This window comes from Ambystoma mexicanum, chromosome 4p, assembly GCF_040938575.1.
Source record: "Ambystoma mexicanum isolate Mex_15411 chromosome 4p, UKY_AmexF1_1, whole genome shotgun sequence".
In the NCBI taxonomy this organism is placed as follows: Eukaryota; Metazoa; Chordata; class Amphibia; order Caudata; family Ambystomatidae; genus Ambystoma; species Ambystoma mexicanum.
This window is the reverse complement of record NC_090927.1, coordinates 1,076,056,779-1,076,128,867: the sequence shown is the minus strand read 5'-3', so window position 1 is coordinate 1,076,128,867 and position 72,089 is coordinate 1,076,056,779.

The window sequence follows — 72,089 nt, the reverse complement described above, 5'->3', positions numbered from 1 at the left end:
TTTTTCCAACTTAGCGAAAAGTTTGTGTTGACGCAATCTTTCAAGGACCATTTTCACGTGTTTCCGATGTTCAGATTCCGATGAAGAATAAACGAGGATGTCGTCAATGTAAACAACAACATACACATCTATGAGCTCTCTGAGGACATCGTTCATAAAATATTGAAAGGCGGCCGGGGCATTACAAAGTCCGAAGGGCATGACCTGATATTCAAATAGCCCATACTTGGTGCGGAAGGCCGTCTTCCATTCATCACCCTCTTTTACTCGTACCAAGTGGTAAGCTCCTCTAAGATCCAGCTTTGTATATATGCATGCTTTTCTGACTTGGTCCAGGAGTTCAGGGATCAAAGGTAACGGATATCTATTCTTAACGGTGATCTGGTTCAGGGAGCGATAATCTATACAAGTTCTAAGGTCTCCTTCCTTTTTTGGAACGAAGAACAAAGCTGAAGAAGCAGGGGACTTGGAAGGACGAATAAACCCATTTGCCAGGTATTGATCCAGGTATTGTCGAAGGTGAAGGTTCTCAGGCTCGGTGAGGGCATAAATTCTACTACATGGAGGAGTAGATCCAGGTATCAGGTCGATCTGGCAGTCATAAGACCTATGAGGAGGTAGAGAGTTAGCCTGATCCTTCCGGAAAACATCTTGGTATTCTAGGTATTCGGGAGGTAACTGGGGAGTCTCTGAAGAAATTGCTGCCAGTGCAACACCAGGTGGAGGGTGACAAGTAGAGACACATTCTGGAAACTGGACCGTTCTTGCTCGCCAATCGATCAGAGGATTGTGTTTCTCTAACCAAGGTATTCCTAGAATAATCTGAAACTGAGGGGCCTTGATCACATCGAACACGATCTTCTCATGGTGTCCATCTTGACTTACTAGCGTCACTTCTTGAGTGGTATGCGTTACTGGCCCGGAGGCTATCTCCGTACCATCCACCGTAGTAATGACGTCCTTTACAGCCTTGGGACAAAGAGTTAGATTCATCCTCAAAACCATTTCATGATCCACATAATTGCCGATGGCACCGCTGTCGACGTAAGCTTCAATTGCATGTAATCGATCCGGATTATCAGGGCTGATGAGGACCATAGGTATCACGAAATGCGAGGTCACGGAACTGGTTTTCACGCTCGGCAAGAGGACCTCTATTCTTGTCGGGCGAGGTCGTTTCCCTGCTCAGAGTTTGTAACTTTGGTAACTGCAGTTCCTACTGCCTTCTTGGCAGGTTTCACCGGACAGTCTCGAAGAAAGTGCCCTGAGTTTCTGCAATAGAGGCATAATTGCAACTGTTTTCTCCTTTCCCGCTCCTTTTGTGTTAGAGGACCTTTCAGACCCCCTATTTGCATGGGTTCCCCGGAGTCTACTCCTTTGGAAGGAGTTGGCGGTTTGGAAAATACTCGAGCATCAAACTTGGAACGATCGGCCTTCCTGTTCTGCAGTCTGTGATCTATTTGAACGACTAAGTCTATATAGTCCGAACAATCTTGTGGGGGATTCACTACTTGGGCTAACACATCTTTGAGCTCTCCGCGTAGACCTCTATAAAACAGCGTAATCCTTTTGTCCTCAGGCCAATGAGTTTCCACTATCAGTCTGTTGAAAGACGCAATATAAGCCAAAAGGTCTTGATTACCTTGTCGCAACGAAAGAAGCTCATTGTCCAAGGCCTGCCCCTGTGAATGTCTTGCGAACAGTTTTTCCATACTGAGCTGAAAAGCTTGAAAATCATGGAGGACCGGATCATCTTGATTTACTAGAGGGATCGACCAGTCTGCCGCATTGCCACTAAGGTACGAAAGCACGAAAGCTACTTTAGCTTGATCAGTTGGAAAGGCTGCTGGCCGGCATAAGAAATGCAACCGGCACTGATTGATAAATACTGCAAACCTCTTTGGGTCACCAGAAAATCGTTCGGGCGGAGCCAGAGGTACATTCCCAGGTAGGTTGATCTGCACTGGATTCATAGAGGATGTAGAAGGAAGATTTCCCCCAGATGCGGGTAACGGGGTCTGTCCGGCTTGTGACTGTAGCAATTGTCTAGCGAGATCATCTGTTCGCTCCTTGGAAATAATCAGTTCCCTTCTTAGACCGTTCGTTTCCTGACGGGCTGCATGCACTTCTGCCCTTAGTTCCCCAAGTAACTGGGCTAGCTGGTCGGTATCCGAGGTTTCCATAGCGCCTGGGCGGGAGTTTTGTGGTAGTCTTTGCGTTCTGTAACGCTCACCTGATTCCCGTAGAGGCGCCGGTCTTGACTGGGCGTATACCGTATCTTGAAAGGTGATGTGTAACACACGGCTGGCTCTTTGGGCTGGACCTCTGTGCACTGTATGTCTGGCTCGAAGGGTAAGATGTCTGCAGATAGAAAATGTGGGATTAATGAACTGGGTTATTGAATGTCTCTCTCTTCTTCCCTTTCTCTTCTCCTGTAGAACCCCAAAGGTTAACGCTCTCACCTTAGGTAAGTGAACGCCGTGCTCTCCATCTGCCTCGAGGCAGGGTGCTGTAACCAGTTTCTTCACTGGATAAGGGGAGCAGGCCTCTTGACTTCGGAGGACTGCTGTCCGTCGTTTACTGCACGAACGGTAAATTTCGAGTAATTCTAATGTCTTTAAAGTCTTTAGTAATGATGTCTCTTGTTTTGCAGGGTTCCGGCGATGGCGGATGGCGGGCTGAAGTGAGTTGAAGATGGAGCCCGTGTGATGAATAGAAGCGCCTGGAAGCACGTAAGTAAGCGCTTGTTGCCTGCTTCACGATGCGCTCTAACTGTCTTTTTATTTTGCAGGTACAAGTTCGGGGCAGCTGCAGGGTGCCGGAATACCCACTGGGTTAGATGTGGAAAGGAGTTATGGCACGTGAGTATTAAAGTTCCCCAATGTCTTTAAACGCACCTTGTTTTGTCTTTCAGATGCGGGATGCAGTGTGAAGACCTCCGGAGCGCACGAAGAGTAGGTAAGCCTTTGCTTTCAGATGCCGGAATGCAGCGCGAGGCGTTGGTGACAGCCGATGGACCAGGTAAGTGAAGAGCTGTCACTGAAGACCGTAATGCTAACCTGTTCTTTCTTGTCTTTATAGGTGTTGCTGAAGACTGGATTCAGAATGGTAAGCCTTTTTCCTTAGGCCCAGGATCAGATGCAGAAGACACGATGAGCGTTCTGCTGCCGAGGATGAAGAATAACGCAAAGCAAGATTCATCCATCGGGTGTGGTTTAAATAGCCTCCTGTAGTGCTTAGGTGTCTCCTTCCACAGCCACGCCTAGGTAAGAAAAGAGTTCCTGCTTTCCAGAAGAGTTCCAGTGTTCTGAATCTAGGGAGTGGCTCCTGCCCCACCCAACAGGAAAAGTAGTTCCAAACAGAAGAGGATCAGAGACTCAACTGGCAGGCAAGTAAGCAGCATGGTCTGCTGCAGGTAAGTCCACCCAAGCATTATGAGCCCGCCGCTTCCAGCGCTGGGACTGTGCATATTTATGAGCCTGGTGCCACTGGCCCCAGGACTGGGTCCAAAAGGTCCCAATTGGGACTGGTTGGCACTCGGAACCTGGGTTATGGATCTGCTTCCAAGGGAGTTGGGAAAACCCTGACCTTTTGGAAGCAGAGATCATGACAATATGTGTCATGTCTGCGTCTTCCTCATCGCATTTCGGGCATGCTTGTCTACCTGCGTTCGCAAACTTGGCTATTTTCTTCGGGGTCATATATGCTCTATGCGTAATGTATAGCTGTATTTGCTGCAATCTAGCATTCCTGGACACTTTCTTATGGTATCCCATGGCCCGTTCCCACATCCCATCAGTCAGCTGTGCCCCCACCTCCGCTTCCCAGTCCAGCCTCAAATCCATCAAGTCCTTCCCCACCCGGGTCATCACCACCTCATATAATCTAGAGATCTCATGTCCGCCCTCTGATATATCATATATCGTTCCGATCAGTGCGTCCGGATCTTCCGCCAGCACTGTCTCCGGCCAAGTCTTACGGATGATCTGTACCAACCTCAGGTACGTAACATATTGGCCCCCGTGCAGCCCTGTTTCTTCTCCCAGGTCTTCAAATTCCCTAATGGCCCCATCCTGCCATATGTCTCCCAATGTGGCCAGCCCAACCGATTCCCAGTATGTCCTGATTATTTTCCTAAAATGGCTGTCCCCCATAGTTAAGGCGACCAGTGGCACCTGTGGGGAACACGGGCACGGGCTCTCTATCAATTAGCATGCTCTGCGCCAAATTCTCCACCCCAGCAGCAACATACTTGGGCGTCCATTCAAGTCTGATCTAGGGACCCAGACGATCTCTTTTAGGTAAAACGGGGCGCAGTCCCGCCCAACCAGCCTAGACTCAGGAGTTTCCTCATCAGAGAGCCATTTAGTCACTTATTGCAATTGGCTGGCCACATAATAGGCCTCAAAGTTCGGCAGCTTGATGCCTCCCCTATCGTGGAAATTTTGCAGTTTCCATAGGGCCACCCTGTTGCGGATACCGTGCCACAGGAAGTCCCTGCATATACTGTCAAGTTTGACAAAGAACTTCCTGGGTATCAGGTATGGTATGTTACTGAAAAAGTGCAATAGCCTAGGCAGGACCACCATTTTGAGCATCGCCCCCTGGCCCATCATTGCCAGCGGCAGTTTCTCCCAAAACTGCATAGACGCGCGGATTTTCTTCACAGCCACCTCGGTATTGTGCAAGTGTTCTTCCTTCACAGTATGATATGCATCAATTACGAGGTAGCGGAAAGACTCAGCTGCCCAGGGCACGGACAACACCGGCAATCGCTCCAGAGGGACTCCTGCGAAGCTCCCCAGTGGAAACATGCTCGATTTACTGGGATTAACCGCTATGCCGGACAGTTCCGCATACTTTTCCATGACCTCTAAAATGTACTGGAGGTTTTCCTCCGGATACTTCAGGTACAATAACAGATCATCAGCATATAGGGATATCAAATGGTTCTCTCCTCCCACCTCGATGCCAACCAAGTCATATTGTTGTCTGAGGTACACCGCTAGGGGCTCTAGGGCCAATATGTACAACATCGGAGACCAGGGGCATCCCTGTCTGGTGCCTCTACTGAGTCGCCACCTCTTGGATATCACTGATCCCGTGCGTACCCTGGCCAGTGGTTCGCTGTACAGCAGTTTCGCCCACCCCACGTAGCCAGGCCCAAACCCGTACCCCTCCAGGGCCGCCAGCAACCACGGCCACCTCACTGAATCAAATGCCTTAACTGCATCTAGGGACACTACCACCATCTCTTCGTCACTTCTGTTCCCCTCTTCAATCACCCGGTGGAGTCGCCTGTGATTATGAGTTATATTTCTATTGGGGACATAGCCTGTCTGATCCGGGTGTATCAGTTTACTGATGACCCTTCGTAGCCTATTGGCCAGGACCGCCGTCAGGATCTTGCTGTCCTGGTTCAGCATTGACAGCGGCCTATACGAGCCAAAGCATTGTCTCGGTTTGTTAGGCTTGGGGAGCGGCACTATTAGCGCTTCTCTGAGCGTTTCCGGTAACCGACCCTTCTCGAAAGATTCGTTGAACATCTCTAGCATCGGAGGGAGTATCTCTGCCCTATACACTTTATAAAACTCACTCGGGAGTCCGTCTGTGCCCGGGGTCTTGCAGGTGGGCAATCGTTTCACTACTTCCTCTAGTTCATCCAGTGTAATAGGTGTGTCCAGCTCCTCCCTCTCTTCATCACTAATCCTGGGTAGTTCTATGTCTTCCAATGTGTTTCTGATCTCTGCCTGATTTCCTCCCCCTTTGTCCTCATACAGTGCTCTATAATAATCAAAGAAGGCTTCATTAACTCCTTCTTGGGTGTCTACCTCCTCCCCGTCCTCTCTAGCTATCATCCTGATCGGGGGCCTGGGGGTTTCTCTCTTATATAGCCATGCCAGTAGGCGGCCAGTTTTGTCTCCACCCGCATGCTGCCTCTCAACATATTTTCTGTAGTTAAGGTTACAGAGCCTCTCCCAAAGCTCCGAACACCGCTGCTGCAGCTCGCGTACTAAATCTGCGTCCCCTCCTGCCCTGCTGCATTCGCGCTCCAGTTGTCTCTCCGCCTTCTCTAGCTCTGTCAGGACCCCACCCTGCAGGCCCCTTGACTTGGAAATGGCGTCACCCCGCAACACAACCTTGAATGCCTCCCAAAGTGTACCAGCCGAATCTACACTGCCCGTGTTCACCTCAAAGTACCGCTTAATCGCTTCCCTGATGTCCTCCCTGAAGACCGAGTCCCTAAGCGCCTCCGCACGGAGGCGCCATGTAGGTATCCGCGCACGAGGGCGGCCATACTGCCAGGTCAACACCAAGGGCGAGTGGTCCGACAGGACCCTCGCTCTATATTCAATTTGAGTGGTCGCCATCACCACCTCTGACGTGGCAAAGAAGTAATCCAATCTCGTGTGTAAGTGCTGTGGGGCAGAGTAGTGAGAATACTGCGAGGCATTAGGGTGTTTCAGTCTCCAAACATCCGCCAGCCCAAAGTCGTCCAGCAATGTCTGTAATACTCTGGCCGCCGGGGTGGGCCGATCAATCTTACCGTCGGACCTGTCCGCCCTTGGGTCGAGAACACAGTTAAAGTCCCCTCCCCAAATAATCGCTCCCCCCACACACGTGCCCAGACGAGTGCATAGGGTTCTGAAGTATGCAGCAGCATTCTGGTTGGGAGCATATGTGTTAATAATGCAAACCTCTCTGTTCTCTACCAGGGCTCTGAGCATGACCAGCCTGCCCTCCGTGTCCACCACCTCCCGTGTAACTCTGAGCGGAACGTGCGGTGCCACCCAGATTAGCACTCCCCTGGCATAGGCCGAGTACGGGGAGCCCACCACCGTGCCACTCCACTTTTTCCCCACCAGTTCCAACTTGTGTCGGGTCAGGTGTGTTTCTTGCAGCAGTGCGATGTCAATCCTCTGTCTTTTGAGGTACAACATGACTTTGTTCCTTTTTAAATAACTATTAAGTCCCCTGACATTCCAGGTGACAATCTTAAGGTCTCCCATGGCAAGTACGTATCTTCCTGCCTCCCATGTAGCGATTCCCAACCGCCCACGTGACACAGACGGCGTCCCAGTCCAGTAGCTCTTCATATAAGCTCAAACTCCCTATAACTATACACACAACAAAACCCCTACTTCCCTCCCCTCTCCCCCCCGTACCTTCCCCAACATCACACACCCCAACTGCTGCCCAGCTCCAGCCTCAGAGCTCAGGCACCCCCACATCTAGCTCCGCGAGCACCGGTCGGTGCACGGAGCCCAGTAGGATGAGGTCACCCTAGTGGCCACCCAACTAAAACTATCGTGGGGTAAAGAGTATCGTCCCGTAAGGCTCCCGGTCAAATAAACATTAATCACAGTGTCCTTGACAAATAGTGCAATCATCTGACCTTCTTTACCGAAGGTGTCGCACCGACTATATTCAAGTCCCACGAACCACGCCATCTTGCGACGCCATTTTACGCCTCCCGTATCTCTTCCGAGTCCTTTCTAGGCCGAACTTCTGATTCCTGGGGGCATCCTTGCGCATCGAGCCATCCCATGGCATCCTCCGGGGTCTCAAAAAACAAAGTTTTATGTGCATGAATGACCTTCAATTTTGCAGGATAAAGTAACATGTATTTGTAGCCCGCTTCTCTCAGCCTCCGCTTTACAGACCCAAAATTCATGCGACTATGCTGTACAGTCAAGGTATAATCTGGGTAAGCCGTGATGTTTGCCGCTCCTCTCGTGATCGTCCCTCCTTTACGGAAGTATTCCAATATCCTCTCCCGGTCGCGGTAGTTGAGAATTTTGGCGATCATAGGCCTAGGCGGGTTCCCCGGAGGCGGCCTCCTCGTTAGGGCTCTATGTGCCCTTTCTACTGCAAATCCTTGAGATAGGGCCCCTCCAGGTATCTCCTGTAAGAACATGGATTCGATGAAATCCGTAGGGTCACGGCCCTCCATCCCCTCCGGCAGGCCCACGATGCGGATGTTGTTGCGACGGGCTCGTCCCTCTGCCTCCTCCGCTCTGCTCTCCAGGTTGCCCACCCTTTGTGTCCGGGCGTGCAGATCGGCCTTATGGGTGGCACAATCTGCAGTATTCGGGCCAACTTCTTTTTCGAGGGACTCTGTGCGCTCCGCCAGGGCCCTGACATCCTGTCGTAGTAAATTAACGTCCTCTTGGACCTCTCCAACCTTGAGGTCCAGCGCCGTTTTTAGTTCAGTGACGGCAAGTTCCAGCTTTGATTCCCAGGCCGCCCTCAGATCCGCAATCGCCGCCAGGATTTCTTGGTTGGTGCACGAAGGCGTCGCGCTACTCGCAGCCAGCACATCCTTGCTTTTGGTGATGTCCTGGCTCGGGGACGTCCTAGTGAAGTCGTCTAAGGTGGGCTGTTTCACCTTCGGTCGCACTGGCCTGCTCGACATGACTCGGGGAATCCACAAGCTGCTCAAGTAGCAAGTGTGCGTACTGCGCACCTTCACAGCTGGGTCACCGGGCAGCTCGCTTCTATTCCTGTCCCGGACCCTGGTCGGCCATTTTGAGTCGCCTTTTGCTCCTGGCGTCTTTTAACTCATCGTCACCGATCTCCGTCGCCGTTAATCCTGTGCCTTCTAGAAGTTCACAGTGCGTGGCCAACACCTTCACACACCAGCATGTGTATCGTCGGTGGTCAGTGGTCCGTCGTACCGCACATATTTGCCCGGATCGTTGTAGGATCTCGGGAGCTCCTCCAGAACGCGTCCTCCTACATGGCTCTCGTAGCCACACCCCACTCTGTGTCACAACATTACTGCTCACATTGACCCCTCTTGAGCTAAGCCTGGCTGCTCAGCCACACTACCAACCTGTGTAGTTCAGACTTATACCAAAGGTTAGGTCCCTATTGCCAGGAGGTCAGGGTTATTGTAGTGAACCCTAAGGGTACTGTATACAATTTTACCTAACACTGGTGGCAGATGGTGAGGATCTATTGTAGAGTTGTTACATAGAGTATTGCTTTACTTTTGTTCAACTAAAAACCTTCACAAGGCTAAGAAGCTCCACTAGAATAACAATTGTAATATGTCTGATATGGATAACTTGAAGCAGGAAGCCCTCATCATTCTAACAGTAGATCAACTGAAATATGTGTAGAATCAGGAATCTCTCTGTTAAAGGAAAGAAACATGAATTGATTACAAGGTTGTTAGATCACCAAAGGTTGAATAGTAGGCCTGTAACTCCTACTAATTCAGAACCTGTGGAAATTGATAATGAGGATGAAAATTCAGAGTCTAACTCTATTGCCTTAGAAGAGTCAGAGGAGAGAGGGGAGTCCCAGGAAAGGAGTCCCTCTTTGCCTCAGAATGCCTTTTTGCTTCCAGCTTTGTCCACTGGTACCCCACAAGGTCCATCACTGAGTCCAGAATGTGTGTCTCTTGAAAAAATGAGATTTGAACTGGAATTTTTAAAAGAATACAGGCTCAAGCTGAAGCCAAACATCAGGACGTCAAACTCAGGGAGCTAGAAATGCAACATGCTCTTGAAATGAAAAAATTGTCTCTTGTACTATCCCTAGTCTTCTAGGTCTTCACTTCCAGGCATTTTACCTGTTGAAAGTGAGAAACTTGCTTTGCTCAACTCCTCCACTGTGATTGGCTGATCTAAAATAGCCTGCTCTGTCATTAAGCTTCGGGAGTGCGATAAGGGAAAGAGCCTCCATCACAGCCCCTTGAGGCACTTGTTCGATGTGACTGTATAACTGAAATGTGGCGAAGATGTCATTAATCTCGGTTTGGGACCTCCATGGTGCACCACATTCATCATAAAGTAAGGTAGTTAGGGGTCCAGGATGTTCTTGTTTGCAAAGCCAAGATAAAAGCCTTCCAGATTTATCCCTTTCCACATGTGCCCTTGTGGTTTGTGTGATGTAATCAAATTAACAAAAAAATGTTCACACATAAAGACAACAGGACCGGGTCTCAGCCATTGTCTCCTTATTCGGCCGCAGGCCTGTGCACCAGGCCTCTTGCGTAGGGTTCTTCTCTTCTATAGCCCCCAACTCCTCCCTCAATTTGCGGCGGATGCCCCCTGCACTAGCTATAATTTCACCTCTGTCACTACCTTCATGGTTTCCCACATGGCGCCCCATTCTTCTATGCTTCCCACATTGTGCTTTATGGGATACCGAGGTTTGCAATTCCCTCTTTGAAGACGTTGTCCGTCAGAGCGTCAATGGGCATGTGCCACGTCTGGATTGGAGGTCTGCTATCCCTAATGTTCCATGTAATTACCGGGGGGTAGGGGGAGTTGACCGATATTATGCGACCCATGTACTCAGTGTCACAAATGTCAGCCACCTGTCGCGACCCAACGAAAAAGTTGTCGATCCTGGTGTGTAAGGCATGGGTAGACGAGTAAAAGGAGTAACCCATAACCTCGGATGGAGTTCCCTCCAGACATCCACTAGCTCTAGGTCAGTTAGGGCAGTATTCAGCACTACTGTTGCTGGTGAGGAACCCCCCCCGGCCCCTGGGGAGGGGAGGATCTGTCAAGCACAGCGTCTCTAACAGAATTTACGTCACCTCCCCAAAAGAAAAAAACACTTGGGCCGAGACGTGATTTGGGGACATAGTGTGCGGGCGTGTGATCGGATATTATTATTTCGGAAGTATGAGTTAACAATACACACCTCTGTATGATCAAGGTAACCTTGTATAATAAAATACTGTCTCTAACAATTTCAATCAGTTGAATTGGCAGCGAACCCTCAATCCATGTGAGCACTCCCCTGACGTATTTAGAGTATGTGGCCCCATAGCCTGTCCCACCCCAGTGGTTAAGGACAGTCTCTTGTTCTTCCGCCAACAGGTGTGTCTCCTGGATTAAAGCTATTGATAGCTTCTTCCACTTCAGATCAGATTTCACCCTGTTTCTGCAGAGGTATGAACCCAACCTGCGCACATTCCATGTCGGTATTCTAATGGAGACCATAGTTGTAACATATACCAGACAGTCCGCACATCAAGCAAGGGGCCCCAGCCCCTACACATTAAGATGAACAGAAATAACACCCACAACTCGCAAGTGCCCAGTTTACCCACACAGTCTACGTGGTCACATTTAATATTTGAACTCGCCGTCCTGTCCAGCTTCTCGACCAAAAGCAGCACTATATGAGCCAAAATGCATGGAGGAAACAAAAAAAAATCAATAACCAAGCTGTGTAACATTGTCCAACACTTGTACGTTGCTTGGGTATTCCCGTACCACTAAGGCCAGACCTGGCCGTTGGGTACCAGGTAGTGGGGGCCAGCAACTGGCTGGCACCCTTTGTTAACTTAGAGCAGGTAAGTAAGATCAGCGGTGGGCGACCAAACGTCGCCCCCACTGCAAGTAAAGTTGTTTAGGCGGGAATCAGTCATTGTAATACAGCTCAATTCAGGGCATAAAGGGATACATTTGAAGAGCATAGCAATAGCAAAAGCAACAGAGCAAATACATTCAGACTCTGGGTCCCCTGTATCCCGAGACCCATATCAAGCAACACCCTTGGACTGCAAAGAGGGTCAGAGGGCCCTGGCCATCCGACAGTGTGCCCAGTCTAGGTCAGGTCAAGAGTTAAGTGCCATTCACGTCCCTATTAGCTAGGTTGTTGTGTTACAACCACATGGACGCCACTGGAGGACTGTCCAAAAAGTGTGTTCTGCCATTGTAAATAATTTTTAGTCTAGCAGGGTACGTGAGCATGTATTTAAGGTTTAGGTATCGGAGCCTGGCTTTAACTAGTACAAACAAGTTCCTGGCTCTTTGGACTGTAAGGTGTGTAATCTGGGTATATAACAATTTTAGAGCTATTGCTCCGTATTTTACAACCTTCCCTGGAGTATTTCATGGCCACCTCTCTGTCGCAGCAATTTAGGATCTTAGCGATGACCGGTCTAGGGTGCAATCCAGGCGGAGGACTCTTTTGCAGATTTGTAGAGACCGGTAGGCTCGTTCGACTGCGAAGCCCTGTGTCAGTATGCCAGGCCCAATCTCCTGAAGCGGCACATTTTCGATATGAGGTCGGGGTCCGAACCCTCCGTCCCCTCAGGGAGACCAAGCACACGTATATTGTTCCTGCGGGACCTGCCCTTGACGTCCTCGTTTAGTTCCAAGGCAGTGTTTCTCTTCTCCAGTTCCTTAAGCCTTGTCACAAGATCCTTAGTGGTGTCCGCAGTTTCCTTCAGCCTCAGTTTGACTGTCGTGACCCTCTCGGCTAGTTGCCTGACATCCTGCCGGAGCGACTGGACGTCAAACTTGACATCATCTATTTTTGTCTCCAGTGAGGCTCGTAAGGCAATGATTGCAGCCAGAACCTGGTCTTCCTGAGAGCTTTTTGCAGGAGTGTTTGACTCGGCTTGTCCAGTGTCCGTGGATTGAAGACTCCCGGTGTTTATTTTGGCCAACAAAGGAGTCCATAGGTTTGCCCTTGTTTTTGGTAGGTGACATCGTGGAGGAAAGCAGGGGAGGCAAACGGGCTTATATGCCCCAGCACGTGGCCGGAGACACTCCAGGCAGTAAAGGTCAGGCACGTGGCCCCTCAAAAAACACCAGAACAGTCAGCACATTCCATACTGTCTCTACGCAAGAGGTGATCACCACAAGTAGAAAAGAAAATGACATGCAAGGCCCCTAAGCAGGACAGCTAGGGGGGTAGGAGGTGTGTCAGGATGTAATAAGTGTCCAATGAGGCTCAGCACCTCTAGGCAGTAGCAGCATGCAGAAGCAATATGGGCTCAGTTCCAGTCTGGGATAGTATGTTGCAGAGTTTTAGGCAGTGTGCAGTGATTTTTGGCACTCACATGGGGAGGAAGATGGTGAACTGCAAGCCCTCCAGCAAGCACACACTGTCAAGGACCAGCAACAGTATGGAGGGTGAAGCACCAAGGATCTAATGTGACTTCCTGGTGAGAGTACCAGGAGGGGGTGGAGGGGAAAAGGAAAAGGCACAGATCATATGTTGTGAGGGGAACAGCATAAAGTGCAGGTCTCCAGCTCTCAATACACATCAGCAAAAGTACCTGAAGCCAAGAAGGCATGGGCATTTGTCGATGTGATTCGTTTGTCATGCGATGTCAGAGCGGATAATCCAACATTCCAGTGTTCCGGCTCACACCTGTGTATTGCAGCGAACTTCGCCCAAGATAAGCTGTCGCTCCCCCAGCGCCACGGCACAGGAGAGGGCAGGGCGCCCATCCAAGCCCGTGCACATTGTATCCCCAGACAAAAAACAGTGGGACTTTGCAGAGCACTTGGAGCAGCCCCCGGTCCCGCTAAATGGATCCCGGTTGAGAGGATAGCAATTCTGGCCAGCCCCCAGCAAGCATTGGGGCGCGATCTCACCCAGTCGCAGAGAGCCGTTGCAGTGGCTGTTTTAGAACGCCCGGGATCAATTTTGCAAAACAGCGTAACTTCGTCATATTGGTTCCGATTTTGTCAGAGCAAAGGCAAGCAGCTGAGCACCAGCATCCCATGTAGAATGATCCCTATGGATGTTGGAATAGACTGGATTAGCTGCCTCAGGACAGGATCGAGAGAGGATCTCAGTGGGAGATCAGTGTAATCGCAGCCTTAAAACATGAGCTCAAGCCACGCCCGAGACACATCGTCTTATATGTGAGAAGTTTGTCCAAAACTGAACAAGCCTATTCCCAGGCGGAAAAAGAAAGTTGTGCAGTTGTGTGGGCCTGCGAACATTTCCACTTGTTCTTAAACGGAAAACCCTTCACAATCATAACGGACCAGCAAGCATTGCTGTTCCTCTACGGCAACCCGCAGGCAAAAATGCCTCCCTGCATCGCACGATGGGGCCTGCGGCTACAAGATTACTCCTTCAACATCATCCACAGACCGGGTAAGGAGCTCAAACTGGCTGACTTCTTGTCACGCCACCCCAGACAAGAACACACCCCGGAACCGTTGGTGGCTGATCGCTCCATCAGATACCTCATCCAACAGACCGTTCTGCAAGGCATAGAACCCCTGGAGCTAGCGAAGTCGGAGGAGGATGACATCACAAAAGGGAAATCGGCCGAAACAAGGAAGGACGTGGACAGTCTACTACTTGTCAGAGACAAGCTAGTTGTGTCGGAAGGGAATCTACTCTTAAAGGGGAACAAGATCGTCATACCGAATCAACTCAGGAGACAAGTGCTAAACCTTGCACACGAGGGGCATCGAGGGATAGTCTCAACAAAAAGAATGCTGCGCCAGAAGGTGTGGTTTCCGAAACTGGATGGGATGGTGGAGGACTTTCTGAGAGACTGCCCCATGTGCAGCCTCATCACCCCTACAAGACACCCTGAACCACTGGATAGATCACTGTTATCTGAAGGAGTGTGGGAGGCGGTTGCCATAGACTTCTCTGGGCCGATTGAAGGGGGGAAATATGTTGTGGCAGTGATGGACGAATATTCAAGGTACCCAGAGGCACAAGTGATCTCATCTATGGCGGCCCATCATGCCATTCCTGTGTTAGACAGGATCTTCACTGCGTATGGCATTCCCATGCAGGTCAAATCAGATAACTGTCCACATTTCACAAGCCAATACCTCTGCGACTTCGCAGAATATATGGGCTTCAAACACAGGAAGGTGATGCCATTGTGGCCCCAGGCAAACGGCATGATTTAAAGATGTATAGCCAACCTGAAGCAAGCATTACAAATATCCCAATTAACAAGGCAACCTTATGACCAAGTGCTTTGCTTCATCATATATTGAGGGGTTACAGGAGCACCCATCACAGCTCGACAGGAAAGTGCCCTGTTTTGGACGGAGTGTTCGCTCCAGACTGCCTCACCACAAAGTGGCTGCTGAACACCAGGAGGAAGACCGAGGGGTGAGAAATAGGGACTCCCAATCAAAGGAGAAGATGAAGGCCTACACTGATCATAAGACGCAAGCAAGACTGTCCACCTTAGAGCTAGGGGACGTGGTGGTTGTGAAACAAACCAGGACCAGCAAAGGGGACATGTTCTTTCATGAAGATCCACTCATCACCAGGAAGAAGGGTTCACTTGTCACTGTAGAGGAGGATCGGCGTCAGGTGACCAGGAACTCGTCACACTTCAAGAGTGTCTCGGACACTTAAAAGAGCCACGACAGGAATCGCAGGAAGATGAAAGAGAATACTCCTCAGGCGAGTTCTATCAGGGAGATGGTGATGTTTTGAGCCAGGAGGAAGGTGGACCGGACGATCCGAGGGAAAGGCCCGAACCAGGGAACCCTTGTCCACAAAGGACTCGAGCCCAACCCTGCAGACTCATTGAAGAAATGGGGTAAAGTTGTGTTGTTTATATTGTTAGTATTTAAATTGGGGGAGGTGTAGTGTCACAAGTTGTCGTCTGGGGAGGTCAGGAGCGAGACAAGGGAAGTGACGTGGATGGGAAGGGGAAGGCTGTTGTAAGCTGGAGGTGTAGGAATAAAGACGTTGAGAACTTGGCTCCGTCACTGCCTGGTTTGTTTCTGCGCAGCGAGGTGCGTGCGGGTATGCACTTATGACCGGAGGTCCCGGTCAAAGGAAGGGGGCCCGACCTGACACATAAGTAACTTAAATTAACGAAATGAACGTGTTAATTTTATTAAGTGCCCAAGGGCATTTTGGCTGGTGTTTCTTTGTCCTTTAACAGCAGTGAAAAGAAAAGCAAATCGTGTCCTTCTGTACACGCGTGTGTGTTGTATGTCGCAATACCAACACCATAGTTAAGGTTCCATGTCACTTTACATAGAAAACTGAACAATCTGTTAGCTCTGTAACTTTTGACATTGTCTATGTAACTTAAAGCTGGTCATTGTTATGCTATGGAAAACAATATTCGCCTGGTGCCTAGGAGCACTCCTAGTGTGTTTTCAGGTTTATTAAAATGTTATCAAAAAGGTAGGCGGGGGGTTCAAGGGAGATTGACCAGCCCTGACACTAGGTGGTTTTTTGAAATGAACAACAGATGTCCACAAATTTGTGGAACTCTCCTGTCACCCGCAAACCCGGTTTGTGTTTAGTAACTACAAAAAAATAATTATTCTACGATTTTATCAGTAAAATAATCATACTTTACTGTTCTTATAAACAAAGATAAGGTTTAAACAACTGTAAATTCTGTTCACATGTTCTATCGTAACATTCATGTAGTCATATCTTAAATGTTCATTTTAAAAGGTAGTTCCCTGGTCAAAATACAATTTTCAGAAAAAAATATTCCAACAGTAACACTTCTGTTATAATTCGCATTCAGTTACAGTGATACATTTCTCGTGTTATGGTGTCCTAGAAAATTAGCTCAACGTGTTTCGGGAATCTGTTCCCTTCATCAGGAGCTCTTTCATTCACTCTTTGTCTTCATACTTGTTTCTAACGAGAAGGAATTTTTTCAAAAATAAAATTAGATAATGGTTATTAAACTATTTCTCAAGTTTAACGGTTTCATAGTGTATAATCACCTGGATGATATTCTTTGATATACCCTTAATCCTTGTGGTATTCTGTTTGCCCAATAGTATTGTGCTAGTGTTGTTACATGAAGTTTTTGAGAGATTTCCCTCCTGATTACCCTCTCCAGTTGTGTTATGAGTTTTTCTGGATTGGTTGCTGATGGTATGCCACTTTCGATTTCCTTTATTAATCCTAGTATCCGAGTAGCTTCCTTTTCATGAAAAGCAAGCGTAGTTGTGTGTTTGTCTGTTATGGTGTTTATTTTTGAAAAAGACATATCCTTTAAATTTCGAGTGTGGGCGCTCCCCAGACTGTTGTCACTCCCTGTGGTCAGGGGATATATACAAAACAAAATTTGCCTGGTGCCTTGGAGCACTCCTAGTATGTTTTCAGGTTTATTTAAATTTTATCAAAAAGGTAGGGGGGTGCAAGAGAGGGGCAGTAGAAATGACCTTGATGAATTTTTGACCTATATATATTCTATTCACGAGCACATCACATTTACTATGGAGGTCGGAACCCCTAAATTACACTTTCTACATGTGGAATTGGAGATTAAGAACACCGGGATAACAACAACTATTTATCACAAAAAGACAGATGTGAAAAATTTGTTGCATTTTCAAAGTCACCATCCTCAACATCTCAAAAATAATTTACCATGCAGCCAATTTATCCGTTTGTAGAGAATCATAACATCAGAAGACACACTAGAAGAGGAAAATGACAGAAATGTATTTGAAAAGGGGATACCTGAGAGATATTGTAGAATTAGCAAAAACTAAAACTTCAAACTAAGAACAGAACTTTTAGCACCAAAAACGAAATAAAAAAAAGATTCCTTTTCTATACGCTCTAAAATACTCAGGACAGAGTCACCAAGTCACAAGACTTATTAAGAAACATCGGAGGTTTATACAATTAGACCCACAGTTAAAACAATTGTTCCCAAAACCCCCTACTATCGCCTATAAAAGGGGACGGAATTTGAAGGACCATCTAATTAAGGTAGAGAGACCCCCGAAAGAAAAACAATTAACTTTGAGTACAGGAAAAACAGGCACTTACCCATGTTTAAATTGTTGCAATTGTAATAATATAATGAAGGGAGGATATATCAGACACCCAAAGAAGGGGATCAAGATTAAGATAAAAGACTTTGCAACTTGCAACACAATCTATTATTTATGGATTGAGTTGACCTTGCAGCATTTATTACGTGGGCCAGACAATGAGAAAGCCAAAAGAAAGATGGAATGAACACAAGAGCAGTATAAGAACACAAAACATAAGATCGCCAATGGCCCGACATTTTAATAAAAATGACACAGTTGCGCAACTAAATGTAATGATCTTGGAAGTGGTGAAGAAAGCACACAGCGGAGGAAACCATGCAAAACGCATGAACCAAAGAGAGTGCTATTGGATCAAAACATTGAACAGCATGACCCCAGATGGGTTGAACAAGGATTTTAGTCTCAATTGTTTCCTATGAATACAAAATACTACTAACGTTGACTAAGAACCATACCAATCAGGTTTCCTCTAATAGAGGATATTGTTGAAACAGATGAGGATGCACATTAAGATATGTAAAACATAGCAGTAGACCAATGGAAGTATCCTGCGCTATATAAATCTGAAACAAAGGCGGTATTTGTCTAATGAATACTAACAACCATACATGGATATCATTTATCTGGCAAGAAACATAACATTTATCATGGGGACAACATCCAGAATTGCTAAGTTAAATTGGATTTTGAAAAATAGATATGATGGAACATTATCAACATATATGAATGTTACACATATTCTGAGATAAACAATGAACCTATATTCTTGTACACTTACTAAGGCTTTCATGGGTTCAGACAGAAAAGTACAACCAAAACATTGACATCCTATCATTGAAATGAGATATTAGAGAACGTGTACAATTGAATGTTGAAAACACTTGGATGTTGTGTTCTTTGCTTTAAAAATGTAACTATTAATGATTAAACTGAAGGAGATACACTTAATAAACATATACCACCTTTATTAGTACATACCTATTAAGGTCATTATAGGTTGAGAGTAAAAAGTAAATAATGGCATCATATTACCAAATTAAATTTTCCAGAATGTGAGCATGTGAATGTTAAATCACTTGGATGATTTATTTTTTATTTTTTACTTTCTATCAGAGATGTCCAACTGTACGTACTAACACCTATCGAATTACAGGGGATAACATCAGGAACCATATTCCTTTCAAGTTAGATACCTAAAGTACCAATAATCTTAATGAATCCCACAGTTATAACCATAAAAGTATACCAGCAGGGTGATAACATTTTATTCATCATTATTCTTAGCTTAACATAACGAGACATCTTTTTCAATGTGAAACCATTTTAATATGAAATCTTTGAAAATCGTAGCGCACGCGGCTGCGCTCATTTAAGTGACGTTTGACAACACAACACAGGACACCCGCACGTGGTTAGGCTCAAAACATAAAGGTACATGAATATACTATTTAATGATATTCCTTAGTTGAATATTATGAGACATATCTCATACAATACAATATGAAGTTTCTAATCTCAAAGCATCCACAGCCTCACTTAGAAGTGACGTTTGTCAACAAATGACATCATCACGTTGTTACGTGATGACGTATATAAATAAAAGGCCGCCATTTTGTATAGTGGTTTTTCGCCACTCGAGGTTGCAGATACACGATAGTCTGCTGAACTGTAAGGTAAGCCAATCCTGCTGGAATGATGAATATACCACTAAGCTAAATACTGTAAGAGACATTATGCTTTAATATCTTGAGAATGAAGCTTTTTATTAGAATATGTCGATCTGTTTGACAGATCATTACAACCATGAGAATACCTTTTGGCATGAGAAGATTTATATGAAACCCAGGGCGGATACCATAGGAACTATTCCGTACTACGGGACGGTCTAGGTAAGAACACGTGTGACACTTATCCCTTAATTTATACTCATAATAGCAATAAAATGAAACGTACTGAAACTTGTAATGATGTGTCCATATCAGGTACACTGAGAGAAGATGAGAGGAACAAACATGTGCATCAAGAAGGGACTCCATTAGATCTCGCCAAGCCCAATTCAAGAGCGGTTTATAAGCCTAATTGAAGCACAGGTACATTTAATTTGCCCTATGATATTAAGATAATACTGTATTTTCAAGAGTTTTTAGACCCATCCTCCAAAGTATATACATACATATATACAATTTCACTTTTATTTTATTTTTTTACCCTTAAGGCCAACATACTCCCATTTTTGGAATTGTTAGTGGACTGTGTACCATACTCTGAAAGTTAAGAAAGTTAAAATTAGGAAATCTACATTATCCGGTACAAGAATTAGACGAGATACAAGAATTTCATCCAGGTGATTATACATTACGAATCATGACAAATTAGTTAAACCTGAGAAATAGTTTTAATAACCATTATCTAAGTATATTTTTGAAAAAATTCCTTCTTGTTAGAAACAAGTATGACGACAAAGAGTGAACGAAAAAACTCCTGCTGAAGGGAACAGATTCCCGAAAAGCATTGAGCTAATTTTCTAGGACACTATAACACGAGAAATGTATCACTGTAACTGAATGCGAATTATAACAGAAGTGTTACTGTTGGAGTACTTTTTTCAGAACAATTGTGTTGTGATCAGGGAACTACCTTCTAAAATCAACATTTGGGATATGAATACATGAATGTTACGATAGAACATGTGAACAGAATTTACAGTTGTTTGAACCCTTACCTTTGTTTATAAGAACAGTAAAGTATGATTATTTTACCAATAAAATTGTAGATTAATTATTTTTTGTAGTTACTAAACACAAACTGGGTGTGCAAGGGACTGAAAGTTCCACAAATTTATGGACATCTGTTGTTCAATGTTATTCTATGGCACATTAGAGTTTACATTCCAAATGCAGAGATTTTTCATAAATGTTTTCATATCTAAAACAATAAAAATGTCAATTTTCGTAAAATGTGGTACATTTTTAGCGCATATATCTTATGTTTTGTCATGTTACTCAGCAAATCACTAGCAGTGTGTTTTAACCCCTTCGAGCCTTGTCCAAAGTGTGGCTATTGTGTGCCCTTGTTACAGATCAGTCTCTGAGCGGGAATAGAAAAGAGCAAAGGGTGGATGGCATTTCAAAATAGTATGCTTCGATTTTCAATCTCGGCATGCAACTAGTCCTCCTGGGATAACTGGTGGTGCACACAAAATAAGTTTCACAAATTGGATCAGGACATTATAAGTTATTCACTTTTGAAAAGTAAACCTTTGGGAAATCGGAAGACTTCCCTGTGCCACTTCACTGAAGGTGCTGTGTGACACAATGTAAAAGATGCCTATGGAGTTTGTCAGGCTCTATAACCAAAAGAAACACAGAGTACAAAATCACATTTAAAATACATGAGTGGGGAAAAAGGGTCTCATTCTCTCCAGGTAAAAAAAGCAAGTCCTCAAAATCCAGCAGAGTTGCTGGGGGTCTCTTAGGTGGAGGGAATTAGCACATTTCTGAGAATTCTCCCTAACAGCAAGTATGTATCTAACTGCATCCTTAAGAATAATCTTGATGTGGCAGACAATGCAGTCCGTATCATTGAAGAAGGCACACTCATCAAGCGCCACGCCTTGCTCAGACAGTCTGGTTTTAAATTAGGGACACAGGCCACTAACCTTAACATGCCAGTGAAACCTAATTTCTAAAATCTGCTTAGAATCACATGCTGTGCATAGGTCCGACATCCAGTGGTCACTGCTGAGTATTGCATTTTGTTTTTCATAGTCGAAAAGGGGACGTCGACAAGGCGTGTCTGTAACACTATCCCTATAGTGACGTGCGTTGTACCCACAATCCCTCACGCGTCGAGGTCCCTCAGATTGTTTTTTTCCACCCAGCTACTGGTCGCCTTTATGCAGAGCTCCTCGAGAGACATTGCCAAATAGTTTCTTCGACCTTTGGTCGTTTGTTATTAATACCAATAACGATAGATCCCTCCCTCGACGCAGAGCCGTTTCTCCGCCGAGCAAGATCTTCGACGGAAGGACGAGCGGAGGAGATCCTTCGGCGCTGCCGAACACGTGGCCTGGCCTCGCCGGCCATACACAGTAGGGAGAGTGGGGCTTTGTGGTCTTTCTTTCTTTTCTTTAAGAATGCCTTTCTCTTTCCCCTCCCTCTCTTTCGAGGTCGTAGTCACACCTATTACCCTCAGCTATGGAGAGAACGCCATTTAGGTTTTGCCCGCTTTGCAAGGGTAAATATACCTGGAAGGATAAGCATAAACGGTGCAACCGTTGCTTACCCCTCGATCACCAGGAGGACGGCTGTGCGGCCTGCAAATTACTAAAGCCCAAAACTCTAAAGGACCGCAGGGTCAAGAGGTGGGCGGCCTACGCTATGTCTAGGCCTGACTCCTCGCCCGCTGCCGCCTAGTGTGACAAGGATAGTGACTACACGGCCCCCGTAACGGAGGCTGTAGACCTCAAAGGAGTGTTCACGCTCCTCGTCGTCCGTCCCCAGCCCCGACAAGCCCGGCTCACGCCCAGTTTATGGGGATGAACATCCCGGCGACAAGGACGCACACAGAAAAACACCAAAGCACATACCCCCAGGCACACATAAGACGAAGACAGCCATAGCGCCAACGGGGACGCCGGGCCCACCGACGTCTTCCACCGACCGTAAGGGTCGTCAGCCCTCCCCGCCACCGCTTCCGCGACAGGCGACTGGGCACTCTAAAAATAAGGGCGCTAACACCAAAATTTCCGGCGACACGCATCGCAAGAGCGCTCACGTTGCCAACAAGGACTCGCCGACCAATGACTCGACGACCAAGGACTCGACGAGCAAAGGCTCGACGCTCCATAGCGCGACGGCGACCGATCCCTCGGAAGAGAGAATGATCGCCGAAAGCCTCGCGCGCATAGCATCTAAGGACGGCCAAAGACGTACGGCGAGTGAAACGCCGAAAACCGCGCACAAGGCTAAAGATACGCCGAAGGCGCCGGAAAACAGATCAGGTCAGTTCCCTACGCCGTCGGAAGGCCCTAGCCAGCAAGAAGGCTACTCAGAAGGCGAAGGCTCTCTTACTTCGACGTTATGGGACAGAACCAGACAATTACAGGAGGAAGAAACCCCCTTTTCTTTCCCAGGCCGTCCTGGCCGACCTCAGTGGACTTTGGAAAGGTTCCAGACCTGTGTGGACAAACTAGATAGGTTCATGTCCATCCCAGAAGACAGGGCGCCCAAGAGACCAAGGGAGGCACCCCTTGAGAGTGCAAGGTCTAAATACCAGAGGTTTTATAACCCCATACAAGAGGACATAAACTCTTACAATCCCACTGAGGAAGACACCTTCTTCCAAGAGGAAGATGAGTTCACCTATGTTGAGGACCAACGAGAAGAGGAATGTTTTCACGAGGAAACTAACCTATGTGAGGAAGGATTCCAGGAAGACACAGGCGAGGGTGACCAAAATCCCTGGCAGTCACCGGCTAGGTCGACTGACGCAGGCAGTAGCAGTATAGTCATCAGGTCTACTGAAACTACACCAGTCAGGAACCCTTCGCATGTCGATGATCAACCCACCTTCAATGCACTGCTGAAGAAGGCAGCAGCACATTTCGAAATCGAAACTGGAGACGTCACCCCAGACACCGATTTTGTGGAGAGGATTATCAAAGAAAAACCCCCCACTAGCCAGGTTATACCTATCCTCGCCTCAGTTAAGAGACGTATTACACCTTCTCTTTCAACTCCTGCATTGGTGAGAGGGGCCAATCCGAGGATTGAGAAACTGTTCTCTCCCTCTCAGTCAGACCCATTATATATTAAGGGTCACTCAATCCCGGACTCCCTGGTCGTGACCAACACCAGAAAAAGGGCAGGAGTCCCACTATCTACTAGCGGGGCACCCCCATATAAAGAGGGGAAAAAGCTGTATGCCCTAGCCAAGAGAATCACCACCTCTGCAGCATTCTCTACCGGAATCGCCAATAATAATACCCTATTGGCAAGCTACGCCGATGCTCAATGGGCTAAGCTCAGACAGGACATCGAAGAAGCTCCCGAACCCCTAAGGACTCGTTTACTGGCCACAGTTAACGAGGGCTCTCTGGTCAATCGAAGCATCGTCAAGAATACCCTTGATGCAGCAGAGACGGCTGGCCGCACTTTGGTACAAGGAATTTTACTGAAGGGTCACGTCTGGCTTCGCAATTCCGGATTTAAGGCGGAAACACAAGCATCCCTTATTAATAAACCCATAGAGGAATCCAACCTCTTTGGGAGAGCAGTAGATGACGCGCTGGAAAACGCAAAAAAAGAATTTGATACTTTAAAGACCTTAGACCAAATTTCTAAACCTCCTAATAGGCGGGGATTTGGTAATAAGCGCTTTTTTCGTGGACAACGCCAGCAACAAAACCAACAACAACAGTACTCTGCCAGCAACTACCAGAGTAATAGCGGCCAGTACAATCAGAGGGGTCAACGTCGTGGCAAGGGAAGAGGCCGGGGTTCCACCCCCAGAGGCTCCCAAGCCAACAACACCACCAAGTGACGCGAAGGTCGGGGCCGGTTAACATCCTTTCTTCCAGCATGGGAGGAAATAACATCAGACCGCTGGGTACTTTCCACCGTAGCCCGCGGCTACTGTATAGAGTTCAACAGTTCCCCAACATACAGACCCCCGAGGGGACGCCGCATGACACCAGAACACCTCGCCATCCTTCTCCAAGAAGTGGACCAACTGCTGGAAAAAGGAGCCATAGAGGTTGTGCCTCTATCTCAGGTAATGGAAGGTATTTATTCAGTGTACTTCCTTGTACCCAAAAAGGATCTAACCATGCGCCCTGTATTAGATCTGCGCCCAGCAAACAAGTTTGTCAAACCCCAGAAGTTTCGTATGGTGACCTTACAGGAAGTGATCCCACTGCTATCACAGGGAGATTACATGACAACACTGGACATGAGAGATGTATACTTTCATATTTTAATGTTGCCAGCGCACAGAAAATACCTCAGGTTCATGATAGAGGGCAAACACTACCAGTTCAGAGTGCTACCCTTCGGCATAGCATCTGCACCAAGGGTATTCACGAAGGTACTGGCAGTGGCAGCGGCACACCTGCGCAGGTTATCCATCCCAGTATACCCTTACCTCGACGACTGGCTCATAACAGGGGATTCTTACGAGACATGCTTCTCAAACACCCAAAAGACTGTAGACCTTTTGTTCCAACTGGGCTTCTCCATCAACGAGAAGAAGTCCAGCTTAGACCCCAGCCAAGTCAAACAATTCCTAGGGGCTCTAATTATAACAAAGGAATGCCTCGTCTTCCCCTCCAACGAGAGGGTCCAAAACATGCTGTTTCAGATCCCCCAATATGTGGCAGGTCGAGAGGTGACGGTGCGCAAAGCGATGCGTCTGCTAGGTATGATGGCGTCGTGTATTTATTTGGTACCTCACGCGCGCCTGCGCATGCGCCCAATGCAAGAGTGGCTCAACAGCCAGTGGTGTCAGGCCAGCGGACAATGGGACGATCTAGTGGTGGTCTTGCAGGCCTTGGTTCTCTCGCTACGGTGTTGGACAAAGGAAAACCTGATAATAGGGAAACCCTTTGCCACACCTGCGGTGGAGGCCACTCTAACCACGGACGCATCCCTCACAGGATGGGGGGCTCACCTATCCCATCAAACTGCTCACGGAGTCTGGACTCCGAACGTAGCATCCAAGCATATAAACCTTCTGGAGCTACTAGCGGTGTTCAAAGCACTAAAAGCCTTCCAGGAACACCTACAAGGGAAGACAGTGATGGTCCTTACAGACAGCACCACAGCCATGTACTACATCAACAAGCAGGGGGGAACCCACTCTCCAGGACTGTCCAAACTGTCACAGAATATATGGAAGTGGGCTCTCAAACACAACATGTTCCTACTGTCACAACACGTACCAGAGGAACTCAATCTGCTAGCAGACGAACTCAGCAGAGACTTCCCCCTGCCCGAAGAGTACGAATGGCAATTGCACGAAGACATTGTCTTAGACGTCTTCACGCAATGGGGATTCCCGAAAATAGACCTGTTCGCAACACTGGAGAACTCACAATGCCAAAGTTACGCCTCCAGGTACTCCCAAAACCAGTCCAAGGGGAACGGTCTGTGGATTCAATGGTCAGGGAAATTTGTTTACGCCTTTCCCCCAACTCCCCTTCTCAACAAGGTGGTGCACAAGATGCACCAGGAACAGGTTACCATGATACTAGTGGCCCCAATGTGGGCCCGGCAGCCATGGTTCGCTCACTTGATGGAGATGTCCCTATCTCCCCCAGTGAGACTTCCCTGCCCGTACAACATGCTGTCACAGGACAAGGGCAGGACACTGCATCCATGCCCTCAGACCATGAACTTAGCAGCCTGGCTCCTGAGATCATAGAATTTGGACATCTACAACTCCCGCAGAGATGTATGGACATCCTCAGGGAAGCCAGAAAACCTAATACTCGCCACTGCTATTCTAGCAAGTGGAAAAGATTTGTCATCTGGTGTAGAGGTAAGAGCATCAACCCGGTTGACTGCTCTCCCACGTACATTGTTCTGTACTTGACCCATTTACTGGATTCAGGTCTAGTGTTCAATTCCATTAAAGTCCACCTAGCGGCACTTTCTGCATACACCACTTCCCAACTTAAAGTGTCGTGGTGGAAGATACCAGTTATCAAAGCCTTCATGGAGGGGGTAAAGAGAATACACCCTCCGATAGCAACTCAGCTCCCGGATGGGACTTAAATGTGGTACTTTCTAGACTCATTGGCCCTCCCTTTGAACCCATGCACAAGGCAACTCTTAAGGACCTCACTCTTAAGACTGCTTTCAAATAGCTATCACCTCCATTAGGAGAGTAAGTGAACTACAGGCTCTTTCTGTTCTAGACCCCTTCGTAACAGTTCACAAGGAGAAGGTGGTTCTACGCACACACCCAAGGTTTGCACCAAAATTCATCTCGTAATTTCATGTAAACCAGTCAATAGAACTACCAACGTTCTTTCAAAACCCTTCCAGCTTGGGAGAAAAAAGTCTGCATATACTAGATGTACGCAAAGCAGTCATGTTCTACATGGAAAGAACCAGACCACTGAGAAAGACTAACCAGTTCTTTGTCTCGGTGGCAGCAGGAAGAGAAGGAGATGCAGTCTCAAAGTCCACTATATCTAGATGGATTGTTCAATGCATCACTCTCTGTTACACTCTTGCTAAGAGAGAACTACCCTTCAAGCCAAGAGCACATTCCACTCGAGACACTGGGGCGTCCATAGAGTTCATTGCAAATGTTCCCCTTGAGTCCATCTGTAAAGCGGCTACCTGGAGTTCTGTGCACACCTTTACAAAACACTACTGTCTAGATGCACACTCTAGATCTGACTCCCAGGTGGGACAGGCAGTATTAAGACATCTTTTCTCTACTGTTCCTTCTCATAACCCACCGCCAACTCCGGGTACTGCTCGCTAGTCTATGCACAGCATGTGATTCTAAGCAGATTAACAAGCATCAGAAGACAATGCATTATTTACCGTAAAAGCATTTCTGATGGTTGTATCTGCTTAGATTCACATGCGCCCACCCTTCCTCCCCGCTCGGATGGAAGTAACATAGACATCTTTCTACATCTCTCTCTTTTCTGTACTCACTCACGTATAGAAGGCTCCCTCAGGGCAGAAACAATACAAACCGAGGGACCTCGACACGTGAGGGATTGTGGGTACAACGCACGTCACTATAGAGATAGTGTTACAGACACGCCTTGTCGACGTCCCCTTTTCGACTACGAAAAACAAAATGCAATACTCCGCAGTGACCACTGGATGTCGGACCTATGCACAGCATGTGAATCTAAGCAGATACAACCATCAGAAATGCTTTTACGGTAAGTAATGCATTGTCATCCTTTTCGGTAAGGCTGTTGAAGAAGCCCTCAAGAGAGTGAAGGAAGAGTATGGCACTCTTAAATTCCGCTGCCAATTAACCAACATACCCTATGCACAATGGGGCTCATCAAACTCCAGAAGGTCGCGCGGTCAGGGTTCACAATGCTCTTCCGGGTACACTCAGGGCAGACAGTCTTCAACTTGGGGCCCATCGCAAGGACTCCTCCGGTTTTCAAAGAGGAAATAATCGATACAGAGGAAGAATCTCAGCTGGGAGAGGCTCCACCCCTCCCAATCAATGATGCACCGCTGGAGGTCCCCTCCCATGCCACCCAAGTAGGAGGTTGAATTGTCACACTTCACCGATGCATGGGAGGAGATAACATCAGACAAGTGGGTGTGGTCTACCGTGGCAGGCGATGTAAGGAAGGCATGGTATGAAACCGTGAAGACAGACACAAGTGATCACAGTTCAAGGGTGTTTATTAAACTTCAATGGGTTGGTTGAACGCATATCTAAGCCTAGATCTAAGGATGGGAGCAAGCTACGACCATTGAAAAATAACGCAGTCCTAGTGGAGTCTCTGTCAAAATAAAATGGCATATACTAATAAACCCAATGCCAATCCTTATGTCTTCTCCAAAACTTTATTTTTATTTTTAAGTTGCTCGCAGACAGGTTACAGTGTGAACAGCCTTCATACAATTGCATTATTACCTTAACATTTTGCACATCTTAATATTTGTTCTTCTAGAGCCTGAAGCATGTGACGAGGCTGTGATTTGATGTCCATCTCGCAGGTATTCCCTAAAAGGACCTCATATGTCCTTTGGTTTGTTTACCACCAATACCGTCCCGATAGATCCCTCTTCCCGTTCATTCACATATGTCAATTCTCTGAGCCATTCCAGCATTGTCGGTGCTGAATTAAATTTCCATTTTAGCAAAATACATTTCTTGACAATCGTACAGCACAGGTTGAACAATCTGTGGGTTTTGATATTAACCTTAGCAATATCCCCCAGTATGTATTTAAGGGGGAGGAGTGCAGGAGGGATTGTAGTCATTTTCATGCAATGTATCGGCTACCTCCTGCCAGAATACCATCACCTTCTGGCAACTCCAGAACATATGTAGAGTATTTATACCATCCTGTTTACACTTTGGACATATATCTGGTGTGTTTGGGGCAAATCGAGCCACTTTCGCTGGTGTGTAGTGCAGTCTAGTCAGAATTTTGAATTGTATTAGTTGGAGCCGCGCGTTGAGGGATACCTCTTTAGTTAGGAGACAAAACCTTTGCCACTTAGTTTGGTCTATATTTGTTCCTATGTCTTCCTCCCATCTCCTCTTGGCTTTATTGTGATATTCTCTCCCATCTTTTATTTTCGTATATAGTCTAGACAGAAGACCCCTACTGTCGTCCCCCTGTATCACCGTTTAGATACTATCGCACATTGTCAGTTCCTGGGGTAATGATGGCTATTTCGAGGGGATTGGGTCCTCCGACGTATTCCATATCTATGACGGGTAATGTCCACAGTTGTGCTGCTTCGGAAAATCTTTGGCGTCTGCATCCTGCGTCGATGACGTCGATGCACCGTCCCCGAGGACCTCCTCCGACGGCCGATGTCACCCGATGTGATGAGTAGGACGCACGACGCCCATAGCCTCAGTGCCGTTTTTTCCGCGAACATGTTCGCTTCGTGAATCTCGGTACGCCTCGACTCGTTGGAGTTTGCTGTTTTTCAATTCTCGGTTCGTTGAACCTGTTCGGTTTGTGTGAAGACCTGTTTGTGACGATGTCTTTCTCGTCTTCAACCCCGCGTCCGGGCTTCAAGAACTGCGGGGACTGTGGGTCCAAGATGTCGGTCACAGACTCGCACAATGCCTGCCTCTGGTGCCTCGGGGAGGCCCATGATACGGACATCTGTGTCGACTGCCAGTCGCTCACTGCAAAGGCCTTGCGGGAACGCAAGAAGAAGCTGTTGGTAGGCCGCGTGTCTAAGCCCCGGAAGTCGAGGTCTGCGGGGCTTTCGACGGATGACTCGAGGGGCGACTCTCTGCGTCATTGTCGGAAATCTGGTGGGTCTCCTTCCAGGAGTTGGTCTCGCCACTCCTCCGCCTCTTTGAGGCATTCCAGGAAGCGCCGGCATAGGTCGCCTTCCCCGTCCTCTTCCGAGGACTCCGCCCGTCGGCGGGTCGCTTATCCCTCCATGCAAGCGACACCGGAGGAATGGGCTTCCTTCGGGAAGCAGATGCAAGCGATTCTGGAATCGCAGGGCACTGGTCTGTCTGTGCCTCCGAGTGGTGTCGGTCGGCACCGGTCGAGAGACACCGCTCGTACGCCTTCGGGCTCGAGTGGTCGGCACGGCTCGCGGGAGAGGTCCCGCTCGGACAAGGGTAGCCGTTCTCACCATGCCCGTGCCAGGTCCCGGTCCTCGACGCGCTCGAGACCGTGTGATCCTGTGCTGTCTTCGAAGAAGACGTCGACGCCTGTGGCGCCGAGGTCGTCGACTATTTCTCTCGAGGCTCCGCCTCCGAGGGGGCATCGACGGCATCGGCGCCTAGGTTGTCGAAGGACACGCTCGGAGCTCCGGCTTCGAGGACTGTGTCGACGCCGCCGATGCTGGCGGCGCTGCAGCTGACGTCGACGCCGATTCGTTAGGCGACCTCGACGCCTTTTCTGTCGACGCCGGCGCCGACTCGTTCGGTGCCCTCGATGCCTTTTCTGTCGACGCCGGCGCCGATTCGTTCGGCGCCCTCAACGCCTTTCGAGGCGGGGGTGTCGGAGGGGCCCTGTGGCACAGGGTTTGCCCCTAGAAAGGCTATGGCTAAGGTCCAGCACTGCTTTGGTCCATAAAGGTCTTCCTCTCCTCGCCTGGAGTACATTTCAGAGGGTGATGAAGGCTCTGATGGCGGCCTGGTTCCGGTTGCGGTTCCAGATGACCTTATCTCAGGTCATAGCTAGTTTGATGACCTGAGGCAGTCGCTGCATGATGCCAGTGGACTGGACACCTCTCCGCAGGTGGAGTTTTGTCGGCCGGAGCCTGGCACTCATGGCGATTCTTCATATCGGCGCCTTATGTCTCGGGTTACCGAGTACTTGGGTTGGTCAGCTTCCCCAGGGGAGTTCGTTCAAGATGATCTCACGGACATCCTTGATCTCGGTCCACCCACTGACCCGGTTTTGCCTTTTCATATGGCTCTGCAGAGAAGGGTGGCGGCGGCTTGGACTGCTCCGGAGAGTCTCCCGGCAGTGGGCAAGTCTTTGTCGCGAAAATACCATCCAGCCAGTAGCGACCCCTGCTACTTGTCTAGGCACCCCACCCCGGAGAGTTTGGTGGTGCAGGCGGCTACGGCCCCAGCAAAGCAGGCGTTGTATCCTACCATCCCTCCGGATATGGACGACAAACGTTTTGACGGCTGGGCGAAGAAAGTGGGTATGGCGCTTCAGGCGGCCAACTTCATATGTGCCTTGTCTCGTTTCACACACACTCTGTGGAACTGTGTTGCATTAGCGGCTGATCATATTTCCGAAGGGGACGAACGGGATGGTTTCCTTGCTATGGTTCAGGATGGCAAGGATGCTATGTGTGAGGCCGTTCAGTCGGGTTTGGACTTGGCGGATTGTGTCAGCCGGTCCATGGCGGCGAGCACCGTAATGCGCAGGTTTGCGTGGTTGCGGAAGTCTGGGTTCGCTCCTGATGTGCAGTCCCGGCTCCTCAACATGCCTTTTGACGGTGAACACCTTTTTGGCAGCAAGGCTGACGAGATCCTTGAGGTTGCAGGCCTCCAAAGCTGCAGTGAAGTCGTTGGGCGCTGCAGTTCGCCAACCTCTGCCTTTTCGTCCTAGGGTACAGCAATGGAGGGGAGGTTGCTTTCGCTATTACTCGTCCTTCAGTAAAGCGAGGGGAGCTAGCAGTCAAAGAGGCCATCGTAAGAGTGCCAGAGGTGGAAACAAAGGTACTCGAGGTGCCAAGGCCGCTCGGGCAGTTGCCACTTTGCCCTCAGGCAACGCCGCAGCCGCTACCACTCAGTCATGAGGCCAGGTCCCATGGTTCGCCGGTTGGGGGAAGGCTGGCGCAGCATCTTGTAGAGTGGCAAGCCATTACTTCGGATGTGTGGGTTCTGGAGATCGTAGCCCACGGCTACTGTCTTCGTTTTCGGCAGAGGCCTCACGACAATCCACCAGGGAACCTCTCTTTGAAGTGTCCAGATCCGCTCCTTGCGCAGGAAATTCAAGCCCTGCTGGAGAAAGGCGCCATAGAACTGGTGCCTGTAGCGGAGAGGAACAAGGGATGGTATTCCCCTTATTTTTTGATTTAAAAGAAAGACCGGGGATTCAGACCCATCATGGACTTGCGCGGTTTGAACAAACTCCTCAGGAAGGACAAGTTCAAGATGGTTACTCTTTCTCAAGTTTTCCAGGCCCTTCAACTTCAGGACTGGTTGGTGTCTCTCGACCTCAAGGATGCTTACTTCCATGTGCCGATCCATCCCAAGCACAAGAAGTACCTGAGGTTTGCGGTTGGCGACTCGCACTTTCAGTTTCGTGTCCTGCCGTTCGGATTGACCTCCGCCCGAGGGTTTTCACCAAGCTCATGGTGGTGGTGGCAGCGCATCTCAGGAAAGGAGGGATTCACATCTACCCCTACCTGGACGATTGGTTGATCAGGGGGAGCTCTCCCGAGCAAGTCCTGGATCATCTGTCCGTCACCTGCCACTCCCTTCACAGGCTGGGCTTCTCCCTCAATTTAAAGAAGTCCCATTTGACACCAACGTAGCAGCTCCAGTACATCGGAGCAGTGCTCGACACGTCCCTGGGGCAGTGTTTTCCTCCTCAGGTGAGGGCTCTTCACATTCAGCAGATGGTGCACAAGTTTCAGCTTGCCCAGAATCTCCCAGCATCCGAATTTTTGAGACTGCTCGGCCTCATGGCATCCTGCATTCTTCTGGTGCCAGAGGCTTGTCTGCGGATGAGATCTTTGCAGTGGGCACTCAAGCTCCAGTGGTCTCAGTTCTCCAGCAGGCTGTCGGACCCTGTTCAGGTGCCGCCCTCGGTAGCCCGGGACCTTCTGTGGTGGGCCGCCGAGGGCAATCTGATGAAGGGGGCCCCATTTTGGCTGCCCTGGCCAGAGGTGACTATCGTGACGGACGCATCCCTCACGGGATGGGGAGCTCATGCCAACGAGTTGACAGTCAGCGGTCGTTGGTCTCCGTCTGAGTCCAGACTCCATATCAATCTGTTGGAGCTGAGGGCTGTCAGGCTAGCCCTGAAGGCTTTTCTGCCGACTGTGCGCGAAAAGTGTCCTGATTCTAACGGACAACACAGTGGCCATCACTACCTCAACAAAAGGGGGGGGGGCAGGGTCACTTCCGCTGTGCAGGGAGGCGATGCAGCTCGAGTTCTGGGCCATCCAGCAGGAAGTTTCGATCTCGGCAGTTCATCTGGCCGGAGACGACAACGAGACGGCGGACGCTCTGAGCAGGCAGAGCACGATATCTCACGAGTGGGAGCTGGCTCAGGAGATTCTCCTGGAGATCTTTGCCCTTTGGGGGACCCCTCAAGTGGATCTCTTCACCTCCAGTGTCAACCGGAAGTGCGAAAGGTTTTGCTTGCAGGAATTTCCTCCAAAAGGAGCCTTAGGAGACGCGTTCGTGGTGGAGTGGTCATTCCCACTGCTGTACGCGTTTCCTCCAGTCCCCGTCATCCCGCAAGTGCTGCAGAGGTTACGGAGGTTTGGTTCCAGGATGATCCTCATTGCTCCGGCGTGGGCCCGGAGGACGTGGTACCCGGACCTTCTAGACTTGTCCATCTGCCCTCCACGTCGTCTTCCCTACCGAGACGATCTGCTCTCACGGGAGGGGGGGGTCAGGTTCTCCATCCAGAGGTCAGATCCCTCAATCTTCACACTTGGCTTCTGAAAGGTTGAGGTATAAGGATTGGGACCACCCTGAAGACGTGATGGAGGTGTTGCTATCGGCCAGGCGGCCGGCAACTAAGTCTCTGTACCGTTGCCGTTGGAGAAAGTTCTGCGACTGGTGCAGAGTTCAGAATGTGGATCCTTTTGAATGTGACATTCCCATGGTTCTGTCTTTTTTGCTTTCTTTGGCCCACAGGGGCGTGCAAGTGGGGACCATTGAAGGTTATCTGGCGGCGCTGTCCATATTTAAGCGCTCGTCTGAAGAGTGTTCCCATTTTAAAATTCCTTTAATTTCGCAGTTTCTGAAAGGGCTCACTAATGTGTTCCCTCAGTCACCTTTTCTGGTGCCCGGTTGGGATCTGAACCTTGTTCTTAAGTTTCTTATGGGTGCTCTGTTTGAGCCTTTGCATTCTTGCCCTTTGAGGCTGTTGATTCTGAAAACTGTGTTTTTGGTTGCGGTTTCTTCCGCTCGCAGAGTGAGTGAGTTACAGGCACTTTCAGTTAAGCCACCCTTCACTGTGTTTCAGAAGGACAGGGTTGTCCTTGGAGTTCGTCCTTCTTTTCTTCCGAAGGTGGTTTCGGACTTTCATTTGAGCCAGAAGGTTGTTCTTCTGGCGTTCTATCCTCCTCCACATCCTGGTAAGGAAGAGGAAAGGCTCCATAGGCTTGATCCTAGGAGAGCGGTGAGCTTTTATATTTTGCGCATGTCCCAGGTTAGAGTGGACGATCAACTTTTCATTGGTTACGCTGGAAAGCGTTTGGGACAAGCTGTGACGAAACAGACTTTGTCTCGTTGGATTATTTTGGCTATCTCTGAGTGTTACCGCTTGGCGGGTAAGGACCCTCCGGCTGGCTTGCGGGCCCATTCTACCAGAGGAGTGGCTGCGTCTACTGCCCTGCAGAGGGGAGTTCCTATTCGTCACATCTGTGATGCAGCCACCTGGGCTTCAGTACATACTTTTGTACCTTGATTCCATCAGAGGGCAAGATCTGGCCTTTGGCAAGGCAGTTCTCTATTCCGCAATTTGATTGGGCATGCTAAATTTGTATTATACATTTTTTCCCACCTCCTTGCTTGGTACTGCTTTGGGAGTCTGTCATAGATATGGAATACGTCGGAGGACCCAATCCCCTCGAAGAACAAGTTACTTTCTTACCTGGTAACGTTAGTTCGATGGGATGGTCCGACGTATTCCATATCGCTAACTCCCTGCCTTCCCCGCTGCAGAATTTCTTTTGCGATTGCAGCTTGTGTTCCGCAAGGCCTTGTGTGACTGACCGGCAGAAAACTGGTGGCACACGTTCTGGGAAAAAACTATAACTGAGGCTATGGGCGTCGTGTGTCCTACTTATCACATCGGGTGACGTCAGCCGTCGAAGGAGGTCCTCGGGGACGGCACATCAACATCATCGACGTAGGACGCAGACGCCAAAGATTTTCCGAAGCAGCACCGCTGTGGACTTTACCTGTCATAGATATGGAATACGTCGTCGGACCATCCCATCGAAAGACCGTTACCAGGTAAGAAAGTAACTTGTTCGTCTCTATTATTTATTTTTTTTTCTCAGGTTCTGAGGAGAAACGTCAGTAGCGTTACCCGCTGTCAGCAGAGCAGACGCAGAAGCACGCGTTCTAGCGGAGGCAGGGCTTAAGTAGCTCCCTCTGCTAATATGAATAGAACGTGCTGTGACTTGTAAATGGGTTTTGCGGCGGCTATCTTAAGTGTATGAAATTACTGTTGAACATAACTGGTGTCTATGGAAGTGGATGCTGTGAATGGTGAAAATGCCATATGTGCCAGGCTAAAACCCACCGTTGACCTGCGGATGGATTTTATGTGCTCTGCCTAGCTGAATACCTGAATGAGGGTTGTGTTCACAGACTGGGGTCATGACAGTGCCCCCACCTACCTCCCAAGACCCCTCCTCAAGGATGGACCCTCCGGCCCTGGCTTAGTGGGGTGATTTTGATGAAACTTCTGAAGCAATTTGCCAGCATGAATGTTGGAACTAGGTTCCCAAGTTCTGTCCTGTGGTCCAAGCCCTTTCCAATCCACTAAGTAGAACAATTTCCTCTTGACAATCTTGGAATTGAAGATTTTTTTCACTAAGAATTCTGGTTCACCTTCTATAATCATGGGTTTGGGTGATGGTTGTAGTCTGGTTCCCGGATTGATTGTTTTTTTTAAAAACATGTTTTTATTGTTTTCTTATACAGACATAAACTTCAACACAAATGTTTTCCCAACTTCCACCCACCGCCCTCCCCAACCCCCCAGAAGAGTTCAGGTCTTCATCGGTTTTCCCTTCAGAAGCGTTCACAAGCTGAATATGTCTGATATTTTGATGTTGTGCGGGCACCATTGCTCCATGTAGTCCGATTTCAAATATTGCAGCACTAGACCCCACTCTTTCATGAAGGAGTTGTTTGGATCCTCAAGATTGTGCGTAATCTTTTCCATAGTCATTTGGTACCACACTTTTTGCAGCCAGGTAAATACCAGAGGCGGATCTGGTTTCTTCCAACTTTCAGCAATCGTTGGCCATGCCACAATGACTAGTCCCATGAAGCTCCTCCATTGTTCCTTGTGGAATTTCTTGACCTGTGGGTCTTTAAATCCGCACAACCATACCCTCTCCCCCGTTTGGTTTGCCTCTGGGAATATTTTTGTCATTTCTGTCTGCACGTCTTTCCAGAAGCCCTTCACTCCCTGACAGTCCCACCAGATATGCCTCCACGTTCCTGTGACCGGGCACCCCCTCCAGCAGCGATCCGACCTTTCCGGGTACATTGATTTGAGTCTCTCTGGGGTGTAGTGCCACTGTGTGATTATTTTCAGCCACATTTCTCTGGTTTGGACTGCCCTGGTGAGTTTAGGAATGCCAGCCCACAGCTCCTCCCATTGCTGCCTGGTTATTTCTTCCCCCGACGTTGCCTCCTATCTCCTCATATATGTCCATTTGATTTCTTCTTCTTGTATGCAAATGAAGTTATATAGTGTTGACACCAGTTTCTTGTCCCCTGGGTTAGTTATTATGTAGTTTTCAAATAATGTAAGGTCCCTTGTGGCCGCCTGGAAGACCTCTGGTGTGCTTAGCCAATGTTTTATTTGTTCGTATTTATATCTATCCACCTCTGCTAGATCCCACATCCTTTTACATTCCGCGAAAGTTCATATTTCTTTGTCCTGGATCATTTCACCAATTTTCCTCTATCCTGCTACTTCCCATTTTTCAAAGCCACCGGCTTCCTGTCCTGGTGGGAACTGTGGTTTCCGGCAGATAGGCGTGAAGGGGGCCAGTGGGGTGGTCCCGATTCCTTTTCTGATTTGGTCTCATGACCTTGCTTATTCGGAGGTTCTGATGCCTGTGATGTTTGTGTTTCCACAGTAGATCCTCCAGGGGGGTCCTAGCGACCGCCCTGTCTAGTGTTACCCAGGTCGTCAGTGGGTCCTCCCCTAACCATTCCTTCAAGACCCAGAGTCGGGCTGCCTGATAGTATTTCCTAAAGTGTGGGAGGGACATTCCGCCCGCCTTTATTGGCGCCGTGAGTGTGGTTCTGGCGACCCTCAGAGGTTTCCTGTTCCATACGAAATGCGATATAGCTTTGGAGAGTGCCTTGAAGAAGGAGTTTTAGGGACGGTTACTGGGAGGGCATGAAAATAGTATAGTACCCTGGGGAGTATTTTCATTTTTACTGATTGAATTCTACCCCACTGTGACAAAGAGACGGCCAGGTGGTTTTAAAGAAAAAAAATGCTGGTCTTTATTCAGACTTAAACAGGTTGCTGGGTAGAAAATAAAGCAAAGTCTTTTCTGAAGAAGTTTTCCTGGTGTTCCTTCTTTTTGAGCAATCGTTTTTCTTCTGCTTCTTTGTAGGGCACAATGAATGGACCTCTGGCAGGCTTCTTTCTCCTAGTCCTCATATGCCCAGGCGCTCCCCGTAGCTCCGGAATCCACGTCTGATCGGTTCTGCAAGGAGAACAACAATCAACATCCCTCTTCAAACCTGCTTGCTCCTTATATAGGCAGGTTACAATTGGCCAATCAAGTTCTACTTCCTGCCTTAGTCCATAAGAACCCACCCAGGCCCCGCCCCCTTTTTCCTGTGGAGCCGTCGTCCTGCATCTTCCTGCCTCTGTTCCCCAGGATGCCCTTCTGCTGCCCAGGTAAGTGTCGGGTGGGAAGTGTTTCTGAAAAATGTGGGGAACACTCGTATGGTTATGTGGCCCTTGTTGGTGGTAGTTCCATACGAGCGCGGTATCACCGTGCAGCGGTTCACTTTGCTCCTGTCCGCGGCTGAAGCACAACACGTGGGTGGCGTCACCGCGCGGTGAGTTGGTTTCCCTCTTCCCGTGTCCTGGTTGTCTCCGACACCCGGTGTTCGGCTGTTGAGTCAGGGCTTCGCATCTGTTCGGGGTTACATTCCCCCTCCTTTCTGCTGTCGGCTCTGCGGTTGCCAGGCTAGCCTCCCCTTGTCGGACGCGGCTGTCGCCCTCTCTGTTGCTGAAGCCGGGGAGTTCGTCTCCGCATGGCCGCTTTATCAGCCGCATGACTGCTGGTTGATAAAGTGGCGGCTGTTCAGGTTTCTTTATTACGTCCCGCGGCTTCCCATTCATGAATGTTACTTCTTCACTGGGCACTGAGGATATCTGAATCCCAACAGGCTGTCTCCCCCACTCCTTTATCAAGGGTTCGGGCAATTCCTCATTTTTGGGTACGGCAGAACTTTGGCCCCACCACTCGCCACTCATGGGGGTCGGGGTTGGCTCTTCCTCCTTGTTTTCCTCGGCCACTGAGGTCTCCTTTTCATCGTCTCTTGGGTTTTGGCAGTCTACACTGTCCTGGCCGTTACATACACCCCCGAAGCCTTCAGCCGATCGGGCTGATCTAGGTTTCTAGACAGGTAGTCCGGTATTAACTGGAAGGCTGCTGGTTTATGAACAGTTTCAAAACAAAACTCCTGTAGCGTGAGAAACCACCTTAGTACACTTTGATTGGAATCCTTGTGAGTGGCTAACCACTGTAGGGGGGCATGGTCCGTGAAGACAGTAAACATACGTCCCAACAAATAGTACCCGAGTGTCTCGATTGCCCATTTTATTGCTAAACACTCTTTTTCAATGGTGGAATACCCGATTTCATGTGGCAATATTTTCCGGCTGATAAAGGCCACGGGTGTAACTCGTCTTCTTCCCCTTGTGAGAGCACTGCACCTAAGCCTACTCCAGAGGCATCTGTTTGTACAAAAAAGTGCTTACAGAAGTTTGGGCATTTAAGCACCGGTTGTACTGATATGATTTTCTTGAGTTCCTGGAAGGCTTCATAAGCCTTTTTGTCCGTCAACACATTCCCAGTGTAAGTAGATTTGAGGGCTTCTGTTAAAGGACTGGCTATGGAGGAAAAATGAGGGATGAACTTGCGGTAGTATCCTATGAAACCCAGGAACGCTCTGATCTGTTTCTTGTTACAGGGCATGTGCAGTTTCTCAATAGCCTCTATTTTGTCAAGTTTGGGTCTGAAAACCCCATTTCCAACCAGATGTCCCAAGTACTTTGTTTAACTGGTAGCCAACACTGTTTTCTTTGGATTGATATTGAGTCCGGCTGATTGCAGTGAATTTACTACTGCAGTGAGATGTTCTTTATGATCCCCCCAGGTTCTGCTGTATACCGCTATGTCGTCAAGGTAGGCGGCACTGTACTGATGGTGTGGTGCCAATACTTGGTTCATAAGTGCTTGAAAGATTGCAGGGGCGCCATGTAACCCAAATGGCAATACTGTGAATTGGAACAGTCCTGATGGGGTGGAAAAAGCAGTTTTTATCTTGTCTTCAGCCCGTAGAGGTATCTGCCAATACCCCTTGCTCAGGTCTATGGTGCTGATATACCGGGCAGAACCTAACTGTTCTATTAGTTCGTCAATCCGGAGCATGGGATACGCTTGGTATGTTGATATGGAATTTAATTGTCTGTAATCCATGCAAAAACAAATGCTTCCATCTGGTTTCGGCACTAGGACAATGGGAGAGGACCAGTGACTACACGAGGGTTCAATTACCCCTAACTTCAGCATTTCCTAGACTTCCTCCTGTACTGCTGCCCTTTTTGACTCCGGAAGGCGATAAGGCCGGATTCTTACCATCTTTCCTGCTTCCGTTTCTATTTTGTGTTCTGTGAGATGAGTCCTCCCTGGACGATAGGAGAACACGTTTCATAATGGTTTGAGTTGCTCCTCCATTTCTTGTTTTTCTTTTATGGTAAGTTGTTTTCCCCACTGGACGGCCGAAAAAGCCGTATCACGGTTCTCCCGAGTAGTGACTTGAATACTGGTGGTGTCTCCGGTCCGACGTCTTCCATTCTTTTAGGAGGTTTACACAGTAATTCTGGAGCTTTGTCTTCCGATCAGGTTGTTCTACCATGTAATTAACTGGGCCCAATATCCCTGTTACCTTGTAAGGCCCCCTCCATTGTGCCAACATCTTGTTATGGCTTGTGAGTAACAACACCAATACTTGGTCTCCAATCTTGAATTGTCGGACTCTGGTCCCCTTATTATAGTATTTCTCCTGAGCTAGTTGGGACCTTCCAAGATTATCCCTAGCCAGCTCCCTGAGTTTGGTCAGCGTATCCCTCATTTCCACCACATAATCCGTTAGAGTAGTGGTTTCTTCCTGGTCCTCCCATTCTTTTTTTTGCTAGGTCCAGTACTGTTTTTGGTTGGTGTCCGAACAGCAATTCGAAGGGTGAAAACCCTATTGAAGACTGCGGGGTAACCTGTAGTACCATGAGGACCCAGGGTACTGCTCAATCCCAGTTTTTCCCGGTAGGTGCCGTTACTTTCTTGAGCATTAACTTGGTGGTTTTATTATAACGCTCTACCAGGCCGTCGGTCTGTGGATGATAAATGGACGTGCAGAGTTGTTTAATGTTCAACTGTTGACAGACTTTCCGCATTACGCCTGATACAAAATTCTTGCCTTGATCTGTTATGATCTCTGATGGTATACCGACTTGTGCAAAGAATGGGACCAACTGGTTACAAACTTGCTGTGTACTGATTCCCCTCATGGGAAATGCCTTGGGTATCTTGTTTCATAGTCTACTACCACCAGCAGATATTGGAACCCGTGACTACTGGGTTCCAAGGGTCCCACCACATCCATACCAATCCTGAAGAATGGCTCTTTTATCAAGGGCATTGGTTGTAGACGGGTTTATTTTCTGGCAGGTTGAGCACTCATCACAATATTTGGCTACTTCTCGGTAGATTCCGGGCCAATAAAATCTTTTTAGGATTTTCTCTAGAGTTTTCTCCCGAGCCATATGACCACCGGTTTGATTGTCATGTCTCATCTCCACAATGGATTGTCTGAAACTAGAGGGTACTAGAAGCTGTTCTAAGACTTGGTCATTCTGATTCTTGGTAATCCTATATACCAGACCCCTCCTGATTGTGAATTTAGGATAGGAAGTTTGGCTGTCTGGGTCTTCCATTGCACGTTCTCGAGCTTTCTTTAGGGTCGGGTCTGAATGGGTTTCACTTATAAAGGAGACCCATCTGTCTTCTGGAATCCAGTCTACCAGGCCATTGAATCTTTCTACCCATTTTCTTTTTTCTACCCTCACTTCTATCCTGGTTTTTCTAACCGGCCTTCCTTGATTTCCTGCAACCTCCTCATTGACAAAAGGAGCTGTTTTTAACCATTGCATCTCTGTGATACATTCTTCAAAATTGAGTAAATCAGTGCCTATTAATACTTGTGTGGGTATATGTGGCATGACGGCTACCTCCATTGGTGTACTAACCCCGTTTAACTCTAGGGTGACTTGTTCGGATGGGTATAACCTGACATCTCCATGTACACATTTAACTGGAATCTCATCTTCCCCTTTTTTCCCTGATACACTTACTTCTGGTCTTATGGCGGTTTGTTCGCTCCCACTGTCGATCAGGCCTTGTCGTGGTACTCCGTCAACCTGAACCTCCACCATGTATGGTTCCCGTCTTCTTCCGAACTCCCGACTCTGGGTATATCCTATTTCCATGGGTTCCGGTCTATTTTTCCTTGTGCAGAACCGGGCTATATGGCCCCACTCCCCACAGTCAAACCATTGGGGTTGTCTGTTGGACGGGGTCCAGGTCATTCCTTTGGGTTCCACTTGGGTGGGTTTGGGACCCACTGCTTCGGGAATTCTGGGAAGGGTTGGTTTGATCATTTCCAGTTGTCCGAGCCGGGTTCCTCCCGCTTTTTGGAATGCAGAAGCGATATCTATGGCTTCATTAAGGGTGGGTCTATGGTGTTGTCGGACCCACTGTTGCATGGTACTGGGGAGGGCGTCCACAAACTGTTCGAGCTTCACTTTTTCCAATATTTCCGGAATAGAGCTGCTGGCTGGTTTCAACCATCTTTCTGTTAGATCATGCACACGGTAATATAACTGCCGGAGGGTCTCCCCACTGCGGAGTTTGGCTTCTCTTAGCTTCTGCGGTACGCCTCCTCGTCTATACCCATCCTTTCTAAGATGGTTCTTTTGATGTCTGCGTAGGTGGTGTCTCCATTGGGGTTTGCCACCTGGTATGCACCTTGCATAGAGCCTGTCAGCAATGGAGCAATAAAATGTCCCCATTTGTCCACAAGCCACTGGGAATTTCTTGCAACCCTTTCAAAGTTCGTAAAGAAATACCCTGGATCATCGCCTGGTTGGTATTTTTGCAATATGTTGGAGGGGGCTGGCGTAGCTCCTCTATATGCTACCACTGCTTCCGTTACCTTCTTTAGGGCATCTTGACTGGCAGTTTGTAATTGTAAGGCCTGTTATAGTGCCTGCCGATCTGCTTGGGCTTGGTGCCCTTGTACTTGGAGCAATTGTTGAAGTTGTTGCTGTCCGTCGGCCAATGCCTTGATGATTGCCTCCATGTCGTGTTTCTGGATCCCACCGCTGCCACCAAATTTGTGACAAAGAGACAGCCAGGCGGTTTTAAAGAAAAAAAATGCTGGTTTTTATTCAGACTTAAACAGGTTGCTGGCTAGAAAATAACACAAAGTCTTTTCTGAAGAAGTTTTCCTGGTGCTCCTTCTTTTTGAAGCATGGTTTTTCTTCTGCTTCTTTTTAGGGCACGATATATGGACCTCTGGCAGGCTTCTTTCTCCTAGTCCTCATACGCCCAGGCGCTCCCCGTAGCTCCGGAATCCACGTCTGATCAGTTCTGCAAGGAGAACAACAATGAACACCCCTCTTCAAACCTGCTTGTTCCTTATATAGGCAGGTTGCAATTGGCCAATCAAGTTCTACTTCCTGCCTTAGTCCATAAGAACCCACCCAGGCCCCGCCCCCTTTTTCCTGTGACGCCGTCGTCCTGCATCTTCCTGCCTCTGTTCCCCGGGATGCCCTTCTGCTGCCCAGGTAAGTGTCGGGTGGCAAGTGTTTCAGAAAAATGTGGGGAACACTGGTATGGTTATGTGGCCATTGTTGGTGGTGGTTCGGCTGTGGAGTCGGGGCTTCGCAGCTTTTCGGGGTTACAACCCCCTCCTTCCTGCTGTCGGCTCTGCGGTTGCCAGGCTAGCCTCCCCTTGTCGGACGCGGCTGTCCGCCTCTCTGTTGCTGAAGCCGGGGAGTTCGTCTCCGCATGGCCGCTTTATTAGCCGCGTGACTGCTGGTATTTTTTGTAAAACGGGGCCGTAAAGCCATCCAGGCCTGGTGCCTTTGAGAATGGGAGGCCCGCTATTGCCCTGTGAATCTCTTCATCTGTTATCGTGGATTCCAGGGCCTGTTTATCCTCTTCTGTTATTGTCGGCATGGGGATAGAATGTAGGAACCTGTCCTGTTTCTCCTCATCCGGATGCTCAGTTGCATATAAATCATGATAAAATGTCCTAAAGACCTCCCCTATGTCCTTTGTTTCTGTATGCGGCTTTCCTTGTGCATCTTTGACGTTCATTATCGTCATTGATTTCTGTTTTTCTTTGAGTTGTCTTGCTAGGTATTTGTCCGCCTTGTTGGCCCTGATGTAGTAATGTTGCTTTAGGTAGAGGAGGGTTCTCTCTGCTTTTTTGTTGCAGAGCATCTCTAGTTGTCCTTGCACGTGTTTCATTGCTTTCTTGAGGGTTCTTGGGGGATGGACTGCTAGCTCCCCATGTATGTCTGTTAGTTTCTTCTCGAGTGTTCTTTCCCATTCTTGATGCTGTTTGTCTTTGGCAGCTTTTAGTGCTATTATATGTCCCCTAGTTACTGCCTTACAAGCTTCCCATACCGACCCCCAGGGGAACTTTACCGTTATCGTTTAGTTAAAAAAATTCTTTGATTTTATCCCCTATTTCCTCCCCTAGCACCTGGTCCTTTAGAATCTCGGGAGGCATTTTCCATCTCCAGAGGCTCCTACCCCTTCCTGAAGTCTGTATATCTAGCCAAAGCGGGGCATGGTCTGATAGAGCTATCGATCCCTTTTCAATATCCTGAATCCTCCCCACCAATCCCACCGACACCCAAAAGTAGTCTATCCTTGACATCGTGTTATACACTTGCGAGTAGTAGGTGAAACCGCTATCTTGTCCCTTGATTTCCCTCCAGGCATTGCATAACGCCATCTGTTCCATCCTTTGCTTAAGTTGTTTGGAAGGGGTCCCCTGAGCCTGCGTTCCCCCAGTACTCCTATCTATATGAGGTTGCCAAGCCATGTTCAGATCTCCCCCAATCATAACCTCCCCCTTTGCGAAATCCTCTAGTTTCCCCAAGGTGTCCCGGAGAAATCTGTCCTGCCCAGAGTTCGACAAGTAGATTGCAGCTAGGGTGAGCCTGTAGCCCTCTATTGGGATATTAGCAAATGCGTACCTCCCTTCCCTGTCTGCCCGAGTGTCTATAAGGTTTGCCTCCAAGCCCCCTTTTGCTTGGATCATCATTCCAGCTCTTTTTTCCCCTGTGTTCGCCTGTACCAAATCGTGTACCCTCTGAGGTGTACTTTCTTTTTATCTTGTGCCTTAATATGTGTCTCCTGGAGGAGCAGAATTTCCGCCTTCTCCCTTCTTACCAAAGCCTCCATTATTTTCCTTTTCACCGGCGAATCCGGCCCCCTTACGTTTTGTGATAGGATCCTAAGCTTCCCAATCTCCTCTACTCTGGTGGTTTAACCTTCTTTCCCTTATACTGAGTTTCCTTCCCTCTTTCGGAATGTCCTCCTCCCTGCCTCCGCCCCAACCTCCCAACTCCCCCCCAACTGTAAACACAATTTCAACAACGATCCCGAGGAGGGCCCAGGTACCTATGGTTGCTAGGGCGTTGCGCCTGTCACTCCCAGCCCTCTCATAACTCGGGAATAACTGTGCGGAGAGTCCTAAACCCCGCATGATCCTCAGACCTTTGCCGCGTCCCACCGGTCCTCTAGCCACTAGGTATTCCGAGATCCTTCTAGTCATTCTTCATCCGCCCTGTCCCCTCTGGGGACGAGCCGCCCACCCAGATTAAGCGTCACTATTGGTCCCCTGTTGGTTTCCCTGCTTTCCCCCATCCATTCAGTTTCTTCTTCTGTCGCACTATTTCCCATCCTCTCTGCCTTTTGTGCGGGTCCCCCCTCGTCCTGACTTCTCTCACTTCCGTCTCCTCCATGTGCAAGTCCATTACCTGGAGGCCTTCCTCACAGGTGGTCACTCTTCTCTGCTTGCCCTCCCACTCGAATAGTAGGCCAAATGGCAACGTCCACTTATATCTAATTTCTTTCGCCACCAATTCCCTCACCAAAGGAGCCATCTCCCTCCTTTTTAAAAGTGTCGCCGAGGCCAGATCTTGGTACAATTGTATTTCCACTCCATTCATCCTTATGTGATCAAGCTGCCTCACCTTCCTTAGGATCAGTTCCTTTTGTGAGTAGGATGTAATTGCCGCTAATACGTCCCTTGGTCTCTCCCCTGGGGCTCCAGTTCTTTTCGGACCCACCCTATGGATTCTGTCTATCCCAATGTCCTCTGCCTTAATTATATCTCTGAATACATCTTGTACCGCACTCTTGAGGTCTTTGTCCGTCACCGATTCAGGGACATGCTTAATGCGAATATTTGATCTGCGGAAATGGTTCTCCAGATCTTCACATTGAATTTCTAAGTTATGCGTGAGCCGAACCACGTTATCTTGTGTTTCACTGTTCTGTTTCGCTTCCTCTTCTATATTTTGTACTATTCTCTCCACGGTGTCTGTCCTTTCTTCCAACTTAGCCACTTCTATTTTCAACTCTTGCACAGCCTGCTTCATCTCATTCCACAATGAGGTAAATTGGTCCTGGAGCTCCACGAACCAGGCCCGCATATCGTCCTTTGTCGGCGGAAGGGTGCTCTGATTGGAGGGATCCGAGTCTACAGTCTTCGCCTGCCCTGTCTTTATGGGACGCCGATGCGTCTGAGGACCACAGTTAAATCAAATTTGTGTCCTGTTTGTGGGATTGCGGCGTGCGTTGAGGGGCGCCTCCTTTTCCCTTTGCCCGTGACATCTCCCTTGTTTGTGGGGTCTTATGCCCTTTGTGGATGCCTCTTACGGGTCTGAATGCTTTGTTTGGTCCCCAACGTACCGGCGATAGCTGTCCCTCCTTGTTGTGCTACTGCAGCCGTGGGGGGTCTCTGCCCCTATAGTGTGCAATGGTCTGTTTTGTGTTGGGCGAGTGCTTTGGCCTCTCCTATGTCCTCCCGGGATGTGTGAGTTGCCCAGCGGTTTGATGGGGTTGTGTGCTCACTCTCATGGAGCCGCGCCCCCCCTCTGTCTTATTCGCTTTATATTGTTATGTGGGGGCAAGGGGGGGGAGGGAGGCGGCGCTCCACTGTCCCAGGGACTGCGCCTTGCTTGGTTTCTACTGCCTGACCAAGGCGTTACGTTCCGGGTAGAGGAGGGGGGCAATGCTGCGGGCGTGCTTTCCTCCAAATCTTGGCCTCTTCTCCTCCGCGAATGGCTCCTGCCTGTCGTAACCGCTGATGAGCGCCTCCTCCTCGTGCTTGTCTTGCTCGGTATGCCGGGGCCCTGTGTGCCACGATGATGCCGGTCCTCCTGCAAGCGCTGGTCTCCCATTATCGTGGGACCCAGCGGAGATCCGTCAGGCCCTCCGTCCTTCTCCGCCTGTTTGTTCGGTGCTTCCCGCTTGCCCTGTCCCAGGGGGAGGGCCACGCGCGCCCCGCCAGGCCTGCGCTCCTGTGTTCCTCTGGCCGCTCTGCTTCAGACGCTGCCAACCCTCCCCCACCGAGGTGGCGCGCAAGCTCCTCCCGGCGCCGGATCAACTTCGGCTTCTCTCCCATGTCAGCTGCACACGGATACCTCCCCCGGGCCCTCGGGGCTCCTTTACTCCTGGCTCCGTCCCCGCAGGGTCTCCTCTGCTGGGCCGACTGGGTCTCCCTCAGTGGGGGGAGGGGCGGTCGTTTCTCTCGGCGAGTTAACTCCCTCGCGGGGTGTTACCGGGACAACCTCAGCTCGCCACCATATCCCCTGTCCCTTAGAAGCTGTGGCGGTGAGTCCGATGCATAAACTCTCGGAATAGCGCTGTTAACATGCTTATTTGTTGGAATGGATTGATTGGTTTTAACAGGGAAACATGCAATACTCGATGAATTCGCATGTGAGCTGGTAGGCTTAATCTTACTGCTACAGGGTTGACAATTGCTTCCACAGAGAATGGGCCCAGAAACCTAGGCTGGAATTTACGTGGGCCCTTAAGTGCAATGTGTTTAGAAGACAACCATACATCAAAGTTTATCTGCTAATTTCTTTCGACTTTCCTTTGCTATAATTAAATGTCTCAGGACCTTCTTCTGTACCAGGGTAATGTTCTCATGAAGATTCTGTACTGCTGGCATCTCTAAGCAATCTGTTGGATCGAAGGTAGAGGTTCGAGGATGTGAACCGTTAAGGATGTAAAAAGGGGTATGCTTAGTGGAGGTATGTTCAGAGTTGTTGTAATCATACTCTGCAACCCAGAGGACATCCACCCAAGAGAAATCTATTTGGTGGAGAAGACATCAAAGGTATTGTTCTAAGGTTTGATTGGTTTTCTCAGTTTGACCGTCAGTTTGTGGGTGGTGACTGGTGGATAAAAGTACTTCAACTTTAGCCAACTCGCAACATTTCCTCCAGAATTGGGAGACACATTGACTCCCTCTATCAGAGATTACTGCTGATGGAAATCCATGAAGACGTACAATTTGTTCTAGAAACACCTTTGCCAAGACTGTTGACTTGGGAAGTCCCTTAGGGGCAATGAAATGAGCCATTTTGGAGAACAAGTCTACCACTACAACGATTGTATTATAACTTGAACAAGCGGGTAAGTCAGTAATACAATCCATAGAAATGGTATGCCATGGTGCTGGTGAAACAGGTAACGGTTGAAGAAGTCCTGCTGGTCACTGCTTTGAGCTTTTGTATTGGGCACAAATACCATAAGTTTGGATGAAATCTTTGATATCTTTGCACCAGGTTGGCGACCAAAAATGTCTTTTGATCTTGGCTGTTGTTTTAGCTATTCCAGGGTGGCCTTCAAGTGTTGCTCCATGGTAATCTGCTATGACCTTCGGTTGTAGCTCCTAATTTGGTGGTAAAGACGACTCTGGAAATAAGGTAAACCTTCTTGAATGCAACACTTTGGTCCTTTTGACTTCCATGCCTCTAACTCGGAAGTGGTCATGCTGAGTAGAATCTGTGACTTTAGATCTTTTTCTGAAAATCCAGTGACTCCCAGCACCTTTTCTTTGGGAATTATGCTCACGAGACCCGAGGTACTTTGGACCTCTTCTTTCTCTCCAATTCGTGACAAGGCATCCGCCTTACCATTACGTACTCCTGGGCGGTAGGTTATTACAAAATCGTATTCCACAAAAAACAATGCCAGCGAGTTGTCTGGATGACTGAGCCTTGGCATTGTGTAAATATTGCAGGTTCAGTGGTCTGTGAGAACTATGACCGTGTGCCTGGCCACCAATTGATAGTGTCTCAATAACTTGAAAGTATTTTTTATTGCTAGTAATTTATCTGTGGTACTGTAATTTAATTCTGCGGTTGAAAACGTCTTCAACCAGATGGCCACTGGATGTAGTTGTCCGGTTTCTATCTCTTTTTGTGATAAAACCGCTCCCATTGCAGCACTGGACGCGTCAGTTTCTACTACAAACGGTAGCTCAGGTTGTGGGTGTCTAAAAATGGGGGCGGTGGTAAAAAAAATGTAAAGGTCTGGAAAGCCTTTTCTGCTTCCTGGGTCCAGGAGAATGCCTTGTGCTTTAGCAATAACAAAGTTATTGGATGGGCTAGTTGGGAAAATCCTGCAACAAAGCGTCTATAAAAATTGGCGACTCCCAAAAAGCTTTGGACTCCTTTCACTGACGTTGGGGAATGCCAATTCAAAACTGCTTCAACCTTTCTATTAACCATTTGAATTCCCAATGATGACAGGATGAATCCCCAAAATTCCACTGAGGTTGCATGAAAAGAGCATTTCGAGGGGATTGGGTCCTCCGAAGTATTCCATATCTATGACATGTAATCACCACAGCTGTGCTGCTTCGGAAAATCTTCGGCTCCTGCGTCGATGACGTTGATACGCCGCCCTCAGGACCTCCTCCGACGGCCGACGTCACTGGATGTTATAAGTAGGACGCACAACGCCCGTAGCCTCAGGTCCGTTTTTTCCGCAAACATGTTCGTTTCGGAGATCTCGGTGCGTCTCGACTCTTTGCAGTTTCTGTTCTTTCTCTGTTCTTCGGACCTGTTTGTATTGTGCAGTATATTCTTCGTGAAGATGTCTACCTCGTCTTCCACCCCGCGTCCGGGCTTTAAGAAGTGCGGGGACTGTGGGTCCAAGATGTCAGTGACGGACTCGCACAACGCCTGCCTCTGGTGCCTCGGGGAGGCCCATGACACGGATGACTGTGTCGACTGCCAGTCGCTCGCATCCAAAGCCTTGCGGCAGAGCAAGAAGTTGTTGTCGGTAGGTAGGGTGTCCAAGCCACGAAAGTCGAGGTCTGCGGGGCTTTCGACGGACGATTCGAGGGGCGACTCTCTGCATCGTCGTCGGAAGTCCAGTGGGTCTCGGTCCCGGAGTCGGTCCCGCCACTCCTCTGCCTCTTCGAGGCACACCCGGAAGCGCCGTCATTGGTTGCCTTCCCCGTCGTCATCCGAGGACTCTGCCCGTTGGCGGGTCACTTATCCCACCAAGCATGCGACGCCGGAGGAATGGGCTTCCTTCGGGAAGAAAATGTTAGCGATTCTTGAATCGCAGGGCACTGGTCCGTCCGCGCCTCCGAGTGGGGTCGGTCGTGATCGGTCGAGAGACACTGATCGCACACCTTCGGGCTCGGGTGGTCAGCACGATTCGCGGGAGAGGCCCCGCTCGGACAAGGGGAATCGTTCTCGTCATGCCCGGTCCAGGTCCCGGTCCTCGACGCGCTCGAGACCGTGTGCACCTGTGGTGTCTTTGAGGAAGACGTCGATGCCAAGGTCGTCGATGGACTCTTTCGAGGCCCCGCCTCCGAAGAAGTCGTCGACGCCATCGGCGCCCAGGCTGTAGAGGGACACGCTCGGGGCTCCGGCCTCGAGGCCTCTGTCGACGCCATCGATGCTGTCGGAGCCGCTTTCGGCGTCAACGCCGATTCACTCGACGCCTTTCGAGGCTGTTTCGACGGGGGTACCCCGGGGATCGGTGGAACCCCCTAGAAAGGCTTTGGCCAAGGTCAAGCATGGCTTTGTTCCACATTCTGTGCCTTCTTACCGCCATCTCGAGTTTATTTCAGAGGTGGATGAGGGCTCTGAGGATGGCATGGTTCTTGATACGGTGCCAGATGAGATTCTCTCGGGCCATAGCCAGATTGAGGACCTGCGGCAGTCCCTGCACGATGCCAGTGGGCTGGACACCTCTCCGGAGGTGGAGTTTTGTAGGCCTGAGCCTGACACTCATGCCGACTCCTCGTACCGGCGCCTTATGTCTAGGGTCACTGAGTACTTGGGGATGGTCTGCTCCCCCAGGGGATTTTCTTCAGGATGACCTTACGGATATCCTCGACCAAGGTCCACCAACTGACCCGGTACTGCCGTTCCATATGGCTCTACAGAGGAGGGTGGTGGCGGCTTGGACTGCTCCGGAGAGTCTCCCGGCAGTGGGCAAGTCTTTGCCGCGAAAATACCGCCCAGCCAGTAGCGACCCCTGCTAGTTGACCAAGCACCCCACTCCGGAGAGTTTGGTGGTGCAGGCGGCTACGGCCCCGGCAAAGCAGGCGTCGTATCCTACCTTCTCCAGCATGGGGTCTGGCATGGATTCACATGCTCATGAATATTCCCCGTCGTCAGGCTGGGAATCCTCGGTAAAGAAAAAACCAGTATCAGTTTCGTTTCTGATCTGTCTTTCGTAGTAATAACCAATCACTGGTCTCTGCGTCATACTGACCACAGCCAATGACTGCCCTCTACCTAAGCACCGCCTCTGGCAGCCATCTTCAGATTTTTACCGCACGTTCATGTGTTGGGATCCTCGTGCTATTGCTCTCGAGCGTTAGTGCTATTTTTCGCGCTTTTTCACAAAAAACTTCAATTCTTTCGGTCAAAAGAGCCTCAAGCTCCACCGATCCTACATCCGATCAACGGGGACCCGTGTCGGATTCGTCTGTGCCCCTCAAGGGTGAAGATTTCGTCGAGCTACACTTCGGAGGACTCCAGAAGCTTCTCAGGCCCGGTCTCGGAGATGGCCCAGGAGAAGGGAAGCTCGACGCCCGGAAAGCTGTTCAGGGTCTGCCCTGGATGCCAGCTGCAGAACGTCTTTAAGGAAGACGAACACTCTTTCTGCCTTTACTGCCTTCATGAGGACAAAACGCACGTGGAGAAGGACTGTGCGTTTTGCGGCAACATGTCGGAACGGACCATGAAGGACCGTCATCAACGTCTCGCCAACTGGCTGGAGGGTAAGAGCCCGTCTGGCGAGAAGAAGAAGAAATCCGAGCGGTCTTCTAAGACCTTTGAGGGCGCCCCGGCGACGGGGGCCCAACATAAGGCCAAGCACCGCGAGTCCGCTGGCACCGGGAGCGCCGAACGGTCGGGCTCTACGGGCGCCAGGCAGGGCGCACCCTCCCCGGCACCATCAACCACGAGCCAACGCTCTGGGTCGGGTAAGAGGAAGGCCGAGCACCCGGCGAAGCTCCTGGAGAGGCCCCGGTCGAGCTCTAAGGCAGAGGAGGAGCGTGGCAGTGCCCCCTCCCTCAAGGATAAGGCGGTGAGCGCACCTAAGGTGGTGAAGGCCTTGATCCATCCGACCAAGCCCTCTATCGAAACGGTCGCGGCAGCCCTGGCTCAGCCTGTGGAGGCTGCGCCAGTGGTGGCGACCTCGGGGCCCAGAATCTCCCTGCCTGCTCGGAGGGAGTCTTCTTTTGTGCCCATCGATAGGACCCCCGTGAAACCCTCCGTGGGGAAGAAGGGGGGGCAGGGCGTCGTCGTAGATTCGGCCTCAACCTCAGAAGAGGAGCTGATCGAGGTCTTAAGCCACGGCCTAGGCGTGGAACAAGGCCAGCCCGTCGGAATGGACCCCGACGCGGGTGACGACGACGACGACATCGTCGAGGATACCGACGGGGCCCCTGCTCGCCCGTCGGATTCCCCTCTGCCAGCGCCGCGAGACAACTCGGCGGCCATTTTGTTGGCCATACAGTCCTTATGCACCGAGATAAGGACGAGGCTACCGTTACCGACGGAGGAACCTCTCCCGTCGGGGGATCCAGAACCGGGACCTTCTGGTGTTCCCCCTACCAAGAAAAGAAGGATCCATCCTCCACCTCCTTTTCAACCGTCGCGCCCCGTCCAGCCCTCCTCCCCGTCCACCCGAGGGGATGATACGGGGACTGACACGGCAGCGACGGGTACGGACGACGAGGCATACGACGAGGATTTTCCATCGTCGCCCCCCACCAGGGCTTCTCCGCCCGACGAGATCGGATCTTTCCACTCCATGATCTCCAGGGCTTCCGAGCTTTTCCAACTCTGCCCTGAGGAGAAGAAAAAGGAAGGCTTCCTTTATCAGCGGCGCGAGGCCAAGAGGAAGACGGTCCTCGCAGTGCCTCTGTTGGACGACATTTGGGATGAGGGCCTTTCCCTCCTCAAGAACCCTTCCACTACGCCAGCTAGAAGAGACCGGTACGAGAAAAAGTACCGGGTCCCGGACACGGCCCCCCTATGCCTCCGGGCGCAGCCTACCCCGGACTCCGTCGTCTCCGCGGCAGCCAGGAAGAAAGCGGGGGGGGTGCGGCCTCCACATCGACTTCCCCGCCGGACGGCGAGGGAAAGAAATTGGATGCTATGGGACGTAGAGTCATCTCGTCGGCAGCGACGACGATTAAAGCGGCCAACGCCTTGGCTATCGTGGCCCGCTACGACAGGGAGCTCTGGTACAAGATAGCTCCCCTGCAGGATTTTCTGCCGGACGATAAGAGGGCGGAGGCCCTTGAGATCCTCCAGGAAGGTGAAGTGGCTTCGGACCACGCCATCACCGTGGCGACGGACATCGCCGACACTGGGTTCCGCCAGCTGGGCAACGGCGTTTGCCTTCGACGTCGTGGATGGCTCAAAGCTACGGACTTTCGGCAGGACGTCCAGACCAGAGTCCTGGACATGCCCTTCGACGGGAACAACCTGTTTGGGAAGACAGTGGACGATTCCCTTCAGGCCATCAAGGCGGATACTGAGACGGCCCGGGCCCTTGGAGTCCTGCAGCAACGACGGACGCCCTTTCGGAGCGGCGGAGGCAAGGGCGCCTCCAAAGGTTCCGGCAGCGGTTTCGCTTCCTACCGTCAAGCGGCCCGCTCGTCGTCGCAAGAGGCCTACAGAGGACGAGGCAAGTCTAGCGGACCCCGCCGTCGTCGCCAAGGAGGTCAAGGCGGCAAGGCCGCGTCCAAGCAGGATTGAACCGGCCGTGGGGTCGGGCCCCCACCGAAGCACCCCGGTGGGAGGCCGGCTGGCGGGCTTCGTCAGCGTGTGGGAGTCCATCTCCACCGACCGTTGGGTGCTGGACGCCCTGGCCTGGGGCCACGCACTCGAGTTTCAAAGAAGGTGCCCGCGCGTCCCCCCCGTGGCCAGGAAAGAACTTCACGTCCCTCAACTTCTCCTGGAGGTAAAGGCGATGCTCAGAAAGGGCGCCATCGAACTCGTCCCAAAGAGGCTTCGGGGCTCCGGAGTCTACTCGCGATACTTCCTCGTGAAGAAGAAGACGGGAGGATGGCGCCCCATCCTGGACCTGCGACGGCTGAACAAGTTCATCAAGGCGCAGAAGTTCTGGATGGTCACCCTCCAGCACGTCCTGGGTCAACTGGAGGAAGGAGACTTCCTATCGTCGCTGGATTTGGAGGATGCCTACTTCCACATTCCCATCCTAAAGGGGCACCGAAAATTCCTCAGGTTCGTGGTCCAGGGGCGTCATTACCAGTTCAAAGCCCTTCCCTTCGGACTACGGTCGGCACCCAGGGTATTCACCAAGTGCCTCGCACCGGTGGCGGCGCAGCTGCGCCGCGAGGGGATTCACGTCTACCCCTACCTGGACGACTGGCTCATCCGCGCCAAGACGAAGGAGCTCGCTGTGGTCCACACGGCAAGGACCGTCCAACTCCTCACGGACCTGGGATTCTCCGTGAACTACGCCAAATCCCACCTGGTGCCCGCGCAAGTCGCACTGTTTCTGGGAGCGAGGCTCGACACAGTGTCCCTTCTGGCCTCCCCGTCGGAGGAGAGGACCAGGACCATCTTGGGCAAGGTGCAACGGATGTTGGTGGCCGACGCGGCCAAAGTGAGATCCATCAAGTCCCTCCTCGGGATGATGTCTTCCTGCATCTACCTCATTCCCATGTGCAGGCTCCGGATGCGCCCGTTGCAAGAATTCCTGTATGCGCGCTGGATCCAGACGACGGGCAGCTTCGAGGAAAGGATCAAGCTCGACGAGAGTTTCCGACGAGCGATACGGTGGTGGGGCACCCGCGCGCATCTGACGGCGGGCATGGACTTCCAGACCCCAGCCCACCAGGAGACTGTGACCACGGATGCCTCCCTGGAAGGGTGGGGAGCGCACACCGAAAATCTGCACGCGAGGGGACTCTGGCTCCCGACGGAGAAGTCCCTGCATATCAACGTCCTGGAGCTCCGTGCAGTGTTTTGGGCCCTCAGGTCCTTCCTTCCGTCCCTCAAGGGCAAGGTGGTGAGGATCTTCACCGACAACACCACCACCATGTTTTACATCAGGAAACAGGGCGGAACCAGGTCCCCAGCGCTGTCCAAGGAGGCGCAGGACCTGTGGCATTGGGCCGTCGCCCAAGGGATTTTTCTGGTGCCGTTTCATCTGGCAGGGATAAAAAACACCATCGCCGACTCACTCAGCAGGGAGCTGCGCTCGTGCCACGAGTGGGAACTACGGCAGGATCTGGTGGATCGCCTCTTCCGACGGTGGGGCACACCCCAGATCGACCTGTTCGCGACGGCGACGAACACCAAGTGCCGGAGGTTCGCCAGCAGGTTTCCCCAGACGAGGAGCATGGGCGATGCTTTCTCGTTCCCATGGGAGGGCCTGTTCCTCTACGCGTTCCCTCCCTTGCCTCTGCTAATCCGGCTCGTCAACCAGCTCAAGAGGTCACGGTGCAGGATGATCCTCGTCGCACCTGCGTGGCCGAGGCAGATATGGTTCCCGGACCTTCTGGACTTGTCAGCGTCCCCGCCGATCAAGCTGCCGGCGGACGCGGATCTACTCTCCAGGGAAGGAGGCGCCATCCTCCACCACGACCCGAAGTCGCTGAACTTGCAGGCCTGGCTCCTGCAGCGCTAGAGTTTGGAGGATACGACATACCGGCCGATTGCAGAGAGGTTCTTGCAAAGGCCAGGGCGTCCTCGACTCTTAAATGCTACGGACACAAATGGAAGAGGTTCTCTGTCTGGTGCCACGCACAGAAGATTAACCCTCTACGGATTACGGCTCCCCAAGTACTGCCGTACCTGCTGACGCTGGCCAAAGCTGGTTTGGCACACGCGTCCATCAAGATTCATCTTGCTGCGATCTCCCGATACACCAGAACCACGGGGCGGACGTCCTTGTGGTCTCATCGTCTGGTGAAAGAGTTCATGAAGGGACTGTTCAGATCGTTCCCGCCGGTGAAGGCTCCGGCCCCGGCGTGGGAGCTCAACGTGGTGCTGACCAAGCTCATGGGACCTCCGTTCGAGCCTCTGCACTCGGCCCCGTTGAAGTTTCTATCGTGGAAAACAGCTTTTCTTGTGGCCATCACCTCCGCACGACGAGTGGGAGAGATCCAGGCCCTTTCCTGCAAGGCCCCGTACTTGACTTTCCACGACACGAGGGTAGTGCTCAGGACGCACCCCTCCTTCATGCCCAAGGTACCGTCGGACTTCCATCTCAACGAACCCTTGGTGTTACCTGTGTTCTTCCCGTCGCCTTCGTCGCCGGCTGAGAGGACTTTGCACTCGCTGGATGTAGCTAGAGCGCTGAAGTTCTACGTGGACCGCACAAAGGGGTTTCGGAAGACGTCACAACTCTTTGTGAACTTTGGACCTGTCAATCAGGGGAAGGCTCTCTCGAAGGCTTCCATCTCCAGATGGCTCTCCGGCTGTATCATGTACTGTCACCGGTTGGCAAACCGACCGCTGCCTGGCCGTCCGAGAGCCCATTCCACCAGAGCGATCGCAGCTACCACGGCGTTCCTATCTGGTGTGCCCCTGCTGGACATATGCAGGGCTGCTACGTGGAGGTCGACGCACACCTTCACGAAATTCTACTGCGTCGACCGGGATTCCAGGGAGGAGTCCAGGGTCGGCCAAGCAGTGCTGCGCAACCTGTTCGCCTGAGGTGAGCCTGGTGAGGAGGTAAGATGCTTAATGTTGAGTTGATGTGATGCTTAATGTTGAGCCTTTGCCACCTCCCGTGGTTGTGCATGTGTGTACTGCTATGTATTCTTTATTCATGAGCATGTGAATCCATGCCAGACCCCATGCTGGAGAAGGAACAAGTTACTTACCTGTAACTGTTGTTCTCCAGCATGGGTCTGGCATGGATTCACATGCGAACCCTCCCGCCTACCCCTCTGCGGCTCTTCACTTGGTCATACTGCCACTTCACGTGCTTCCAAATCTGAAGATGGCTGCCAGAGGCGGTGCTTAGGTAGAGGGCAGTCATTGGCTGTGGTCAGTATGACGCAGAGACCAGTGATTGGTTATTACTACGAAAGACAGATCAGAAACGAAACTGATACTGGTTTTTTCTTTACCGAGGATTCCCAGCCTGACGACGGGGAATATTCATGAGCATGTGAATCCATGCCAGACCCATGCTGGAGAACAACAGTTACAGGTAAGTAACTTGTTCCATCCCTCCTGATAACGACGACAAGCGTTTTGACGGCTGGCCGAAGGAAGTTTTTTTCTTCAGGGGGTATGGCGCTTCAGGCGGCCAACTCCGTATGTGCCTTGTCACGTTTCACGCACACTCTGGGGAACTGTTTCCTTAGCGGCATTACATATTCCCGAAGGCGACGAACGGGATGGTTTCCTTGCCATGGTTCAGGACTGCAAGGATGCCATGTGTGAGGCCGTTCAGTCGGGTTTGGACATGGCAGATTGCGTCAGCCGGTGTTACGCTCACCTGGTTCCCACAGGGGAGTCGATCGTACCCGGACAGCTGCGGTCTCCACTAACGTGATGCGTAGTGCTGAGATGACTGTCTGGACTGGCCCGCCTAATCTCGTCTGCTTGATCCCTCGAAGTATTCTCCTGCAAGTGGAGAAATGGATTTAGCCCCCCGTGGATTTTAGGGATGGCCCCCTCTCACTGTTCTTGTTCTCCCCTCTTGTCACCTCAGACACCCCCTTTTAGTAACCTCACCTTATGCTTTTAAATGATGAGCTCTCCATCCTGCATGGCATGCAGGGGCGCGTAGATACCAGTTACTTCACTGGTTTGAAGGTGCTGGAGGAGTTCCAGAGGAATATTGACTCCGGGGTTTATAAAGTTCAAAGAGTTCAATATGTCCGATGTTCACTCTTATTGCATTCCCTTGTTGAATTGCAACTGGTTCAAAAGAATATTGCCTGGAGGCTGCTTATGGCGTTCAGGTAAGAGTTTGTATTACCCAACGCTGTCCGGTAAAAGTTGCATGAGTTTAACTTGTTGTTTTCTCCCTTTATAGGAGTGGCAAACGAAGATGAGGCGTCTAAAAGGGCAATCAGGTAAGCCTATGGTAGTAAGATATTGTATTTGTCGGCTCTCTTGGCTCACCTTGTTGTTTCTTTTGTTTCCCCCCCCCACAGGTGCTGGAGTATGCGTGCAGAAATAATGTCCTTTTCAAGTTCGAAGACGTGATGGATCCGGAATTAGGTAAGGATTGAATAATGTCGGTGTTCTAACCTTTCCTTCTTCTTTCCTCTTTTGCTAGGAGCTCTGGATTTGAGACGGGCGTAGCTGAAGACTGGATCCTGACTGCAGGCATGGTGAGCGTTACGCTGCTGGATGCAGAATAACGCGAAGCGTGTGTTGCTGATCGGGTGTGGTTTAAATAGCCTCCAAAGTAGTTCCAGGTAAGAAGTTCCCCAGAACCACACCCGAGTAAAAAAATAGTCCCTGTAACAAAATAGTCCCATCCAAGCCTCACGTTGGTTTGGATTCAGTTGCAGCATGGTCTGCATGAGGTAGGACTGATTTCTATTATGAGCCTGGTGCCTAAGGCGCCAGGACTGAACCCAGACAGCCGCTAGCCGGGGCTGCTGGGCTTTTAATAAAAATCTGGATGCCTGCTCCCGGGGCTGATGGGCTTGGTCCGGATGCCCGGGGGTAGGCATCATGACAGCCGGTCCATGGCGGCGAGCACCGTGATACTCAGGTTTGCGTGGTTGCGGAAGTCAGGGTTTGCTCCTGATGTGCAGGCCTGGCTCCTCAACATGCCCTTTGACGGGGAACATCTTTTTGGCAGCAAGGCTGACGAGAGCCTTGAGAGGTTGCAGACCTCCAAAGCTGCAGCGAAGTTGTTGGGCGCTGCAAGTTCAAGATGGTTACTCTCTCTCAAGTCCTCCAGGCCCTTCAACTTCAGGACTGGTTGGTGTCTCTCGACCTCAAGGACGCTTATTTTCATGTGCCGATATATCCAAAGCACAAGAAGTACCTGAGTTTCGTGGTTGGCGACTCGCCCTTTCAGTTTCGGGTCCTGCCGTTCGGATTGACCTCCCCGAGGATCTTCACCAAGCTCATGGTAGTGGTGGCAGCGCACCTCAGGAAAGGGTGGATTCACGTCTACCCCTACCTGGACGATTGGTTGATCAGGGCGCGCTCTCCGAGCAAGTCCTGGATCTGTCAGTCACCTGCCACTCCCTCCACAAGCTGGGCTTCTCCCTACACTTTACGAAGTCCCATTTGACACCAACTCAGAGGCTCCAGTACATAGAAGCTGTGCTCGACACCTCCCTGGGGCAGTGTTTTCCTCCCCAGGTAAGTGCTCATCACATTCAGCAGATTGTGCACAAGTTTCAGCTTGCCCAGAGTCTCCCAGCGTTTGAGTTCTTGAGATTGCTCGGCCTCATGGCATCCTGCATTCTTCTGGTGCCAGAGGCCAGGTTGCGGATGAGATCTTTGCAATGGGCACTGAAGCTCCAGTGGTCTCAGTCCTCCGGCAGGTTGTCGGACCCTGTTCAGGTGCCGCCCTCGGTCGCCCAGGACCTTCTGTGGTGGGCCGTCGAAGACAATCTGATAAAGGGGGCCCCATTTTGGCTACCCTGGCCCGAGGTGACGATCGTGACGGACACATCCCTCACAGGCTGAGGAGATCATGCCAACAAGTTGACAGTCAGCGGTCGTTGGTCTTCGTCAGAGTCCAGACTCCATATCAATCTGTTGGAGCTGAGGTCCGTCAGGCTAGCCCTGAAGGCTTTTCTGCCGACTGTGCGAGGGAAGAATGTCCTGATCCTGACGGACAACACGGTGGCCATGCACTACCTCAACAAAAAGGGGGGGCAGGGTCACTGCCTCTGTGCAAGGAGGCGATGCAGCTCTGGTTCTGGGCAATCCAGCAGGAAGTTTCGATCTCAGCAGTTCATCTGGCCGGAGACGAAAACGAGACGGCGGACGCTCTGATCAGGCAGAGCGCGATCTCTCATGAGTGGGAGTTAGCTCAGGAGATTCTCCTGGAGATCTTCGCCCTTTGGGGGACCCCTCAAGTGGATCTCTTTGCCTCCAGTGTCAACCGGACGTGCGAGAGGTTCTGCTCGTGGGAATTTCCTCCAAAAGGAGCCTTAGGAGACGCGTTTGTTGTGGAGTGGTCATTCCCACTGCTGTACGCGTTTCCTCCAGTCCCCGTCATCCCGCAAGTACTGCGGAGGTTACGGAGGTTCGGTTCCTGGATGATCCTCATTGCTCTGGCGTGGGCCCGGAGGACGTGGTACTCGGACCTTCTCGACTTGTCCATCTGCCCTCCACGTCGTCTTCCCTACCAAGACGATCTGCTCTCACGGGAGGGGGGTCAGGTTCTCCATCCAGAGGTCAGATCCCTCAACCTTCACGCTTGGTTTCTGAAAGGTGGAGGTATAAGGATTGGGACCTCCCTGAAGACGTGATGGAGGTGTTGCTCTCGGCCAGACGGCCCGCAACAAAGTCCCTGTACCGTTGGCGGAAATTCTGCGACTGGTGCAGGGTTAAGAATGTGGATCCTTTTGCATGTGACATTCCCATGGTTCTGTCTTTTTTGCTTTCTTTGGCCCACAGGGCTTTGCAAATGGGTACCGTTAAAGGTTACCTGGCAGCACTGTCCATATTTAAGCACTCGTTTGAAGAGTGTTCCTATTTTAAAATTCCTTTAATTTCTCAGTTTCTGAAAGGGCTCACTAATGTGTTCCCTCCGTCACCTTTCCAGGTGCCTGGTTGGGATTTAAACCTTGTTATCAAGTTTCTGATGGGTGCTCAGTTTGAGCCTTTGCATTCATGCCCTTTGAGACTGTTAACTCTTAAAACTGTATTTTTGTTGCGGTCACTTCCGCTCGCAGAGTGAGTGAGTTACAGGCACTTTCAGTTAAGCCACCCTTCACTGTGTTTCATAAGGACAGGGCTGTCCTTAGAGTTCGTCCTTCCTTACTTCCGAAGGTGGTGTCGCAATTTCATTTAGGCCAGAAGGTTGTTCTTCCAGCGTTTTATCCTCCTCCACATCCTAGTAAGGAAGAGGAGAGGCTCCATAGGCTTGATCCTAGGAGAGCGTTAAGCTTTTATATTTCACGCATGTCCCGGGTCAGAGTGGACAATCAACTCTTCATTGGTTACGCTGGAAAGCTTTTTGGACAAGCTGTGAAGAAACCGACTTTGTCTCGCTGGATTATTTTGGCTATCTGAGTGTTACCGCTTGGCGGGTAAGGACCCACCGGTTGACTTGCGGGCCCATTCTACCAGGGGTATGGCTGCCTCTACTGCCCTACAGAGGGGTGTTCCTATTTGTAACATCTGTGATGCAGCCACCTGGGCTTCGGTACATACTTTTGTACCTCACTACTCCCTCGATTCCATCCGTGGGCAGGATCTGGCCTTTGGCAAGGCGGTCCGTTACTCTGCAAATTGATTGGGCATACTAAATTTCTGTTTTCTAAATTCTTTTCCCACCTCCTTACATTGGTACTGCTTTGGGCGTCTGTCATAGATATGGAATACGTTGGAGGACCAAATCCTGTCGAAGAACAAGTTACTCTCTTACCTGGTAACATTCTTTCGATGGGATGGTCCGACGACGTATTCCATATCGCTCCCTCCCTGCCTTCCCCGCTACAGAATTTCTTATGCGATTGCAGCTTACGTTTCCGCAAGGCTTTGTGTGTCAGACTGGCAGAAGACTGGTGCCACACGTTCTGGGAAAAACTACAACTGAGGCTACAGGCATCGTGCGTCCTACTTCTAACATCCAGTGACGTCGGCTGTAGGTGGAGGTCCTCGAGGGCGGCGTATCGACATCATCGACGCAGGACGCAGACGCCGAAGATTTTCCAAAGCAGCACAGCTGTGGTGATTACATGTCATAGATATGGAATAAGTCGTCGGACCATCCCATTGAAAGAACGTTACCAGGTAAGAGAGTAACTTGTTCTTCTCCAGCTTGACAAATAATTTTTGTTCCCGTAGTTTCATAAGTACTGCCCTCACATGAGTTATGTGCTCTTGGGCCGAGTTTGAATAAATTAGAATGTCATCGAGGTACACTACGGCACAGACATCAAGCAATTTGTGTAAATCATCATTCATAAAGTTCTGAAAAGCCGCTAGAGCATTGCGGAAGGCATTTTTCCATTCATCCCCTTTTTTGATTCTCACTAAGTGGTATGCTCCTCAAAGGTCCAGTTTGGTAAAAGATTTTGCATCCTTAACTTGGTCCGTTAACACTGGAATGAGTGGAAAGGGGGTACCTGTTCTTAACTGTGATCTTGTTTAAGGCACGATAGTCTATGCAAGTACGAAGGTCTCCTTCCTTCTTGGGCATGAAGAACGAAGGAGAAGTTATAGGGTACTTAGAAGGCCGTATGAAAGCATTGGCTAAGTAGTTATCCAAATATGTTTTCAAATGAATATGTTCTCGTTCGGTTAAAGCATAAATTCTACTACATGGGGTTTTGGAACCAGGGATTAAATCAATTTGACAATGATATGGCTGGTGTGGAGGCAATACCATGGCCTGTTCTTCTTCAAAAACTTCTTGAAAATCTTGATACTCTGGTGGAAGAGTTCCTATTAATCCTAAAGTTGGTTCTTCTCTTGAAATCGCTTGAACTTCTTTTCCTAAAGTTCCGCCTTGAGCATAGCAGGAGTGTTTGCATTTGTTGGTAAATACTAAGGTTCTGGCACGCCAATCAATCTGTGGATTATGTTTCTCTAGCCATGGAATACCTAAGATTACTTTAAACTGTGGAGCACTGATTAGGGAAAACAAGATCTTTTCTTGATGTTCCTCCTGGCAAATCAAGGTGCAATCTTTAGTACACTTCGTCACTGGTCCGGATATCAGTTGAGTGCCATCCACTGCTGTGACATTTTCGACCACAGCCTTTGGTTGTATACCAATACCCATCTTGCCTGCTAGTTCGTAATGTATGTAGTTTCCAATCACACCCACTGTCCACATATGCTTCAAGAGCATATAACTTAGAAGGTTGAAGGTCACTACATAAAATGGTGGAAACAACGAAATGAGAGATCTGAATTTCCTTCTTCTGGCTCGACAAGTTGACCTCTACAATTGTGGGGCGTTGGAGTGTCAGTCAGGTCATCTTTTATTCTATTCCTGTCCACCTTGTCTACGGCTCCCACTGGTTTCCACGGCAGTTTCACTGGTCAATTACGAAGTTGATGACCGACTGAACCACAATAGAGGCATACATTCTGTGGTCTTCTTTAGAAATTGGACCCCAAACTCCTCCTAACTGCGTTGGCTCAGAGTGACTTTCAGTCACTTGACGAGTTCCACTGTCTTTTGAACGAACATAGAGGGATCTAATCTCTGATCTGGCCCGATCAGTGCGCCAGTCCTGCAACCGGTGATCCAATTGTATAGTCAGGTCAATGAATTTGGCACAAGCTGTAAAAGGGTTTACTACTTGCTCCAATATCTCCTTGAGTTCTACACTTAATCCTCGATAAGAGTGTTGCTCTCTTCCCCGCAGGCCAATTAGTCTCGGGTACCAATCGATTAAAGTAGGCTATGTAAGCTAACAATTCTTGGTTACCTTGGCGTAAAGAGAGCAGCTCATTATCCAAGGCCTGTCCCTGAGCATGATGGCAAAAAGTTTCTCTAAATCCTGCCGAAAAACCAGGGAAGTTTCTTAATAATTGGTTGTCTCGATTGACCAAGGGAATGGACCAGTCAGCAGCATGTCCACCCAAATATGACAACATAAACGCCGGCATAGCCTGATCTGAATGAAAGACTCCAGGCCTAGACAGGAAGTGTAAATTACATTGGTTCATGAAGACTGCAAAACGCTTTGGATCCCCCATAAACTTTTCTGGGGCTGCTAGTGGAATGTTCCCTGGTAAAACCTCATATAGGGGAGGACTTGGGGCGGAAACTTGACCCTGTGGGAGACCACCTGGAAGTGGTGCTTGTCCTGCTTGGGACTGTAATAATTGGCGACCCAATTCATCAGTGCGTACTCTGTTAAGCACCAACTCTCTCCTGAGAGAATTGGTTTCTGACCTAGCTGCATGGACTTCTGCCCTTTACTCCCCCAAAATCTGGGATAAATTGTTCATTTCAATGTTTTCCATTGTGCTCAGATGGAGTATTTTTAGTACGGCTTATTTTTCTGTAACGCTTACCTGGACTCCTTCAGGAGCGTAATACCTTCGCAGCCTGTGGCCCTGATACCCTGCAGTCTTTAGGATTCTTTTTCTGTTTTAACAGCAAATGACAACAATAGAAATGCTATAACGTCTATTAACGGAGATATCACTATATGAGATGTGTATTCCCCTAAATTCACCCCCTACTAACTCTAGGGTTGAACGCCCTTCTCATCTGTATTTTATTATGTGGAGCTCTCCATCCTGCTTTTCTACATAGGCGCGTAGAGATGGAGAAACAGTGGTATCTTGGGAGGCTGATGAATTCTGTACCTTCTTGCCTTTCATTGTCTATTCTTTTAAGAATGAGGCTCTGGGTAAGTCAGCAGATGAAGATACTGTAATCTATGAGGGCTTGAATAGATTCCTACGTTGGAGAGATCTCTCTTTCTAATTTCTTGTCTTTTTATCTTTTTCGCAGGTTCATGGAATTTGGGAAAAGAATTATGGCTGCGGAGTTACTCGGAATGAGAATACGTTATTAAACGTAAGTTCGCCATTGCAGATTAACAAGCAGCCTGCGAGGTGGAGCGCGGTAACAACTGTGAGGTGAAAACTTGAGGAATCTTCAGGTACATAAATGCTTAAATAACGTCTTCTTTATAAAACTGTTTAGTTCGTTTTTTAATCAGATACCTCTTGTGGTGTCTGCAGGTTTTCAGAAAGCTGAGGAAAATATCTTCCGAAGATGCAGTGACTGTGGATGAAACTTCGGGCTGAAGATGCTGCGACGGCAAGTGAATAAATGTTCTTACTGAAAATAACAGCGTCAGAGATAACTTCTCTTCAGTGAATTTATGGTACTCTGTAACGCTTCTTAAAACTAATGTGTCTATTATTCTCTTTTTTTCTCAGGTTCTGAGGAGAAACGCTGCTAGCGTTACCCGCTGTTAGCGGATCAGGCGCGAAGTGCGCTTTCCATCGGAGGCGGGGCTTAGGTTGCTCCCTCTGCTAATATGAATAGAACGTGCTGTGACTTGTAAATGGGTTTTGCGGCAGCCATCTTAAGTGTATGAAATTACTATTGAACATAACTGATGTCTATGGAAGTAGATTCTGTGAATGGTGTAAATGCCATATGTGCCAGGCTTAAACCCACCTTTTACCTGCTGATGGATTTAATGTGCACTTCCTAGCTTGAATGAGGGCTATGTTCACAGACTTGGGTCATGACAAGGAGGGAGCTCCCTGTGTCGCCGGGGGCACACGGGGTGTGCAATGATTAATGCCCAAGTCGGAGGGGGCGCAGGGGGGCACATCAGCGGCGGAGGTCGAACAGGTGTGACAGCACTGGCCCTCCGCTTCCCTATTTGCTGATGATCACTGCCGCCTGGACCTTCACGCAGACTGGGCAGAGTTGCCTTGCCGTCCTGTACAGCACGGGTGTACGATGGCTCTGCCATCTGTGTCCGCCCAGGTGTCTGATAGGGGTGCGCCCTCACCCCTCCCGCAGCTGGGCCGCCGCAGTGCCAGCTTCTGGATGGAGCTGCACCCTTCCCTCACGGATGTCGGGACCGGCCTCTTGAGTGCACCTCGCACCACAGGTCTCAAACTTGCCGTTGTCCCGCCGTCGCAGCCTGTATCGGGACCAGGCTTTGTCAATCTCTGCCGTGAATGGACAGCTTCCGTCCAGCACCACAGTCATAAATAATTATTTGTCAGTTAAGGATATTTTATAAAAAGGATGTTGCCGGTCTCAGAGCCTCCCGACTAGGCAGCCATTCCCTTCGCCGCTCGACAGCGCCCCTGGCCAATCCTTACTTCTAACTACAAATGGTGTGGGACAATAATGTATGCAAAAAAAAATTGTTCAAGAAATAGCATGTCAGGATAGTTGATCAGTTGGCTTCCCTTCCCCACGTTTTCAGCAGGGGGCAAGGCGGCACGTTCGAGCTGCGCACACACTCTGGCTTCTCTGCCATGAAGATGCAGTTCAAAGCATAGGTATCAGTGCCTTCTGCCAAAGCCTCTTTCCCAATAAGTCTCTTATTGCAAAGGGCATGTCTTAAAAAAAAAAAAAACACCAAAGTTCCTTTCTTATCAGGATTTTGACATTCACATGTTCTCGCTTCCATTGTTCATCATGGGTCTCTTTACACAATGTTGACAATTGGTCTCCCTTGTTTGGGCTCGGACCCTTTATGCACAATGTTCACAATTGGTCTCCCTCATTCAGGCTCGGACCATGGATCACACTTTCTAAGTTTCCCTCTTTGTATCAAAAATCAAAGATCTTCGAATGTGCAAAGGGTTTTGCTCAAACCGTCGCAGGACCACTTCGATTCACTTCACTTCTCATTCTTACCAATCTTCTACTTTCATTTCTGCCACTTCTAGGCTGGATACCTTACAGAGACCTTCGATCGAGCACGCTTGTGGTGCCGGACCACTCTGTCACTGGTATTGTATCTTTCTTCGTTAATGTTCAAACATCCATCAGCAATTAAGCTTTCCTCACGTCTTTCATCACAGGCATTACCAATCTTCGTTCTTGTGCTCTTTATACAATGTTGCCGCTTGCAACCTTGACTTCAACACAGACCCGTCTTGCATTGGTCTCCTCAACTCACTGGCTCTGTTGATCTTTCTGGCGCTGCTTTGATCTTGGAGCCAAGGACGGCACCATAGCGGTTGCTGTTCCTCCCCGACTCAGTCAGCCGTGCAAGAGGGCCCCAGGTATCTCTGACACACAATACAGGATTCTTCAGTCTGGTTTCCTGGCCTTACGCTTTCTAGTCTGAAGGGTTCTAGAAAGTAACAGTTTCTTGCTGGAAAAGTCAAAGGTATCTCCCTTCTTTCGCACCCTTCTTGGTTTTCCGTCCTCCTTCTCTCGTTCAGCTGCCATCAGGAAAATACTGTTCCTTTGATTGGTTTGCCTCGCTCAGAGTGTGCTTTCATGCTCCGCCTTTTCTCCGTCTACCGAAGCTTAATGGAAGTCAGGTGTGAGTGGTTACCAGGAATTGCCTGACCTTGCCTGACCATAGTAGTGGGACATGTCAAGTGCAATGCTTGAGTGTGAGTCTGTTTTCTCCCAGAGTGGGCTGTCCGTGTGTTTGTGAAGTGGGAGGGTGGTAGAGTTCCTAAATATCTTATCGGGTAGGATGGGGTAAAGCTGTTAAAGGGGCAGAGATACTGTGTCTCGCCTCGGGTGTCCCACTCCCAGAAGACCCCTCACCCAGGTGATCCTCCTGCACTGGTCCACCCACACGGTCTGGGTCCTGGCCACTTGAGAGACAGACCCCCGGGGACTAGCGGCTGAGACACCTTCTGGTTTCTCACAGCAGGTATTTCATCGAACTGTTATAAAAGCCAGCCAACCACCTCCCAAGACACAGAAAGATGACGCCAGAAGAGCGGTGCATATTGTTAGAAGAAGTAAAGACACTGCTGGTAAAGGACTCCATAGAGATCGTCCCAGCAAAACAGGTAAACAAGGGTATTTATTCGGCATACTTCCTGTGCCAAAGAAAACCCTTTTCTCTGCACCCGGTACTAGATCTGCGCCCTGCAAACATGTGTCAAGACCCAAAAGTTTCACATGGCTCTGCTTCAAGAGGTGCCCCCCCTCTTAAAACGGGGGGATTACATGGCAAAATTGGATATGAAAGATGCATACTTTTATATTTCAATGCTCCCTGCGCACAGGAAATATCTGCGATTCAAGATACCAGTTCAAGGTACTCACCTTAGGCATCGCCAAGAGTATTCACAAAAGTACTCGCAGTAGTGGCAGCACACCTGAACAGAGAGTCAGTCCCTGTATACCCTTGTCCGGACCACTGGCTAATCACTGGGGAATCTCCTCAAATTTGCAAACAAAGTACACAAAAGACAATAGACCGTCTTTTCAATTTGGGCTTCTCCATCAACTAAAAGAAATCAAGTCTAGTCCCCAGTCAAATAAAACAGTTTCTGGGAACAATTCTAAAGACAAAAGAGGAGCTGGCTTTCCCATCAAATGAGAGAGTACAAAACATGCTGTTGCAAGTACCTCACTTCAAGGCCCGTCGCCAGATAACTGTAAGCAAAGCAATGCACTTGCTTGGGATGATGGCCTCATGCATTCACTTGGTTTCACACGCATGCCTGCGCATTGTGCCCAATGCAGGAATGGCTAGTGAAACAATGTTCTCGGGCAAGCGGTCAGTGGGACGATCTAGTGGTTGTTTCGCTAGCACTGGTACAGGCTTTTTGCTCGTGCTTCAGGGACAACCTGCTGAAGGTAAAACCCTTCTGCATTCCACCAGCACAAGGGATCCTATCTACAGACGCCTCACTCGCCGGATGGGGGAGTTCACTTCCTCCCCCAAACAGCCCAGGGCCAGTGGACACGTGCTACCCAAAGACACATCAACTTCCGGGACCTTTTGTCAGTTCTCAAGGCACGTCTAACACACTATGGGTATCACCATCTTTTTTGTTATATGGGGGCCCGACACATGAGGGATTAATCAGATAAGGAATACACACAATTGAGAACGGGCTACCCCACCCTTTGACACGAAATGGTACAGATAGTAGCCAAGAAGCCAGACAGGGGTGCAAGTCCCCATGTCGTTTCTGATCATATAAGTTGTAAACTGATAAAACAAAATGTATTCACCATCAATAATACAAAAACAAGAATTAAAACACATAATCATACATATTGTAGCACAGTTAATATGCTTCATATGATTCTCAGAGTCTAACAAATGTATAGCACAGAAATAGTGTGCTTAGTAACTAGGTGTAGTTTAGTGCACTGTATTAATTCTCAATGCACGTAATTAGTCAACACTTTTGTGTTTCCAGCTCGGAGGTCACCGGACAGCACTTCAGGTTTGTATTTATATTGCACCCTCTGAGCTTTCTTTAGTACACTATGGCTTAACGCAATGTGGTATCATTCTAGATTCCCAGGACAGTAGGAAGATGTCCCAAGTCTAAATAAAAACACATGAAATGTAGTGTTGATAAGGTTTTATCCTCCAATATACATCTTTAAAACTGATCAAAGAGAGAGCATGAGATTGATCTCTACAGGCTGTGGTTTTATACCCACCTAAAATGTCTTCTTTGTGTTTTGGGCTGTTTGATATAGCACTATCACTAATTCACTGTTTTTTCTTTGTTTATTCTCTGATGGATGCTGCAGAGAGGGTTGAGAGAGAGCAATGTGTTCCCTATTACTCACTGGCCTGTGCTTATGGCCTCATTTAGTTAAATACCATGTTCTATAAAAAAGTGACCTCATTGTACCTGGTAACGTCATTGTCCAGACAGTATGAAATTGTCTTGCTGTGAATGCTACATATTGATGTTATACTGTCGTAGCGGTTTGTCATGCTTAAGAATACCATTGGCTTTGTTCATAGCAACAGCTGCCCAATATGGACGTCGTCAATAAAGCTAGTTGAAAGAAAACAAATTAGTCCACATTGAATATCTTGACTGCATGCGTGCGTTCAAGTTATACCAAAGAACCAGGAAGAAGTTAGACGTACATCGCTCTACAGATGCGGACGGAATAGGTAAGGAATTATTTCCTTCTTCAGCTCTGAGGAATATAAACAGAGTCAGAAAGTTTCATAGCTCGATTTCACATTCATATAACGGCACACGTGAAAAGATACCCACAATCGAGTTTTTTTGTAATGTTCTTGCTGGCGCCCACTAATAGAACTGGCCTCCTTGCCTTGGTTCCTGCCCTGAACCTGTCTCTGTGGTCAAGAGCTTGGGTATAAAAATCATGTCCTCTGGATCCAGGTCAGCACAAGTATCAGCAACCTGTCAAGCCGGTTTGTCAAAACTTAAACTCTTAAAAAAGTTCTTCCCTTCTTCCGGCTCACTCCAGATCCAAAATTGTTACAGCCTCTATCATGGGTTCCATCGATTACTGCAATGGAATCTATTTCGGTCAGCCTGAAATCCTTCTTCAACGTCTGCAGATACTTCAGAATTCGGCTACCCGCCTTGATCTGAATGCCCCCAGACTGGCACACTCTCGGGCACTTCTCCATCAACTTCACTGGCTACCTGTGAAAAGTTGTATCCAGTTTAATGCTCTCTGTCTTGTGCATCAAGTAATTGAGAGTGTGGGGCAGAGTTCCTACAATCTAAACTGATACCATACAACCCCCATAGAACTCTCCGGTCGTCCAGTCTTTCTTTGCTGCGTATCCCCCGAGCCCTTTGCACTCGGGCTGGAGGCAGTTCTTTCTCTGTGCTTGGTCCTACCCTATGGAATGCTCTCCTGGTTGAAATTCATAACATTCCCCATTTGCTTTCTTTTTGCAAATGTTTGAAAACTTTTCTATTTTAGTTCCCTTTAACGTCCTCAGTCTCTCGCTTGCTTAGCGCCTTGATGGCTCTTTTGGTTTTGTTCGCGCTTTATCAAGTTCTAATACAATTCAAGTGAAATAGCTATGCAGAGGATCCAACAAGTAAACACAAAGACAATCGTGGTCAACCTTTAACATTGCTATTTGTGTCACAGTGCATTTGGTCCCACTGTGCTATGGGTTGAACTGGGGGCGACATGTAATTGATCTGCTAGTGCTTATGGATTGCACTGGTGTCAGTTTGGTATTTGGTAGACAGAAAGGTCAAGAAAATAACTAGATTATCTTACCTGTCTGTTTAAGGAGAGGTGTCAGGGCTTGAGTGGCAGAGGAGGGACCTTTCGTCTCTGCCCTTTGCTGGTTGCCTATGCATGGGTGCCTTGGGAATCTTTCTTATGTGGAGATGTCTGGCGTCATGTGTGGACCTTGCAGACACCAATGGAAGGTTTGTGAGGGCAGGCAAAGAATCGCAAAAGAGGAGGGGTAAGAGAAATCGAGTTGGGGTGCAGGGCAACGAGGATTGTGCTTTTTAAAGTGCAGCAAATACAATTTTTAATGGATTTACTCATTTAAACTGCAGGTTTCACAGGGGCAGCACTCTATGGATGTTGGAAGGCCTTGTGTGGTCCTACCAACAAAGGGCAGATTTCCTTAGAGCATCAGGGTGAGGCCCTGGGGTATTCGGGAACACATGACCATTGCAGACAATAATGGAAACTCTGTGAGGGCGGGTAGTAGGAGGCAAGAAATGTTATAGTTTATTATATTTCAATTTCAAACAGCCTCTAATCAAACCCAAGACCCTTTAATCAGGTCTATTTCTCAAGTCCCTTGCTTTTCCTTTTCCCCAGTTAATTTTTTATGGTGATTGAAGATCTAATTTCCAGACTTAAACCCACAAACTATGATTACGATCCAATTCTAGCATATCTTGCAGTGAAACATGCTTCTCATCTTAGTTTCATGACGGAATTTGTGAATGTATCTTTAGCGCAGGGATTTGTACCCCAAGATTTAAAGAAATCTGTGTTAGCGCCTCTGCTAAAAAAATACTTCGAACCATCAGGACTGAGCAAATTATCGTCCAATCGCAAGTCTACCATGGACTGCAAACGTTTTGGAAAAGATTGCCACCACACAGCAGCAGACCCATCTAGAGGAATATTCCATCCTCAATATTTTCCAGTCCGGTGTCAGGCCCAGTCACGGGGCTGAGACGGCACTGCTGGCTGTGTCGGATGACATCTTGAGGGCAGCTGATAAAGGGGTTTTGAGCATGTTGATCACGCTTGATTTAACGACGGCCTTTGACACTGTCGACTTCGATATTTTACTGACCAGGTTGTCAGAGTTCGCCCAGGTGTCCGAGGCTGTCTTGAAATGGTTTTCCTCTTTTCTAAAAAATCAGACTCGTAGTCGAGCTTGAAGGTCACTACTCTGAAGCTCTTCCTGTAGTATGCGGAGTCCCACAGGGATCATCACTGTTGCTGATATTGTTTAATATCTATCTCAGGACAGTGATGGCTATTTTTTCCAGGTTCAACTTGAACTATCATTTATATGCAGATGACATGCAAATATATGTCAAGTTAAAATCTGCACCAGAAGCGACAGAGCGTGCCCTGGCTTGTGCAAATGCTATTCAAAAACTGGATGGTGCTAAGCAAGCTTCAGTTAAACCCCACCAAAACAGACGTTATCGTTGTTGGTCCAAAACATCTCAGTGAATAGCATGCCTCTACTCGCTGTGCAGCCGTCTTTGATTCAGCTACATCTTTCTCGTATAAGGTTAAAAATGTAGGTTGCATCTGCCAAACATCTTTGGGATGCAACGCCGATGTTTCAGAGGTAGTTAAATCTGTATATTTCCAAATTAGACTTCTGAAACCTATCTTGCCTCTTGTTTCTGAATCGGACCGTGCTATGGTCGTAGGAACTACGGTAAATTCTAGATTGGACTATTGCGGCACGCTGCTACTGGGTGCTCCGGATTGTCAACTGCAACGACTCCAGGTAGCCCAGAACGCTGCCGTCAGATTGGTGTACAATCTACTAAAAAGAGCATCTATC